Genomic DNA, 72,089 nt, shown 5'->3' with positions numbered 1-72,089 from the left:
AATTGTGAAATGAAACTGTTCACTTTGACTAGTGAGATGGCATTGGTACATGCACCCTTGATGGAATTGTATTGGAATCCCCTGGCACATTTCTAACTCCACCATTTGGAGCAAGTCTGATTGAGCATGTCCCAAATTGTGCATCTCCTCCCTCTTTTATTCCCACTCTTATATTTAACAGGGATCACTTTTCAGTTAAATTTAAACACCTAAGAATAATTGTGTGCCAATTACAGAGTTCAACCAATAGTATTAAGTAGAACAAAAAATACTAAAAAGGAATAAAGTATTAAGTTGTTCTTCAACAGTCAGGACAAGGGCTGATCAAGTCACTGTTTCTCATAGTGTCCATTTCACTTCAACAGGTTTCCTTTTACATGCTCAGTTAGTTGTCACCGATCAGGGAGAACGTATGATATTTGTCTCTTTGGGACAGGCTTATTTCACTCAGCATGATGATTTCCAGATTCCTCCATTTTGTTGCAAATGACTGGATTTCATTGTTTTTTACTGCTGCATAGTATTCTATAGAGTACATGTATTGACTATGATTCCCAATGACATCCCATTTCAGCATTAAGCAGCCAGAGTGGTCATTTCCCAGTTCTTCTAACAGAAGTTAGGGTCTATTATGCTGGGGTAGAGAATGTAGGCAGTCAGGTTGGCCCCAGTGAAAATTTAGGGTGCAAAATGCATGCTATCCCCAAAAGTTATCTTTAGCAAGATCAAAAGTGCTTGCACTACTTCCTTAGGAATCTCCAGTCTTATGAGAATAGCGAGGAAGTGGTGACTCCATCCTTCTGAGCTCCTAGTTTACTGTAAATTAGTGTGGCCAGTGCTGTCGTGTGGTGGACGGAGCTGCCGCCTGCTGTGTTGGCATCCTGTGTGGGTGCCGGTTTGAGTCCCAGTTGCTCCTCTTCCAATCCAGCTCTCTGCTATGATCTGGGAGAGTGGTGGAGGATAGCTTAAATTCTTGGGCACCTGTGCTCACATGGGAGACCCAGAAGAAGCACCTGGTTCCTGACTTCGGATCAGCTCAGCTCCAGCCATTGCGACCATTTGAGGAATGGACTAGCCTATGGAAGAACACACTCTCTCTCTCTCTCTCTCTCTCTCTCTCTCTCTTCCTCTGACTCTCTGTAACTCTGCCTTTCAAATAAAATAGATAAATCTTTAAAAATTTTAAATTAGGTATCCCACCCTTCTGGTGGCTCTTTTGTTTTATCATGAGCAAGCCAGACAAGGTAAATTGCATACCAGGCATCTTGATTACTTTTGTCCTTGCATTGTAACTGAATGTCAACCTGATTGTCAAGTATTTTCCTTCTACAAAATTGTGCTTAAAAATAATACCACCACCAGCCCCTTCGGTTTTTGCCTCTCTTGGAGCCTTTCTCCATGCCATTCTGGCTGGAAGTCTCTGATTTTAATAAATCTTGCTTTTAAATATCAAATAAGAAAGAAAATTACAAAACTTTAAAGAGAGAAATAAAAGGCACATAAAAATGGAAAAATCTTCCACGTTTGTGTATTGAACGAAATAATATCATTAAAATTTCCATACTACTGACATCGATTTACATATTCAATGTGGTCCAAATCAAAATACCAACAACACTCTTCAGATCTAACAAAACGATGCTAAAATTCATATGGAAACACGCGGGACCTCAAATAGCTAAAGCAATCTTATGCAACAAAAACAAAGCTGGAGGCATCACAATATCAGATTTCAAGACATACTACAGGGTAGTTATTATCCAAAACTTCTTGGTACTGGCATAAAAGTAGCTATGTAGCCCAATGGAATAGAATAGAAACTCCTGAAATCAATTCATGCATCTTCAATCAATTTATCATTGACAAAAGAGCTAAAATCAATCCTTAGAGAAAAGACAGTGCCTTCACCAAATGTTGTTGCACCCACGAGGGAGACCTGAAAGAAATTCCTGGTTCCTGGCTTCAGTCAGGCTCAGCTTTGGCTGTTGTGGCCACTTGGGGAGTTAACCAGCAGGTGGAAGATCTCTCTCTCTCTCTCTCTCTCTCTCTCTCTCTCTCTCTCTCTCTCTCTCTTTCTCCTCCACTCCCCCACACTTTCTTTTTTTGTAACCCTGCCTTTCACATAAATAAATATTTTTTATAAAAAGAATGCAAAAAATATAGGAATGAAATTGTCATTTTGGGATATAATAGTCATGTTTAGCCCTTGTTTATACTCCTGTGGACCTGTGGTCTTTCTACTTCTTGTTGAATATTAAGATTAGAAGTGAATTGAGCCTGTGAAAACAGAGTGGATTAAAATTATGTTTTTGCAAAAACTGATGAATAGAGGGAAGGTATGCATGAGGAGTTGAGGGAAACAGGAAGAATGGGGGAAATATCATTGTCTTCTTGGAACTATATCTGTGGAATGCATAAAATCTGTTCTCAGGGCCTGCGGTGTGGTATGGCAGGTGGGGCCGATGCCTGCAGTGCCAGCATCCCATTTGGGTGACAGTTGGCCTGGGAAAGCAGTAGAAAATGGCCCTAGTCCTTGAGCCCCTGCACCTGCGTGGGAGACCCAGAAGAAGTTCCTGGCTCCTGGCTTCAGATCGGCACAGCTCCGGCCATTGTGGCCATCTGGGGAGTAAACCAAGTAAACCAATGGATGGAAGATATTCTCTCTCTCTCTCTCTCTCTCTCCCCCCCAACTCTCCCTTTCAAGTAAATAAATCATTAAAAATATGTTCTCTTCATATTAATAAAAAATTAAATACAAAAAATACCCAAAAAGAAACTGGTGTTGGTACAATTGATTGACTCCTCACCCAAAAGTGCATTCCAGATAGAAAAGACTTAAACATAAAAAAGTCTTGGGGCTGGTGCTGTGGTGCAGTAGATTAATCCTCCGCCTGCAGCACCGGCATCCCATATGGGTGCTGCTTCTGGTCCTGGGTGCTCCTCTTCTGATCCAGCTCTCTGCTGTGGCCTGGGAAAGCAGTAGAAGATGGCCCAGGTGCTTGGGCCACTGCACTGTGTGGGAGACTAGGAAGAAGCTCTTGGCTCCTGGCTTCAGATCGGTGCAGCTCTGGCCATTGTGGCCATTTGGGGAATGAACCAGCAGATGGAAGACCTTTCTTTCTGTATCTCCCTCTCACTGTCTGTAACTCTACCTCTCAAATAAATAAAATAAATCTTTTTAAAAGTCATTTCATTTATGAAAATATAGCAGAATATTTATCAAATAATCTAAAATGGAGGAAGATCTTTCTAAGCCACACAAACAAAAAAGCCCTGAGGAATCATGCAGAAAATGTGACAAATTTGACTACAGAAATATTTTAAATTTCTGAAAGTAAAAACTACCATAAACAGCAAAAGAGAATATGAAGTATTACTCATAGTGTGGGACAAAGACCTAATTCCATATTTCTATAAACAATTCTTAGAAATTCATTACCAACTTAATTAAAAATGGTCAAGGGACAAGCATTTATCCTAGTTTTTATGATGTTCACATTCCACATCACAGTACCAGGGTTCGAGTCCTGCATCCCATAAATAAGTACAATTATTACATGATAATCACAATTTTTATATCAGATTAAATACAGTAAAAAATGTTTGGTTTTGAAAAAAAATCATTGCATATGTTCTGAATGAAGAACTTATTTAAACAGGTGTTCATTTGAAAATTACCTGGGTACTTTTGTTAACTATAAGCTAAAAAGGAATCAGTTAAATGGTGGAGTGGCTAAAAAGGCTAATGAAATTTTAATCAATGTAACAGAATCTAATTACTCAGTTCAAGTGAACTGACTGTTGCATTCTCCCATATATTGTTTCAGCTATACATGAAGTAGTATGTTTATTGAATTCTGTGTGCCATAAGTTAGGAGAAGTACCTCTTCTATGGAGAAAATCCAGGAGAGAGAGGAAGAACTGATGAAGTAACTGAGAAACACTGATTTCAAAAAGAAAGACATAAAGAAAACAAGAGATTGAGCTCCAAATATACCAAGGCAAAAGACAGCTATTTTCTATTCTTCCTAAAAGCAGTAAGTAGAACTATTACAATCACAGGGGCTAGGGGAAACAAGCTTTGGCTTAGCATAAAATGTTCTAACAATTTTGTTATAATGTGGGAGCAAAGTGGAAATAAAATAATATTTACTGTCTATTATGTGCCAGACTCACTGCATGCATAATACTAATCCTCACAGCAGTCCTGCAAGGAAGGTATTATTATCCATTTTCCAAAGGAGAAAAAGGAGTCTCATTAATGTTGAGTAACTTCACCTAAGACCCTACAGCTAGTAACAGTAGAGCAAGGATTTGAGTACAATTTGTAACAGTCTCCTAATGTGGTCTCCATAGCCTTCATTCCAATTTCTCTTGCTAATAATTGTGTGGCCAGAATTCTCTTTCTAAAACGTAAATCTGGTCATGTTCTTCTCTGCTTAAATTTATTAGCTTAGCTTACAAACCTTTTCATGACCTGGCCTTTGTCTACCTCCCTATAATTGTTCATCAGGAAATACATATTTAAAAATCACATGGCAGTTGGAACTATACTGTATACAAATTCAAAATTTGCATTCAAATTACTCAAATATGTATAAAACATGTTGTTTCAGTGGAAAAGTATGCATCCTGTACAGCTCTCTTCTGGGTTATGAGATTCTTACTCTGTTTAATGTCTCTGAGCTATTGTTCAATTTTTTGTGAGTTGTAGGTAAATGAGAGACATAGAAGTTATGCCCTGCTTCCTGGTGATGCAAATGACTTTCCCTAATCCCTGAAAAAGAAACAGTTTGTCTTATTAATTCATTTTAATATTCCTTTGCTTCTTACAAAACTATGCTGTTTTGACTTTTCTTTTAAACCAATTATAACATCTGCCTATAATGAATAAAATAAATTCCAGCACATGTATTTATTTTTATACCTATGAGAATCATGACTTCACAATTTTCTGAAAATCATCTCTTAACATTTGCCATGCTGTCATCTTTCTTTCCTCTAGACTTGTTTCCTCTACTTTGAACAGCTTTCCAATCCCATCTCCTGTATTTATAAAATTATTATTGAGTGAAAGTAAAAGTAGATTAGAAAGAAGAAACCAACTAACTCAGGTCTATTTGACACCAAAGCCCACAGTCTTCCCAATATGTAGCCATCTTTCACTCTATAAATAAAATGTTCTACCTCAGAGTAAGGGGCTTCTTGCCAATGGAAGTGAACAAGCAAAAGATGGCTTGTAACCCATAAGGGATGTCATGAGATTCTGGTATTGAAATTGTTAAAGAAAAAAAAAACATGCTATTGTTAAAATGGTAAGGAAAAATTTATTTAAGACTGTGGCATTAGGAGAGAGGGAGTGCTCAACTCTGAATACAACAAATGTAACTGGGGATTTATAGCCAAGTAGCAGGATGTGAATGGTGATTAGTGGATGGAAAATTACTAAAAGGAGACATTAAGGGCAGGGGCATTCTTATCAAACTAGCTGACAGGATTTTTCATAAAGGCAGGCCAAAGATTAGACATCAAGTATGGGGAATGAGGAGCTTGATCATCTATGAAGGGTAAGGGAAAGATTTAGCAAAATCCTTTGCTAAGACTGGGCCAGGTAGGCAAACACAAGACAAGGGTCAAAATTGAGACCTAGTCGAGAACAGAACTCAGAAGAACCCAATTAAAATTTCTTTTTCAAGAGGTAGGTTGTAATAAAACTGATCTTTATGATTCCTTCCAACTCTAAAATCATTGAAGCCTAATGTATTAGAGCCACGACCTGCATTATATGTCTGTAACTCTCTCTCTCTCTCTCTCTCTCTCTCTCTCTCTCTCTCTCTCTCTCTCTCCCTCTCTGTCTCTCTCTCTTGCGCTCTCTCTCTCTCTCTCTCTCTGTAAGTCTCCCATATGTCTGACACCAGCCAACTTGGCTGTTCTGTGTTTGTTATACTAAGTTCCAAGTAGAAACAAGGAAGTATAGTATAGTATAAAGATGGCTGTGGTTTCTAGGGTGTTCCTGGATGGCTTCCCACTGTGAATTTCCTAGGGAACAGCCCCATGTGTTTTTAATAGGAGCTGTTTCTTTCCATTTGTGTGAGCAAGTCACATCAGTGATTTGCAAAAGAGGGAATAGAAAGGAGCTCAATGAAATGATAAATAAAGCTTGCAATAGTCTCATCTCCACCCAGCCAGTCACTTCTTTGATTCCATTCAAGAGAATATCAAAGTTAGCACCTATGACAACAGCACAGGCAGCTTAAGCATGTGACAAGTGCACTCACCTATAATGGCATGCTCACCTAGCCCAGGGGCCCACAACTCAGGAGGTGGAGCCCAATCCATTGAAGAAAAAAGGGACAGGCTTCTCACTGAAAACCTCAAAATTACTTGAAACCTTTTCCATCTATTAGTCCACAACAAGTATGGAGTAATATTACCATTAGAGGCATTCTTTCAGACTAAAGCACCAAATGCAGAAGATTACATTTAAAATAAAACCACAGGAAGGAAGCTATATGCCTTCAGTTGGGTGCTTTTCATCTCTGGGCTCCAACAGTTATCAAGAAATAAAATGAGGTGTTTTAGGTCAAGTCTCATCCAGCTCTTATTTTCCTATACTTCTATGCATTTCAGCCCAGAAAGGCATTCATTATCAGCTAGTAAGGGGTCACTGCATAGGGCCAAGTCTGGTAGTGGTACTATAACCAGAGGACTTAGTAGCTATGAAATAGAGTCAGCAGAAAAATTCATGCACCTATACTTGGTGGAGCACAAAGTATACCAATAAAGAATGGTATTTATTTCATAATCTTTCAATATTCTGCCCTCCGTATTCTCACAAATTCACATCTACATATGGTTAGTTAGGTGTTTCTCTCTCTTGAGCCCTCCTCTTCAAATTCAGTAGATCATAATAGGTCCAGCTTTTATTTCAAGAATCAATCTGACATTGGAAATTATAAAGCAAAAGCTTCCCAATTTCATATTATCATAGCAGTACTTAATAGGAGATTTATCTTAAAGAGAAACAAGCTCGTGGCTTAGGAGGGAACTTTTTTGATTGTTTCCTTTGTTTAATAAAGGGAATCCTTGTGAGTTATTTAAATAATTTGGGCCAGGGCATGAAAGCATGAATCAGTTTACTTTAAAATTGGTTAATTTTAAGTCAATTTAATTTTACCTGGCATTGCTTGTTTATCTGTCTTTTATTATGAAAATGTGGCAGCAGTTGATAGTTAGAAAAGGGTTCCACTCAAATCATCCCTGAAATCTCATATGGTAGAGGGCTCAGGGATTGATTTATCTGGATGTGATTTGGTTGATGCTCACTTTCAATGCATCAGTGTATCACATCATTTTAAGATTAAGAGACACAGTCTTCATTAGATTGCTTGCCATTTTCACTAAAAAAAATGGATTGAAGTGCACTTGTTTTTCTCTTAGGTATTGAGAGTTTTTTTTTTTTTAAAAAAAGTAGTGGATCTGTTTTGGAATGAAAGCTGTCTCGTACTGCTTATGATAGCCAGGCATTTGAGGGATAGGAACCAGGAGTTTTGACTGCAATGTTGGCTGGTAAGGTCAGTGTGGCGTCATTTCTAATCCTTTATCCCTAATTCTAATACATCCACATCTACATGCACAGTCTACATTATCTATGCATACATTCATCAAAGATATTCTGAAGGAATTGGATCTAAAACTTGGTTAGCTCTAGACCTAATTTATTTAGTTTAAATATTGTGAGGTTGTGAATATTGAAAAATTCCCTTAGTATTTCACTAAGTTTTCAAATAGTCTGCTGTGTAGTATTATTCTTTGCAGGGTAAACTAATAAACAGAACACACACCACAAATAAAGGATCTCTCTCATCATTTTATACATAGCCACTGAAGAAAGGATGAGGAGGGAGGTGAAAGAAAAGGAAATAATATGTAGAGGGGAGGAGATAAGGGCAGAAAAGATATAAAGAGTTTGATGTTTGTCAGAGCCCAAAGAAGCAAAGATCTAACATGTTGACTTTTCTAAAAAAAAATGCAACCCTTTATATTTTAACAGTAGGTAAAATAGGACAGAATTTAATTTCTATTTAAGGTTCCACAGTGCAGCCACTCCTAAAATATCTTTCTCTCAATTAAGGAGCATCCTTAAATGAAACAATGTAATGGAAAGTAGTATTTGGAGGATTAAATGAGTTGTTATACACCAAGGACTTAGTAAGTACTCAATAGATGGTGGTCGTCATTATCATCATCAACATCATCATCATCATTACATTTTTTCTCAAGATAAAGACCTTGCATGGAAAATATTCCCCTCTTGTTTTTAATATATTTCTATAACATATCTCTAATATTATGTTTGTGTTCCCAACTACACACATAAATAGGATCATCTTCTAATGTCTAAGCTATGGATTTAATGTAAATAAGTTGAAGTCTGACCTTGCCCCTGCGGGTGCACAAATCCAAACATCTTTATGACCAATTGCATTTTTCTTTTATGAGTCTCAATATGCTGTGACATGTAAATATAACACTGCTTCGGTTAGTCTCCTTTCTCTTGAGAAATCTACAGAGGAAAAATTATCAACTGTATCACCAAATAATTCTGATAAAGCCTCTATCTGTGTGGGACACTCCTAGACACTGTCCACACAATACAACAATGCAACTTCTGCCTTGCGAATATGTACAGCACTGACATCCTCTGATATAACTGATACATGGATGATATCTACCTAGTATCCCCATTTATCTGTTGACCAGCCAGTCAGTTCAGCCAGCAGAGCTGATTTTAGTCAAGTGAAGTTATAGCTACAGACAATTGAGCACACACAAACTGAAAACAAAATCAACAACCAGCACCATTTCACTTTCACTACACAATTTTCAAGTTTACTCATGAGTCTTTTTGACTAGAAGAAAGGTGGTTGTATGTTTTCACAGGGAGAATTATTTCTTCTTGTATCGGGGTAGTACCAAAGAACCTTATTGTATGTTTACCCAAAAGGTCATCATTGAGAGAACTAGGCTGATCATGTGTTACACAAGGGGGTAAACACTGTGAATGAGGAATTTTGGTAATGTATTAGTCAAGATTCACTGGAGAAACAGAATCAATGAGATATCTGTTTGTCTATCATGACATGAGTTCACAAAATTATGGAGGCTGAGATGTGTAGATCCTGGAGAACTGATGGTACAGTTTCGAGTCATAATCTGTAGTCATGAAAACCAGGAGAAAAAAAATAGTATAAATTCCAATCTGAGTCCAAGTCTGAAAGCAGGAAAAGACCAATGTGTTAGCCTACCTACATTGGGGAGGGCAGTTTGTTTCACTCAGTCCACAAATTCAAATGCTAATCTCAGCCAGAAACCCCCTCACAGAAAACCCAAAGCATGTTATCAAACATCTAATCAAGTGGACACATAACATTAACCATTGTAAGTATTCAGAACCCCTGTCTGGAGCTAAGGGTTGAGCAGGATGAATGGTTAGATGAAAGAGGTAGCTGCTACCAGGTTCACACACTGGTTTCCATTCCCTTTCCCCTAAATCTTTATTCATTGTCAACAGTAGGATTCAATGATTATTACCCATCAACTCTTCCCATGTCTCCTATCAAGTGTTCTTAAAGGGATTATGTGGTATTAGTAGTGTGAGAAAACTGTTCCTTTGATTAAGGAAACTGACTAACCTCACTCAGTGGTTGGGCTGCATTCTAAACTATTGAAGATCCCACATTCATCTCTTTCCCAGCCATTTGATAACCCTGGGATTCAGTTGATATGCCAAAGGCAAACAGAAGTTTAGTCTACAAGGGATGCTCTCAGAAGGCCTGGGTCCACAAGAGGCCATTAGGCCTACCAAAGTTAGGCCACATTTATCTCCTCTTTCAACACCATTCTCCTGCTATGGAATTGTTAATCTAGGTATTTAGTTTGTGATTTCACCTCTATTAGTAACGTTGCTCAGCAAAAATATACCCCCAAATTGATAATACTCATTGGCGTTTGGTTCTTAAACTCTACTTGATTTGTATCCTGCTTTCACTACACTCTAACACATTTTAAACTTGGCATCACTCCCCTGTTCCAAGGATGGCCCATCATCAGATAGTCATCCTACTACAGAACAGAAATTTCATAGAAATATGTTGAAGACTCTGGTTCCACCTTTTCCCCTTCTTTCTTTTACCAATGCCAGGATTCATTTCTAAATGCCCTGGTTCCTCCAGGAGCTAGAAAAATGATGGGGTGTATAAGACACCACATTCAAAATAGGTACTCTCCTAACAGATGGTGCAGAATGGTGGGTTTAAGAGGGAAAGCTATTGTTAGGAAACATTTCAAACAACAAAAATAAATTGTAGAGGCTTGGGGAGAAAATTGTGTTTTAGTTCAAAGCAGCAAATTACCTGGATGGCGTATACTATCTACAATATAAAAATATCAAATTATCCACTGAAAATTTGGCTACTTAAGCTGCTTTTCCCAACAGCACATTATTTGTCCAACACATTTTCTGCTCTCATGTCTCCAAGAGGAAATTTTAAAATGTTCTTTTCACTACTAAAGAAAAAGATATTTTTAAAGAGACTATAGAAAAAAAGAAAGAATCTATAAGATGGAGCACAAAATTTCTCTGTAACTTTCAAGTTTCTCTTGGAAATAATTATAGGTATTTGTAGTAAACAATGTCCTCCTCCATTGATTAAGCATGAAAGTCTAGACAAATCATTTCCAATTATAGTATAAAATAATTACACTATCTTCATCTAAAGGCCCAAATGTTTAAAGACAGTGAACTTCTTTATTGTAGATGGAAAAGAATATTCCACAAATCTGTTTATATGCAGCAAAACTGATCACAAATGACAGATATTAGAGGTCCAGGTCTGCAAAGCCAGCTTTCATCGTTAGAGGGAACTAGTCCTTCCTGTTCTCAAGGGAAATAACTAATGTTGAGGACAATAGGACCCTCAAATATTATCAGTACAGCCAAAAAATCATCATCACTGTTCATTGGGAAGATTCCAAATTTTTTTTAAAAAATTTAAAACACATTCACCTTATTTTGGACAGCAAAGTGTCATAACACAGAGGAAGGAACATGAGCTTTGGCATCAAACCTGGGTTTAATTTCTGACTCAGCCATTTACTAGCTATGAGATATTGAGCAGATTATTTAACCTTGATAAGTTACAATTTCCTTAGGTATAAAAAAGATGTTATTTACCTCCAAAATGTTGTTTTAAAGAGCAATAAAAAAGCATACAATGAGCCTGTCATAATTCTGGGCAACCATGTTAGTTCCCAACAAAGTATAGCTTAAAAATGACAGGGTCTGGTACAACATGGATGAACCTTATAAACACAATGCTAAGAGAAAAACACCAGTCAAGACTGATCACATCATGTATGATTTCATTTATGTGAAATGTCCAGATCAGGCAAATCCATAGAAATAGAAAAGAAATAGAAAATCAGTTAGTGGTTGCCTAGGGCTAGAGATGGGGATGATGTGGAAATGGTGAATGACTCTTAATGGCTACAGGTTTCTTTTGAAGGTGGTGAAAATCTTAGTCTTTTAAATGGTATATTTTGAACATATATATTTAAAGTAATTCATATATATATATATAATATATATATATATATATATATATATATGACTTAAATCTGTATTTGCTTTCTGTTACTTCTGTTTCTTGTTCCTGTGTTTATCTTTAAAGGCCTTCCTATGGTTCATTTGAATATGTAATAGAATTCCATTTTGATTTATGTATTTGAATTTTATGATCTATAGTGTATTTGTACAGTTTTTTAGTGATTGCTCTAGTTATACACACACACACACACACAATATCACAGTCTAACTTATTATATGTGCCAATGTTTTGCCACTTCAAAGGTAGTAAGAAAATCCTAAACCCATTTAGATTCCTTTACCCTCTCCAAATTTTAAATATAAATATTTTTAACTATTTCCTCTCCATCCTTTGGACTGATACTATAATTTTGCTTCAACTATCAAACAGTTCAAGAAACTGCATAGAAGGCTACTCTACTATATTTATCCTATTTTTGCCCTTTCTATTGGTTTCCTCCTTTCTGAAATCTGAGCCTCCTTGTATAATTTTATTTCTGTTTAGAAAATTTCTTTTAGCCTTCCTTTAATATTGTCTGCTAGTAAAAAATTATCTTAGTTTCTATCAATTTGAGGCTCTCTTCACTTCCCTTTCATTGCTGAAGGATATTTTAGCTGCCACAAAATTTGGTGTTTAGATTCATTCAGTGCTACTTTCTTCTGAATGCCTTGACTTCAGATGATAAATGTACTGATATTGATCTGCTATGGGTGGTTTGTTGTTTCTGGAAATTTGATTGTCATAAGATTGTGGTATGTGTTTCTTTGGGATAATCCTGTTTGGTGTTTATGTAACTTCTCTAATCCTTACGTTTATGTCTTTTACCACATTTGGAAAGATTTTAGCCATGATTTACTCAGCTTCCATTCTTTCTTCTCTCCTTCTAAGAGAAAAAAACACAATGTTAGATCTTTGCTATTGTTCATTTTTTCAGAGCCTCTGTTCATTTAAATTTTTTCAGCCTATTTTTTTCTGTTGTTCAAATTGGGGAATTTCCATTGATCTGTCATCATGTTCACTTATTCTTTCCTGTCTCATCTTCAATCCACTATTGAGCCTGCACAGGGAGCTTTATCTTTTATCTGAGTAATTCTATTTTTCAGTTCTATAATATTGCTTTGCTTCTTCTTCGTATTTTCTATTTCTTTGCTTTTAATAGTGTTTGTTGGCTGGCACCACTAGGCTAATCCTCCGCCTGCGGCGCCGGCACTCCAGGTTCTAGTCCAGGTTGCTCCTCTTCCAGTCCAGCTTTCTGCTGTGGCCCTGGGAAGGCAGTGGAGAATGGCCCAAGTGCTTGGGCCCTGCACCCACATGGGAGACCAGGATGAAGCACCTGGCTCCTGGCTTCGGATCAGCGAAGCGCACCAGCCGCAGCGCGCCGGCTGTAGTGGCCATTTGGGGGGTGAACCAATGGAAAAGGGAGACCTTTCTCTTTGTCTCTCTCTCACTGTCTAAATCTGCCTGTCAAAAAAAATAGTGTTTGTTGTTGCTTATTGAGGCATTTTAATTATTGCTAATTTAAAAATACTTGTTAGACAATTCCAACATCTGAGTCATCTCATTTTTTATATCTGTTCACTGTTTTTTTCTAAATTTATGATTTTCCAGGTTCTCAGTACAGTGAGCGATTTTCAATTGTATCCCAGGATATTTGGTATTATCCTGTGGTATTCTCAGTCCTATTTAACCTTCATTATATCTGGCAGTTATTATGTTTAAGTGTAGTGAGCAGGGATTGATGGGAGTGGATGTTCAGCTTCTGTCTGGTCCTATTAATATTATCCTGGCAAAATTTAGGCTAAATTATTCCATCTTACTTCAGATGGTAGGGTGGTAGTTTATCTGAATTCATGGCCCTATTGACAGTTGCACAGATGGGGCACCATCTCATATCAAGTGAGTACATAGGCTCAGCACCCCACCAGACCCCGTTGACACCAAGAATAGGGGAGGAAATAGATGGTGCACTCTCATTACCTTGCACTGCCATGTTTTGCCTGCTCAGCTCTCATGTAGATCAAGCTGATACAAGGGAGGGAGGAAGCAGAATGCTCCCTTGTCTGGCATACACTGTGTCATTCAGTCTCATTGTGTTAAGTGGGGATGAAGCCTCAGCTCTTGCTTGGTCGTGCTCCTATGGGGGAGGATGAAAATGCCTACTAGCCCCACCTTGTTGATGTTAAGCAGAGGCGGAAGCCACCTGGCCCCTCTGATACTACCCTGACAGAGACTCTGGATGCTACCTGCTTCCGCAAGGTAGGGGAATGGAAAATCTGTCCCCTGCTGCTCAACTCTGCCAATATCACCCCAGAAAGGGAACCTGAATACCATCTACTTCTGAGGAACAGGTTATAGAGTGGAGGATAGGGGAATAGAAAATCAGCTCCCTACTCTGCCTATTAACAACACCTGAGTGGGCAACTCAGATTACAACCACCTGTTTGTTCAATGGGACGGGGAGGATGAAAGATTTGTTTCCCAAGCTGGGGAACTGGAGTATATGCACTGCTTCTGCAAATTTGGAGGGTGTGGCGGAAGACAGTTTCTTTTTGGCCACAACGAAACCATGGTGTATAGAGGGTGAGTTTTCCATTGGTGGTTAGCTGGAGCAAGGTATTGTCCAACAGACTATCTGATTTTAGGCTATCCACTCTCAGTAACAGACTTTTATTGGAGTATTTTGGTCCTAGACTGACAACTACTGTGCACCCTATCTGGGATATATAAGAAGTATGAAGAAAAACAAGTCAGATTATTGTTGGGCTGCTCTTCAAGTTCCCAGATCCCTAAGGCAGCCTGCTTCTTTCCTCCTTTCAGAGTCATCTTATGATTGTTTCTTAAGTACAGGATTTTTAATTTTTGGCATGAGAGATATTCAAATATTTCATGTAAAATGCATATTATGAAAAGACTATGCATGGATTTCAAAAATTTTTGCACCGGAATACATTTATATTTTAATTACATTTCCAAAAACTTTTTCGAAGTCCCCTCATATGAAGCAGAACATGGGAGGAATGAGACTTTTCCCTCTTATCTGAAAAGAAAGGGACATTCTAGCACTCCTTATAATAGCAATAAGTGAAAACATCCTAGCTGCCTTTCAAGAGGAGAACACAATAATTAATTTTGGCATAGTTTTAAGATGGAATTTAAGAAATAAACTAGTTCTGTATATATCACCATGGGCATATCTAAAAAGAAAATGAGTAAAAAAAGATATGGAATGATAAGTATAATGCCAATTTTATAAAGATAAAATTACATACACAAAAATCAATATTCATTATTTATGGTAATATATATATATATGTATGAAATATACTGCTTATCTTTAATGTGGAAGGGAAGGAAACCGGGGTGGTGTTTAGAAGAGATTTTAGCTTAACCTTAATGATATATTACCTAAGACCAGGCTAAAATAGTAGGACAAAATGGTAATAGTTAATTGTAGAGCTGGGGAGATATGGATATTATTTTTGCACTTTTATGTATTTTTAAATGTCATAATGGAAGACAAAGGACAGATTTGTTTTATAGTGAGAACCATGTGAGTGAAATCCAATTTTGTCTGAAGAAGTATTCATCATGCAGTCTGAGGTAAGCCACCTTCCTAACTCTAGAACAGCATGACATATTCCTTTAATAGACCATGGCTTTTAGCCTTTCCAATGTCTCAACCTCAGTGGGACTTACTTATCATCATTTGACTAAATTTAGACAAAACACTCCTCATTCACTCATAATAAATGTGATAAGAGCCACTTCTCTATGCTAGATGCTGAGCATATACTATTGGAAAAGACATAGGCAATATTTAGTGATAAAATAGATTAAAAGGAGCTACAATAGAAATATGTACAGAATATGAACCTCCATTATAGCAATGCTCAAATTTTCCCTTAAAGTTTGAGAGAATGTCAACAATTAGGCTGTAAAACGCTTGGACACAGAAAAAAGCTATTTGCTTTCTTCATTTTGTACTGAAACTAGAATAATTCAGGAACTTATCACTAGAGCAATTGTCGACTAGCAAGTAATAGCCATCCGCCTCCCTGCTGACTGCAATACTTCCCTGTGAGCTTGTCCTTCATATGGCCACTCAACTGCAAGGGTTATCAAATTGAAGGTCACTGTCTTGCTCCATAGTGAATCCCCAGGGCAAAAGTCTAGTGTCTGCACACCCTATAAATTGTATGAGTGGAGTAGCTAAGTGGCAAGTTATATTCCCACAGGCCACTATCTAATTGTCTCAATAAACCCCCTCTCAATAAACCACATGAGATTTCCCTCCAAAGCTCTGATGTGGATTCTTATTACCAAGGCGACCCATTTTTTTTCTTTGAGAAAAGATTCAGAGAAACAGACGGACACAGATCCCATTCACAGATTTACTCCTCAAATAGCCACAATGGCCAGCATTGTGCCAGGCCAAACCCAAGAGCTGGGAACACAAACCATGAGAGACCTAATCCGATGGCCAATCGTTGCCACCTCCCAGAGCCTGCATTAGCAGAAAGGGAGAGTCAGGAGCTGGAACTGGGTATAGAGCCCAGATACTCCAAATGTAAGACATGGTCTAACCAATGTCTTAACCAAAAGGTCAAACACCAACCCTTAAAATATTTCTTGATATTCCTGAATAAAATCATCTCAGCAGCCAACCTCACACTAAAGATGGCTAGCCCTGACCAAGAGATGAAAAGACTACCCTAAAATTGAGAATTATTTACTAAAGGCCATTTAATTCTAGGGCTGTTTTTTTCCCTTTCTGGAAGCTCTAGGAGACGTTCTTTTCCTTGCCTTTCAAGCTTTAAGAGGATGCCCCCTTTACTTGGATTGTCACCCTTTTCCGTCTTCAAAGAAAGTGATTGAATCATTCCAACATTTGTTTGTGTCATAATATTGCCTTCTTCTGAACGTGACCTTCTGGCCCTTTCTTATAAGAACCCTGTGACTAAGCCAGGTCCAGCCAGATAATTCAGGATAATGCCCTAATGTCAGCACAGTAGGATGACTACAATTTGTAATGATGTATAATATTTGTTGAAAACAAAATGAAACAAACAAAACAAAACAAAACTGGATTGGAGGAGCTGGTAGACTCCAAACACAAAGAAAGGAAAAGGAAATGAAAAAGCTGGTCACTGGGTATGCTATCTATATGTGTTAGAATGTTGCTTTATGACCATTTAAAATGTGTGAGTATTACATATTAATACAAAATTTAAAAATAGATTAAAAAACAAAAGAAATACATACTCATGCATACCTTTACAGAGATTCACAGAGAATATTCTTAGCCTTGTAGGATGCATATGTTAAAATATCTTACATGAGGGCAGTTGTTTGGCCAAGACATTAAGATGTTGCTTAAAGTGCCTGCATCCCATATCAGTGTCCCTGGGTTTGAGTCCTACCTCTGCTCTTGAGCAAAAGAAGAGCAGGTGGCAGGTGATGCCTTAAAATAGTTTTGTCCCTGCCACTCAAGTAGGAGACCCCAATTGAGTTCAGGTTCCCAGCTTCCTCTTTGGCCATGCCTGGGTGTAATTGGCATTTGAGGAGTAAACCAGTGGATGAGAGCTCTTGTTATGTCAGTGTGTCTTTGCCTCTAAAATAAATAAATTAAAAATGTTTTAAAAATAAAATAAAACGGATGTGCTAAATAAATTCCTAAAATGTAGTCATTTCAGAATATCTATGGACATGGACACCGCTCTATAGTATATTTTTATAGCCTGACTAATGTGACCAGACCCTATTTTTTTTTATTTATTTGAGAAGTAGAGTTACAGACAGTGAGAGGGAGAGACCAAGAGAAAGATCTTCCACCTGCTGGTTCATTTCCCAAATGGCTGTAATGGCTGGAGTTGGGTCATCTGAAGCCAGGAACCAAGAATTTCTTCCAGGTATCTCACATGGGTACAGGAGCCCAAACACTTGGGGCATCTTCCACTGCTTTCCCAGGCCATCGCCGAGAGCTGAATCAGAAGAGGAGCAGCCAAGACTAGATCCAGTGCTCATATGGGATGCTGGCACCACAGGCAGAAGCTTTGCCCACTACACCGCAGCACTGGCCCCTAGACCCGGTTTCTACAACTTGTCCTTTTTCCTATGAAAGGTACCATATTCATGGATCCCAGAGATTAGCATATGGAAATCTTTGAGTGGGGAGGATCATTATTCTCCCTATCACAGTACTGCTTTGCTATTTTATCAGCTAGTTTCCCTAACTCCTGATCCACAAATTGTCTCTGATTCTGGAATGTGGTTTGAGCATGGATATTGTGAATCTCTACCTTTTGACTTCTATGAAAGAGTAACATATAAGGATCTATCTAGGAGAGTGAGAAACAAGCACTGTTCCATGGAGATGAGAATGAAAAGGCATTTAATCTTCATAATGATGTTGTGAGATATAAGCTATTGCTGTCATTTTGTAAATGAGGAAACTAGGACTCATTAGAGGTTCTAGCACTTGTTTAGATCATACAGATAGAAAGTATCAAATCATATATGGGAGAATTCTATTACAACCCTGTGTTCTCTGAAGCAATTCATCAAAATTAGATAAAAAATAATCTGGTAGGTGAGGTACTTGGTTCATTGAAACCACTCTGCATCCCTCCTTGGCACTGAGCCAACTTCTCAGTGTCAATTGTTTCACATTTTCTCTCCACTCTTCATATCTCACCACCTCATCTCCAAAGCAATAGCTTTATCAGCTGCCAGAAGCACTGTATACAGCCTGGGATGCATGACTCCATATGAATACATCTTAATATCTTTTTTTTTAACTTTTATTTAATGAATATAAATTTCCAAAGTACAGCTTATGGGTTACGATGGCTTCCCCCCTCCCGTAACTTCCCTCCCGCCCGCAACCCTCCCCTCTCCCGCTCCCTCTCCCCTTCCATTCATGTAAGGATTCATTTTCAATTCTCTTTAATATCTTAATACATATTTAAGATATATGTATTATTTACTTGAAAGGCAGAGTTACAGAGAGGCAGAGGCAGGGAGAGAGAGGTCTTTTGACTGTTGGTTCACACCCCAAATGGCTGCAATGGCTAGAGCTGGTCTGATCTGAAACCAGAAGCCAAAAATGAAATGTCTTTCATTTTAATGTGATATCATCTGTGGCAAATAGTTCTATAAGTAAACTTTGATGTTATTTTTTTCTGTTTTGCTGCCAGATAATAGGAAAAGGGAAGGAAAGGTAGCTGAATTCTGAACACAAGCTAGCCTGAATCATAAACTATAACAGCAGAAGCCATAAATAAATCTAAGAAGCCATTTCTATCATCCTACTTGATAAATACTAGCTAAATCTCAAAGCCAGGTGAATATAAGCAGCCACCAGACTAGAATAAAAAAAAAAATTCTACTGCATACCTCATCTCTTTTTTGATCCATTAAACTCAAATTGATCATTTGGAAGGCTGGCGCCGCAGCTCACTTGGCTAATTCTCCGCCTGCGGCACCGGCACTCTGGGTTCTAGTCCGGATGGGGCGCCAGATTCTGTCTCGGTTGCTCCTCTTCCAGTCCAGCTCTATGCTGTGGCCCGGGAAGGCAGTGGAGGATGGCCCATGTGCTTGGGTCCTACACCCGCATGGGAGACCAGGAGGAAGCACCTGGCTCCTGGCTTCGGATCGGCGCAGCACACCAGGCGCAGCGGCCATTTGTGGGGTGAACCAACGGAAGGAAGACCTTCCTCTCTGTCTGTCTGTCTCACTGTCTAGCTCTGCCTGTCCAAAAAAATTGATCATTTGAAATTGTTTGACAGTGATAAATAAATTCATTCAGGCTTATATTTTTCTGGGGCAAGTGCCATTGATTCCACCTGTTTGAAATAGGGAATCAAAATCAGATTTCTTGGAGAACAAAAAGGAGTGCATTAACCAGGCATCTTTCCAACCACTCATTTTTTCTGGCAAAGATAGAGGAAAAGGAGAGGTGAGTACAGATGGGTAGGTGGAATTCAAAGAGGAATCATGGCTTGCAGACCTTGCCCTGAATTCAGCTTGTGAAAATCAATCATTGTTAAGTTGCCCACTAGTGCTGAATCTGAACATAAGTATGGAAACAGCACTGATATTTAGACCAAAAACCCAGGAGTTTCCAATCCCCAAGAATATGCAGTGTGGATGACAGTGCCAATAGAATGGAGAAGTATGTCCTACAACCTCCAGGAAATTCGATTGTCTTACATGAACCCAAATTTTGTTCTGATACATATTTATTTCTCTTTACCATGGATATGACTGATGAGCAAACAGAAACAACAAGGGTGACCAGGGTATGTAAGATAACAGGTCCTTAACTATAGAAGTTGAAGTTAGTTAACAAGACAACATTTGTTACAGGAAATTTTATATATAGAAAGATAGATAGATTTAAAGATTTTTTTTTACTACTGTATTTGATAGGCAAAGAGATAGAGATCTACCACCTGCTGACTCAACCCCCAAATGTCCAAAATAGCATGAAGTCAGGCCAGTCTGAAGCCAGGAGCCAGAAACACAACTCAGGACTCTCATGTGGAAGGCAGGAACCCAAGTACTTGAGCCATCATTTGCTGTCATCCTAGGTATGTATTAACAGAAAGCTAGTATCCGGAACAGAGCCAGAATTTGAACTTAGGCATTATGATATGAGATACGAACATCTCAATCAGTGACTTAACCACTAGGGCAAATACCTGTCCCAACTTTTGTTTTTAAGGTAAATCAGTATGCATGTCATCTTGCTAAATAATGCCAAAGCACTGAAGACCCAGGGATTGGCACTTGATGCATATCTACTGTGTGGCAGGGTAATATGCTGAATAGTTTATGAATGCATTTAATCCCAACTACAGATCTGTGAGGAGGGAATTATGAACCCTGTTTGGAGAGGGCAAAATCAACACCACAGCTCAGAAAATTTGGATGAATTTCCCAAGATCACAGAGCCAGCAAGTGTTCTCTCCAAGTTATAAGCAATCTCTCATCATGACTGTTGAGAAAATCTTCCAATAAAAAAAGTCAAAATTCTACCACTATAATAGATTTTAAAAGTTCAACAACATTCCTTTTGCTCCTAGTAAAGAATTGACTCCCTGTGAGGTATCTAAGAGTATAGTCTTATCTAGATGGCTAGTGGAAAGTCCTTTCTTTGCCTTAAGCATTATCATAGAATTCAACTTCAAAGTCCATTGATTCAGGCCACAACAGTGTGTTTAGGCTTCTTCTGAGCCCTTTACAGCCAGAACAAACACATTGCAAAATACAGATTCAACTCAGTTACAACCATAGGATATATCAACTAACCAACTTGCAGGCTGCAGATATTGGCTATTTTCTTGAGATTCATTCCTGCCATATGCTCAGCAATTACTGTTGTAGCATTTCTTTGAGTTTATACTCTGTTGGCAGGTAAATCAGTATGCATGTCACAGTGATTTGAGACTGAGATGACCAAAGGGGAGAGCGAGTAAAATTTGTTTCCGTCTCCATGTCCACTGGGATGCATTCATGTTCTTCTGAATTCAAAGGGGCTATTGAATCCTCCTGTACTGTTACTGCTTTTTTGGTCCCCCAAAAGTTCAGAATTGTATGAATGGTTGAGTTCCTTTCCTATTGCTTATGAACAGTAGTGATGATGGCTGTAATACCATCCACATTTCCCTTTACTGTGAATCAGGTACAAAATAGGATGACAAGGTTAGGCCTTAGCTTAACTTCCCTGAAAAAGTGGGGAAAATGAGACTTGGGGTGGGGAATTAAGCTTTGGGGAAAATATTTAGTCTCCTAAAATTTGCTACCTGAGTGGGAGGCAAGAAAAATCACAGCTAACACTTTAATAAACAACAATCAATTTACTCAAAAACATTTGATATTTATTTTTTATTTATCTTCATAATACCTATGTAAGATAAACAGATCAGAAGCTCAAATTATATTACAAATGGAGAAACTGAGGCTCAAAAGGAGACCTAAGTTACCCACTGTCACCTGATAGGGGGTGGTAGAACACAGATCCAAATCTGCTGACTTCTATGAAGATACTGGATAAGGCCCTTCGCTCAGTGGATCTATGCTACTACCTCCCTTAGATGACATTTGCAGGCTTTATTTCCTGGGTCTGGACCTAACATACCTGATTGTTTTCTCCTTGTCTAAGGTAACCATTCTGACATTCTATTGACCCCCCCCTGAAAATAGCAGCCACCCCTAAACTCATCTACCTCGGCTTCTTGTTCTAGTTTGCTATTTCTTGTTGACACTGATGTGCTTAATGATTTCGCCATTTATATGTAATAATCACATATTGCTTTCATGGAAGCAGTGTAACGAAGGGGCCAAGTATATGTTCTGTGCAGTCAGGTGATCAGGACTTAAATCATGTTTTTACCACTTATTCCTCATATAACCTCAGATGAGTCACATGATCTCTCTGTCTTCCTCATCTGTAAAATGGGGATAATAATAGTATTTGCTTACCTTATAGGTTTTTTTGTGGGGATTGCATGAAATAAGGCAAAGTCCTTATCACAGTAATATGCATGGTATAATAAAACTTTTGACTCCAGAACCAGAGAAAACTAGGGTTAAATTTCTACTTCTAACAGAAAGTCACCTCTTCTCTCAATACATCAGCTTCCTCATCTGTAAAATAGGCATGAGTACCTATCTGCATATGGTTGTTTAGGAGGATTTATGAGAATATATTCAAAGCACATAGTCAGTACTTAATAAACAGTAACCGTGATAAATGTGTGCTTTTAGTTTCCATGCCTGGCAAGGTACACACCACGTAAGAGACACTGAGTAAATACTTGTTGAGTAGAACAGAACAACCTAGCACCTCCAACAGTAGGGACATAATAAACAAAGCATCATCCCTCCAGAAATCAGATAGGAGTAGATAAGATAATGAGTGGGTTGAATGAGAATTAATGTTGCCGAATCCTTATGAAGGTATTTTTCTCCTTAGAGGAGACACCTTTTTTGGCATAAGTGTTAAGTTTTATTCACCCCATGAAGGGTTTAGGTGTCTGGTGCTTTTTTCTTTATTAAGAAGTCATTGAGGGAAGATTCTGGGTGTAGTTGCCTGGTTTTAGTAAATTTATTTGAAAAGCTCTTCCGTGATAAATCTCAGTAAATCAGATCTTGTTGAGATAAAATTAGAATTATATGGAGAGAAAAACACATCTTAGTAAGTGAAAGAAGCCAGACACAAAAAGATAACTACTCCATCTCACTTCTATGTGGGATCTAAAAACATCAAACTCATAGAAGCAGAGTACAACTGTGGTCACCAAGGGCTGGGGCATGGGAAATTGGGAGATGCTGGTCAAGGGCAAAAACTTTCAGTTATAAGATAAATAAGTTCTAGGGTCCTAATATACAACATGATGACTTTGATTAATAACACTGTATTGTCTACTTAAATTTTTATTAGAGCAAATTTTGAGTTTGTTATTTGAGAGGCAGAGAGACAGATAGGTCCCATCCACTGGTTTAGTCCTCAAATGCCCACAACACTTGGAGCTGGGCCAGGCCAAAGCCAGCATCTGAGAACTTAATCTGGGTCTCCCATGTGGGTAGCAGTGATCCAACTATTTGAGCCATCACCTGCTGCCTGCCAGGGTGTACATTAAAAGGGACCTGGAGTTAGGAGTGGAGCTTGAACCTGAACTTAGACACTCTGATGTGGGATACAGGTGGCTTAACCACTAGCCCAAATGCTCAAACCAGAGAGCAGATTTTAAATATCCTTAGTTTTATCTCTCTCTCTCTCTCTCTCTCTCTCTCTCTCTCCCTCTCTCTCTCTCTCCCTCTCTCTCTCTTTCTCCCTCTCTCTCTCTTTCTCTCTCTCTCTCTCTCTCTCTCTCTCTCTCTCTCTCACACACACACACACAGTAACTATGGGTGGTGATGGATATGTTAGTCTGTGGAAGTCATTTCAGAATGTATATGTATATAAAATATTCAAGTTATATACCTTGAATAAATATATTGTCAATTTAAAATGTTAAAAAGAAAAAAATGTTTCTCAAGGCCTTCTCTGTGTTATGACTAAAATGAAAATGATTTCTTTGAATTCATTGGAATGGCATGGAAGAAGTCAAAGCAAAGCCAATGACAGTTGTTGGTCCCTGCCCTCACCTGCTACCATGTTCTTCAACCATGGGGCTTCTAGGAAATGGGGTAAACACTGACCTCCTTAAGTATTACTCGAATTCCTACTTGTGACTCAGTGATATCCCCCAAGATTGTTGCATCTGCAGGTAGGGAGAGTGAGCATTGAAAAAAATTGTTGAAATATAGTTCTGCAACCCTCTAGTCCCTGGGCTGTCAGCAAGTACATACAAGTATGTCCAAATATTATCACACCATTATCTACTGTTTCTCCATGCAAACCAACAGTGAGTGAAACCAATTGCTTGGCAATTCAGGGAGCTTCTCTAAGTCTAAGACGCAGAATCAGCCTTAGGCAAGACTGCAAAATCTAGAAAGTTTGTCCCCTGAACCATAACACACCACCCATTTCTGGAATGGCCCAATTTACTTTAAACAACACTCCAAGATTCTTCTTCCCATTACACCCAACTCTTCAGGGCCTGTGTTAATCCTTGTTCAGACCCAGTACCCAAGAAGTCCCCAGTTCAACCCATTCTGGCTATAATTTTAAACCTCACTCACCTGAATCTTATATTTACAAGTATTAGCGAATGACTGACATGCCAGATAAACTTATTTCTGCATGGCTGTCAACAACAGATCACAGCTTCACTTACAACCATTACCCTTGGAACAGCATGCTTCAATAATGTCTTAGCCTAAAGAAGAGTATTCCAAGGTTGGTGTTGTGGCATAGGGAGTTAAGTCACCACCTGTACCACTGGCATCCCATATGACCACAGATTTGAGTTCTGGCTCTTCTATTTCCAATCCAGCTCCATGTTTATGTGCCTGGGAAAGAAGTCAAAGATTGCCAAAGTGCTTGGGCCCCTGCACCCACGTAGGAGACCTGGAATAAGCTCTTGCTCCTGGCTTCAGCCAAGCGCCAGTCATTGTGGCCATTTGGGAAGTGAACCACCGGATAGAAGATCTTTCTCTCTCTCTCCCTGTCTTTCCTTCTCTTTGTAACTCTGCCTTTCAAATAAATAAATACACCTTTAAAAAAAGAAAAGTATTAAATAACAACTTAAGACACCACAAAGTTTTGTAGCATTGGAGATTTCCCAGCATATCAGCCTAGCAGCAATGGCCCTGGAGGATTCAGCGCTCAGCTTGTGAACTCCAAATACATCAGGCTGTCTCTGCCCACAGGCCAAAGGCTGAGTTGATGGATTGGTATTGGTTGTTTCTTTGACAATCTCTTCATCACTTCATCAGCCTACTGAGACTGGCTGACACTCAAGCAGACCAAAGTACTTGGAACGAGAATTTTGACACACTGATAATATAGTACATTGACCCCCATCTCAGTTGCAACCTTATATGTCTTCATTTACACATAGCCCTGACAGCAAGAAAGAAGGTGAGGTACAAAGTGTGAGTGGACGTCAGATAAATTAGCCATTTACAGCTTGGTAGGGTACAGGACAACCAAATGCATAGTTCCTGCAAGGTTTGGCAATCCTGATCAATGTTTGGGCCAAAGATGAGAATCACCAAAGACAAGATCTAATGCTGCCCCTTTTGGGTGGGTAGGGGATTGGTGTTCAATGTTGATAAAGGGAAAGCTACACTACAGGTTACACCATTGATACTAAGTAATTGAGGATGCAAAGTATAAGTGGCACTTGGTGTTGTAATTAATTGAGGATGCAAAGTGTTAAGTGGCATTTGTTGGTGTATGGCAAGTATAAGTATATGAAATAATAATATCTGCCATTTATTGATCATTTACTAAGCACCTGGCATTTCACATATATTATTATTAAACTTCACAATGGCCCTGCAGGGTTCCTCTTATCTCCATTTTACATATATAAAAAAACAAGGTATTAGTTCATGTATGTATGAACACAAAACCCTATGCCCCAGTGATTTCCTGTACCAGGCTTCCCTGTTTTAAGTCGAGTGGTTCTGCTTGAGGAGCCTGCCTCTAATAGTGATATTTTGCCATAACCCATCCCATAGCAATGACAAAGGATACATCTGTTGGCGGTGGGAAAATGATGCCTGGAAGGCTTCATGGAAGTGGCTGCAGCTGAACCAGACCCTAAAGAATGGACAGAATTTTCACAGACAGAGCTGAAGTGAATGAATATTCCATGCACAAAGGCATAGATAACTCATCTTTGGAGTGAGAAAGAGCTGAGTTTAAATCCGAGCTCTGCCACCTACAGTGACATTCAAAGCCCTGCACCTTTGTTTGTTATTGCCAACTTCCTACTCATACCCTCGCACATTCACCCATTTAGTATGCTGGTGCCTGCTGGTAGTGCTTTGCAGGAACCAATTGTTCTCATGTATTCCCTAACTGTGAGTTCAGTTACTTCCTAACTGTAGCTTTGAAATATGCCATGATATTATTATTTACACCATGGACAATGACAAATGCTACAAATCCATTTTTTGCTATCATTTTTGTCTTTATTTTAACAAGAAGATTGTCAAACATTTGCTATCCAGTGACTGCACAAACTCTCCACAGGTGGGACAATGGCATCTGCATTTTTTTTCAAAATATCCATATTAATTCTGCAGCCTGGTTATTCACAAAGCTTCATGGGGAAGTATATCTCCGTTATATAATCATCAAAAACATTTTGAAGGGGATCATGCTAACACATGTATTCCAGGGTTTCCTTCTTAAAATTTGAATTCACAGGGTTAGGAGTAGAGCCCAGAAATCTGTATTTTAACAAGATTATCCTCAAATTCCATGATTTTGCTGGAGGTAATCCAGGGTTCATCTGGTCTCATCTCAAGCATACAGACATTGCAGGAAATGGAGGCAGAGAAAAGTGTGGGATTCATAGCTGTGCCAATCACAGACATCTGAGAAATTAACAGAATCACCCAAATTTCTCATCAGGCATTCTGTTTTTACCATTGGAAAAGCAATTGATAAAACAGCTGGAGAGAAGCCTCTCATTGTAATTAACATAGAAGAAACTTATAATAACAAAATGAACAAAGCAAAAGAGAGTTTAATGTTTCGGGAGGATCGTTTCTTTCTCTGCCCATCCTTGCCAAATCCTACACTATACACCTGCATAGTATGCCAGAGAAAGCCACTGGACAATGAATTACTACCTGTGAAGTGCTTAGAACAGTATCTGGTATATACGGAACACTATCTGTGCTTGTTTGAATAAATAACTGACCAGTGAGAAGAGAAAATGTCCCCGAAGGCTTTGGACTAGACATTGTATTCATGGTCGAGTTCCAGTCTGCCCACCTGCTTAATGAACATGAAGTTGATAAGGAATGCACCATTTACCGACCCCTCTCCCCTGCCTACCATATGCTCACCTGTCTGGTAACGGCAGCCACTATGAGAGCTTGCCTACCATATGAAAGAATGGGAAGCACAAATATCCCTCCTAGGGGTGGCTGAACTATTTTTCTTTCTTTTTTTTTAAATTAAACTTTTATTTAATGAATATAAATTTCCAAAGTACAGCTTATGGGTTACAATGGCTTCCCCCTTCCCAAAACTTCCCTCCCACCCGCAACCCTCCCCTTTCCCGCTCCCTCTCCCCTTCCAATCACATCATGATTCATTTTCAATTCTCTTTATATACAGAAGATCAGTTTAGTATATATTACGTAACGATTTCAACAGTTTGCCGCCATATAGCAACACATAGTGAAAAAAAAATATTGTTGGAGTACTAGTTATAGCATTAAATAAGAGTGTACAGCACATTAAAGACAGAGATCCAACATAATATTTTTAAAAAATAATAATTAATTTTCTATGCCATTTCCAATTTAACACCAGGGGTTTTTTTTTTTCATTTCCAATTATCTTTATATACAGAAGATCGATTCAGTATATAATTAGTAAAGATCACATCAGTTTGTACCCACGCAGAGACACAAAGTGTAAAAATACTGTTTCAGTACTAGTTATCGCATCACTGCACATTAGACAACACATTAAGGACAGATCCCACATGGGATGTAAGTACACAGTGACTCCTGTTGCTGACTTAAGAATTTGACACTCCTGTTCATGGCGTCAGTAATCTCCCTAGGCTCTAGTCATGGGTTGCCAGGGCTATGGAAGACTTTAGAGTTCGCTGACTTGGATCTTATTCCGATAGGGTCCTAGTCAAAGTGGAAGTTCTCTCCTCCCTTCAGAGAAAGGTACTTCCTTCTTTGATAGCCCCATTCTTTCCACTGGGATCTCACTCACAGAGATCTTTCATTTAGGTCTTCTTTTTTTTTTTTTCTTTTCCATGGTGTCTTGGCTTTCCATGCCTATAATACTCTCATGGGCTCTTCCGCCAGATCCGAATGCCTTAAGGGCTGATTCTGAGGCCAGAGTGTTGTTTAGGACGCCTGCCATTCTATGAGTCTGCTGTGTATCCCATTTCCCATGTTGGATCTTTCTCTCTCTTTTTGATTCTATCAGTTAGTATTAGCAGACACTTGTCTTGTTTGTGTGATCCCTTTGATTCTTAGACCTATCAGAGCCATCGGTTGTGAACTGAAATTGATCACTTGGACTAGTGAGATGGCATTGGTACATGCCACCTTGATGGGATTGTATTGGAATCCCCTGGTACATTTCTAACTCCACCATTTGCGGCAAGTCAGATTGTGCATGTCCCAAATTGTACATCTCCTCCCTCTCTTTTTCCACTCTTAAATTTAACAGGGATCACTTTTCAGTTAAAATTTAAACACCTAAGAATAATTGTGTGTTAATTACAGAGTTCAACCACTAGTACTAGAACAACAACAACAACAACAACAAATACTAAAAAGGATAAAGTATTACATTGTACATCTAGAGTCAGGACAAGAGCTGATCAGGTCATAGTTTCTTATAGTGTCCTTTTCACTTCCACAGGTTTCCCCTTTGGTGCTCAGTTGTCGCCGATCAGGGAAAACAAATGAAATTTGTCTCTTTGGGACTGGCTTAATTCACTCAGCATGATGTTTTCCAGATTCCTCCATCTTGTTACAAATGACTGGGTTTCATTGTTCCTTACTGCTGTATAGTATTCTATGGAGTACATGTCCCATAATTTCTTTATCCAGTCTACTGTTGATGGGCATTTGGGTTGGTTCCAGGTCTTAGCTATTGTGAATTGAGCTGCAATAAACATTAATGTGCAGATGGCTTTTTTATTAGCCAAATTAATTTCCTTTGGGTAAATTCCAAGGAGGGGGATGGCTGGGTTGTATGGTAGGGTTATGTTCAGGTTACTGAGGAATCTCCAGACTGACTTCCATAGTGGCTTAACCAGTTTGCATTCCCACCAACAGTGGGTTAGTGTCCATTTTTCCCCACATCCTCTCCAGCATCTGTTGTTGGTAGATTTCTGAATGTGAGCCATTCTCACCGGGGTGAGGTGAAACCTCATTGTGGTTTTGATTTGCATTTCTCTGATTGCTAGTGATCTTGAACATTTTTTCATGTGTCTGTTGGCCATTTGGATTCCCTCTTTCGAAAAATGTCTATTGAGGTCCTTGGCCCATCTCTTAAGTGGATTGTTTGTTTTGATGTTGTGGATTTTCTTGATTTCTTTGTAGATTCTGGTTATCAGCCCTTTATCTGTAGTATAGTTTGCAAATATTTTTTTCCCATTCTGTCCGTTGCCTCTTCACTTTCCTGACTGTTTCTTTTGCAGTACAGAAACTTCTCAATTTGCAATCCCAAATATGAATTTTGGTTTTGACTGCCTGTGCTCCTGGGGTCTTTTCCAAGAAGTCTTTGCCTGTACCTATATCTTGCAGGGTTTCTCCAACGCTCTCTAATAATTTGATGGTTTCGGTTCGTAGATTTAAGTCTTTAATCCATGTTGAGTGAATTTTTGTGTAAGGTGAAAGGTATGGGTCTTGCTTCAAGCTTCTGCACGTGGAAATCCAATTTTCCCAGCACCATTTATTGAATAGGCTGTCCTTATTCCAGGGGTTAGTTTTGAATCTTTGATCAAATATAAGTTGGCTGTAGATGTTTGGATTGATTTCTGGTGTTTCTATTCTGTTCCATTGGTCTATCCTTCTGTTTCTGTACCAGTACCATGCTGTTTTGATAACTACTGCCCTATAGTATGTCCTGAAATCTGGTATTGTGATGCCTCCGGCTTTGTTTTTGTTGTACAAGATTGCGTTGGCTATTCGAGGTCTTCTGTGTCTCCATATGAATTTCAGCATCATTTTTTCCAGATCTGAGAAGAAGTTCTTTGGTATCTTGATTGGTATTGCATTGAATGTATAAATTGCTTTTGGGAGAATAGACATTTTGATGATATTGATTCTTCCAATCCATGAGCATGGAAGATTTCTCCATTTTTTGGTATCCTCTTCTATTTCTTTCTTTAAGGTTTTGTAGTTTTCATCGTAGAGATCTTTAACATCCTTGGTGAAGTTTATTCCAAGGCATTTGATTGTTTTTGTAGCTATTGTGAATGGGATTGATCTTAGAAGTTCTTCCTCAGCCGTGGCATTGCCAGTGTATACAAAGGCTGTTGAATTTTGTGCATTGATTTTATATCCTGCTACTTTGCCAAACTCTTTGATGAGTTCCAGTAGTCTCTTAGTAGAGTTCTTTGGGTCCCCTAAATAAAGAATCATATCATCTGCAAAGAGGGATAGTTTGAGTTCTGCCTTCCCAATTTGTATCCCTTTAATTTCTTTTTCTTGCCTAATAGCTCTGGCTACAACTTCCAGAACTATATTGAAGAGCAGTGGTGAGAGTGGGCAAGAATCTGGAGGGTCTATGTTTAATTATATCATTCATAGTATGGCTATTGTGAGCCTGCAAGCTTACTTACTGTTGCCCCAAATACAAAGATACACTATTATCTTTTGCAGACTATGTCCCTCCTGGCCTGATTCTTAGTCAAACTGATAGTCTGTCCCTGGCTGCCCACGATCTCCTTGTGTACCTATTTTGAGAGTGACAATAGGCACCGATTCTGGGTGTCACAAATTCAAATCCTGTGCATACCTAGGTAGGGCTCAAGGCCAGTGCAAAGCTGATTAACAGACATTAATCACCCAAATTCTACAAGGAAAAAAATAAAAGAAATCAAATAGTTTTCCCAGGGAGGATGAAAGAGAGTTGATGGTAGTATGATATGAAGTAAAAGATAGTATTTTAAATGCTGGGTTACACCTCAGGAACATCAATGAGTCAGAAAAGTTCCTGAGAGAAAAGGCTAATGGGCAGTATTATGGCATATTGGGAAAGACAGAGAGAGGATGAAAGACTTGGGTCATGGAAACTTTTTCAACATGGGACAAGGTCTGCTGGAATAATTTCAGTGCAATCCCTCCTATAGGGAGGGAAATGAACTAAACATCTCAAGATCTCTTCTGAGGAATATAATAACTGGAAACATCCATATAAATGACCTTAAGGTACCACAAATGTCCCTAGGGATTTAAGAGTGCAGACCTGGAGCTGGGGCCTCCTTATTGACACAGATTACATGGAAGATTTGTCTCACGTGGGAGGCAAGGGCTGCAAGCACCTTAGCCCATCTCCAGTTTAGCCTTTTGTCTTTAAACTATCTGTCTCATTTAAGATAGTCAGGTCCACATTAGATTAGATTACAGTAAGGAAATAGGATTCTTTTAAGTAGATAATACAAAACATGTCTAAGGAAACTCAATGATAATTGCATTATCTCTGGCACGCTGTCAGGGTATTGCCTGTATTGTATTAGGTAGTGGAAAGATGCCAATAGCTACTTAAAATGCAAACCCAGTTGTGTCAGTCCATCAGTCATTGGTTGCAAATGAATTAAAAACCTGGAAGGTTTCATATTCATAATTCCAGTCACCTTCTTCTACCCACTGTGAGGAGAGCTGAATGCAATTAACAAGTGACAGCTTGAACAGGCAGGAAAAATCCCCATGATGCTAATCTCATCTCCTAATCCTTCTCCCTCTTTCCTGCACCCCGTTCAGGCTATTTGAAAAATGTCAACTGAAGGAACAGTATTCAGCATCCTTACTGAATGCTTCAGCCACTGCTAAGAACTGTCAATACTTCTGTTTTCATGATACAGTAACATTTGTTCATCATAATAATATCATCACAATATGTTCAATCTGGACTAAATGAAGATGAAAACATTGGTAATGATTTCCCTTCCCCCACACCCAGTCTTTCAATGGCAACTGGCTAGAAAGCCTAGGACACTTATGAGCAGTATGCTGGGGCCTGAGGACCTTCTAAATGGCATAAGTCCTGTTCAGCATTTCTTTGACTGGATTCTAATGAATGACAGGCACATCTTATAACTGTATATGATAGAAAAAAGGGTGTTACGAAGGCTCTGGCTTTTGGATTTGGGCCTATTCCTGAATCCAGAACTCCTGATCTATAGTCTTGTTTGATCTTCCAGATTTTATAATGTATTTCCTGTCTCTTGTTATATGAGGACCCACTGCAATAGGTAGAATGGAATGATAGATAGGGGATTTCTGCTAAAAATCTTAGTTCTAGTCCCCAAGTTTCTTTTTCTGGTTCTGATTAGCTTTGATGGAACTGGTGAGCCTTCATGTTTTCAAGAAAAAAATTAAGTCCCACAGTGATAACTTAGGACTCACCCTCCATACTGAGAATTGGACTCTTTCCTTCAATATTTACCATGTAAAGAGTGAAAGAATGAGGGGTACAGAATGAGCATGAGATAAGCTTGAGATCTTTTATTATTTTACATTCATTATTTCTGTTGTTTAGGACAGATGAAACCAAGAAAAACAAGGTTCTATTTTCAAGGACCAGAAGCTCACAGATAACAGAACCATCCATGCAATGAAAGCTACTGACCAACCCCAAATAAACCATATTCAGTCCAAGGGCTACCATAAAAGCAAACTCTTTTATTGTGATAGTCCAATGTCCTTTTCTTTGGTAATAACTGGTGTATTTCCTTCAGAAAATAATCCCTCCACTACTCTCAGTTCATGTGGCATGGATGAGGCTGATTCTATCCCCTGAATTCACAGAAAAGCAGATGTCCCAGGCCAGGCCAATGAGAATGAACCTAAAAATGTGAACTGAAATTATTGGAAAGCAGAGTTTCTCTGTTACAGCTGCTAAGGTAGAAAGATGCAAGTCTACAGTTGCTTTTGCATATCTTTCCTAACATTTGGGAAGAACTTGTTTAAGAACACCAGAAGAGAGAAAGGCAGAACCCTCCCTGAACCATTAAGTTACATGAGTCAATTTTTCCACTCAAACCACTTTGAGTCATTTTTTCTTATACACAAATGAAAAAGTTTCAAATTACAAGCAACCAAACCATGATATCTTTAATTTGGAGGGCACCTTCAAGTTCTTTATAATCCAATTAATGGAATGCCTACTGACTTTATTGTTAATAGTGCTGCATTGCCTAATTTGGGTAGAATTATACTTTGCCGGGGTCTTTTAAAAAATAATATTATGCTTTGAGCTACAAGAACAAATACTTTTCAGCAAATACAATGTAGACTAGCAAAACAACTTGACCTTATTCTTAAAGAAGTCACTATTTTATAAATTATTCAAAAATCCAATTATGTTCTAGAAAGGGGACAAAACCCTTTTAAAGAGATATATTAGGGGCTGGCGCTCTGGTGCAACAGGTTAACGCCCTGGCCTGAAGCGCTGGCATCCCATATGGGCGCCAGTTCAAGCCCAGCTGCTCCACTTCCGATCCAGCTCTCTGCTATGGCCTGGGAAAACAGTAGAAGATGGCCCAAGTCCTTGGGCCCCTGCATCTGCGTAGGACACTCAGAAGAAGCTCCTGGCTCCTGGCTTCAGATCGGCGCAGCTCCAGCCATTGTGGCCATCTGGGGAGTGAACTAGTGAATGGAAGACCTCTCTCTCTCTCTCTGCTTCTCCTCTCTCTGTTTAATTCTGACTTTCAAATAAATAAATCTTTTTTTATTAAAAAGGATATATTAGTGTCAAGAGCCAGACTATAAAACTGCTCTAAGAAATTTTTAATGAATAAACATAACTGATTATATAGAGGTGGGGATAGGAATACCAGAACCATTGGGTTCTGAAATGTAAAGGAAACAACCAGAAAAGCAGGAGGTAGGGTAGAAGCTGAAGAACAGATATGAAGAAGGTATGGAGTAAGAAGAGTTTTCCTGTATTAAGCATTGCTTAGATTAAGGCTTCAATCTAACCAGAGCCACACCAGTGTAAGCAGCAGAAACCAGATCAGTGGTCTCGTAATCTTTTGATCATGTACGATAAAACATTTTAAAGGATATATCCAAATATATATAAAGGTACCTGTCTCCAATTATGGACATGTTCCACTGAAATTCACTAAAATCTCAAGGCAAAATATAAACTCAGGGGACGGGCATTTTGGTGTAGTGGATAGAAGAGCTGCCTGAGATGCCAGCATCTCATATGAGCATTTGTTCATGTCTTGGCTGCTCCAGTTCTGATCCAACTCCCTGATAATGGCCTAGGAAAAGCAGTGGAAGATGGCCCAAGTGTTTGGGCCCCTGTACCCATGTGGGGAGACCTGGATGAAGCTCCTGGCTTCTAGCTTTGGTCTGGCCCGGCCCTAGCCATTGCAGCCATCTGGGGAGTGAATCAAAGGATGGAATGCATGCAATGGGTGGAAGGTTTACACAATAGGTGATAGACAAGCAGCACTAATATCTACACAATGGTAGCTATTTATATAGCATGTAGAATATCTCATTACAAATCAATAATTTCATGAACTATTAAGAAATCAAGGCTATAATCACAATCAGAAACCATAAACTAGAAAGTTCTGATCATAGTACAGTTAGAGGTGTATTAAGAGTAGAATAGGGAATGGCAGCAAGGCAGAAAATCATAGTGATGACTTAACCTACTGGTCTTTATTTGAGGAATACTGTAATTGACTATAACAGCAATGGGAATGCCAATTTCCAGTTGGCAGAAATGGAACACTGGGGAAGAAATAATGGACAAAAGTCCACCCAAAGAGTGAGTGAGCCTATGGAGAGAGGCCCTCTAGTAACCTAAGTATGCACTAGTTCTAGCAACACCAGCTAGTAATATATGATTTGCCTAGTTGACAGCCTAGAATGCTCTGATGGAGACCAATATCACCCCTCCTCCTTTCTCCTTCCCTCTCCGTGACTCTGCCTTTCAAATTAAAACTAAATAAATCTTTTAAAAGTGTCCTATAAATCAGTGAACAAAATCTTAATGAAATTTCAGACATCATAATGGAGGATGAGGGGGACATTTTGTTCACAAGACCTACCCAACAATTTTAAACACAATACCTAAGCTCTTTTAAGGTCAGTGCTATGTTAGGCAGAGAAGTCATATATTTATTATGAATATACTATCAGTAGAAATATTGACATATTCTTTTCTCCTTAGCCAACATTTGATTGTTTATTGTGTATAGTGTAATGTGTAAAACCCACAAGAATCTAACGTGTCAAGAATTTATAATTACCCCATTAACAAATGAGTAAATTAATTGGCAATCAGGTAGTATTGTTAAACTAGACTCTACTGCCTATTAAGAATTAGAAAGAAATGCACAAAAATTGCTGGTTGTGTTGACATCAAGCCTCTTAAAATGGAAAAGGCAGAATCCTTTCTGGGTTCATAAAGTGTTATGCTTCCATTGATTACCACCATTTATCTTCATGAGCCCCATTGTATTAGGGTGTCTTCAGGGATCTTATCTTCTAAGAGTCAAGACAGTTCCTATGCCACTATTTCAGATCCCTTTAAAAGGTTGGGAAGTCTCTGTATTATTCATGCCATACTGCCCAGTATCCCCATGATCAGAAGCAATGATAATTTTCTATCTTTTCTCCCTTCTTGTTCTTTAATCTGCTTTACCGTATGGCAACATCAATCAGTATTAACCTCTGGCCAAGGAGCATCATTTTTCTACTGCTTCATGAGAACTACTGACTTCAAGGGACATAACATTTGGGAGGATTCCTGTTGTCAAGAATGGATCATTAACTCTTCACACAGCTAGTAAAATATTGGTGGATCAAATTTTTCATTAAGTATGCAGAAACCAAAGACTTTGGAATAAGCATCAAGATGACCTCAATTTATAGATAGATACCAATGAGATTTTTCCACTGCCATTGGGGGAAATGAGCCAGTTCTTCATCCTACAGATGCTGAAGAGAATTACTTACCTCCTCTGTACTAAAATTAATATGTTTGAGGAAACAGTTATTTCTGAGGATCCTCTTAGTCAAGCAGACCTCTCATCTTTACAAGTCCATTAAAAAACAGCAGGGAAATCCACTATTACAGGAAAAGTTCTTCATGGGAATACAAAGAAAATAGGAAAAGAAAAAAACATAGGTCTCAAACTTAACCCAGAATTTTAGCATAATTTTCATATAAATTCATGAAACAAGAACTCATAGACAAAATAATTAATAGGTTAGGGGAGGAAAATATTTCTACAGAGAGGGGACATTTAGACTGGTGGTTAAGATACCCGTGTCCCACATACTCCACATTGCAGTCAAATTGAGTTTGAGATTCCTGGCTCTGTCTCCTGGTTCCATATTCACGTTAGTTCAGATTCTGGGAGGCAGCAGTGACAGTTCAAGAATTAGATTCCTGTTAGCCATTTGGGAAACCTGGATTGTGTTCCTGGCTTTGGTCTCTAGCCCAGCACTGGTCATTGCAGGTATTTGGGGAGTGCACCAGTGGATGGTAGCTTTCTCTCTTTCTCTCCTTTCCTTTTTTGTTAAAGATTTATTTGAAAGAGTTACAGAGAGGAGAAAGAGAGAGAGAGAGAGAGAGAGAGAGAGAGAGAGAGAGAATGAACAAATGAACTTCCAGCCACTGGTTCACCCCCTAGATGTTTGCAATGGCCAGGGGTGGGCCAGGCCAAAGCCAGGAGGCAGGAGACTCATCTGAGCTTCCTATGTAGGTGGCAGGACCCAAAGCACTGAGGCATCTTCTGCTGCCTTTCCCCGGCTACCAACAGGGAGCGGATCATAAGAGGAGCAGCTGGGACTCAAATCAGCATGCACGTGGGTGCCATTGCTGCAGGTGGTGGCTTCACTCACTATGCCACAACACTGGTCCCTTCTCCCTCCCTTTGAGATAGATGATAGGTAGGTAGTTAGGTAAAGCAGTATAAATGTTTCCCAGAAAATTAAAAATAGAATTATATGATTCGGCAACCTCACTTCTGACTCTATATCTGAAGAAATTGAAATCAAAATCACCAAAAGATATTTGCATGCCTATATTCATTGCAGCATTATAAACAATGGCCAAGACATGGAAGCAACCAAAGTTTCCATCAACAAATCAACAAATCAATGGCTAAAGAAAGCATGGAATATACATGCCATATGGTATTATTCAGACCTTAAAAAAGGAAGTCCTGTCATTTGCAACAACCTGGATGGACCTAGAAAACATTGTGCTAAGTAACTTAATCCAGACACAGAAGAACAAATACTGCATGATACCACTTACATGAAGAATCCAAAAAAGTCAAACTCATAAAAGCAGAGAGTAGAATGGAGGTTGCCAGAGGCTGGGGGAAGAAGGGATTGGGAAGTATTAGTCAAAGGCTACAAAGTATCAGTTATACAAAATGAATGAGTCCTATAAATCCAATGGATGAACATAGTGACTATATTTAACATTATATAATGTATTTAATATTATGCTAAGAGGGTAGATCTTATGTTAAGTGTTCTTATAAAATAATAATGATAGTGAGTAGAGAAAGAACAAGAGGAAATTGATTGTGAATATGGATATGCTTATAGCAGAGATTATAGTGATGGTTTCATGGGTACACGCTTATTCTCAAACTCATTAAGTAAATATGTACTATTTTTTGTAAATGGATTATACCTCAAAAAATTTTTTTAAAGAAAGCAAACTGATGGTTACCAAGGGTTCAGAGTTAGATGATGGAGATGGTTGTACAGTAATTTGAATATACTTAATATCACTGAACTTGATATTTAAGAAATGGCTAAAATGGTAAATTTTATCTTATACATATTTTATCACAATTTAGAAATGATGACATCTGAATGAAGTCTAGAGTTTAGTTATAGCCCTTGTCCCTACAGTTGAGGAACAGTGTTTCTTCTTCTTTTTCTTCTCTTCTTCTTCTTCTTCTTCTTCTTCTTCTTCTTCTTCTTCTTCTTCTTCTTCCTCTTCCTCTTCCTCCTCTTCCTCTTCCTCCTCTTCCTCCTCTTCCTCCTCTTCCTCCTCTTCCTCTTCTTCTTCCTATTTGTTGAACTTTTTACATAGTCTAGGGTTAATCTTATCAATATAAAGTAAACTGAAAATAGATCACTGTAAAAATTAAAAGAGGGGATAAGAGAAGAAGGGGGAGGAAGGGTGAGTGCGTGGGCAGAAGGAGAATAGGGTGGGGTGTTTCACTATATTACTAAATCTATATATATGAAACACATGAAATTTGTATACCCTAAATAAAAATGATACCAACTTTAGAAAAAGAAACTCTTACAATTTGTACTTATTTTATTTGTTTCTTCACCCTTCTACACATACACCACTAGACCATAATCTGCAAAGGAGCAGTAACCATATCTAGTATTATTGCATATTATATCTCTAGCACCTAACATAGTGTCTGTATATATCTTTGCATTCAATAAACACTGGTGGGTGACAGAGAGCAAATAAGAGGGGAGACAATACAATCCAGGCAGATCTAACTCCAGGGGATGTGCTCTTAACCACTAAATTACACTGATTAATTGCTATGGGCTTCTAGTACCAACTTTCGGCCAAGTGCATGGTTCAGTTATCTGCAATGTTCACAACAAACCCAGCTCCATGTGCTGTGTTAAAGCCTAGAAAGTAGCAACAGGTAGAGTTTCTAGGATAGTCTATTAAATTCTACCTTAGTCTGTTTGTCACTCCCATAGTCCAGTACTAGACATCACTGTTCCAACTGCAATATACATTCCAACAAAGCAAGGTACAGGAGAGGCACATCTGCCAATGTGCTTTTCCTGCATGCTAGTAGCCTTGACACAAGAACACAAGAACTGTCTGTTTTATTCTCTGTCCCTCTATTTAATTTATTTTTTTTTGTATTTAGTAAACTTTTTTTTATTTAATGAATATAAATTCCCAAAGTACAGCTTATGAAGTACAGAGGCTTCCCCACCCACAACTCTCCCGCCCACCCACAACCCTCCCCTTTCCCATTCGCTCTCCCCTTCCATTCACATCAAGATTCATTTTCAATTCTCTTTATATACAGAAAATCAGTTTAGTATATATAAAGATTTCAACAGTTTGCCCTCACATAGCAACACAAAGTGAAAAAATACTGTTGGAGTACTAGTTATAGCATTAAATAACAGTGTACATCACATTAATGACAGAGATCCTGCATGATATTTTTTTTAAAAAAAAGATTGATTACTTTTCTATGTAATTTCCAATTTAACACCAAGGTTTTTTTTTTTTCATTTTCAATTATCTTTATATACAGAAGATCACTTCAGTATATAATTAGTAAAGATTTCATCAGTTTGCACCCACACATAACCACAAAGTGTAAAATACTGTTTCAGTACTAGCTATATCATTACTTCACCTTGGACAACCTATTAAGGACAGATCCCACATGGGATGTAAGTACACAGTGACTCCTGATGTTGATTTAACAATTTAACACCCTTGTTTATGGCGTCAGTAATCTCCCTAGGCTCTAGTCATGAGTTGCCGAAGCTATGGAAGCCTTTAGGGTTCGCCGACTTCGATCCTATTCCGACAGGGCCATAGTCAAAGTGGAAGTTCTCTCCTCCCTTCAGAGAAAGGTACCTCCTACTTTGATGGCCCCGTTCTTTCCATTGGGATCACACTCGCTGAGATCCTTCATGTAGGTCTTCTTCTTCTTCATCTGTTTTTTTTTTTTTCCAGAGTGTCTTGGCTTTCCATGCCTAAAATACTCTCATAGGCTCTTCAGCCAGATCCAAATGCCTTAAGGGCTTATTTTGAGGTCAGAGTGCTATTTAGGACATCTGTCATCCTATGAGTCTGCTGTGTCTCCCCCTTCCCATGTTGGATCCTTCTCTCCCATTTATTGGTTTTATGTTAGTATTAGCAGACATTAATCTTGTCTGTGTGATCCCTTTGACTCTTAGATCTATCAGTGTGATTAATTGTGAACTGAAATAGATCACCTGGACTGGTGAAATGACATTGGTACATGCCACCTTGATGGGATTGTATTGGAATCCCCTGGCACTTTTCTAACTCCATCATTTGGGGCAAGTCTGATTGAGCATGTCCCCAATTGTACATCTCCTCCCTCTCTTTTTCCCATTCTAATATTTAACCGGGATCACTTTTCAGTTAAAATTTAAACACCTAAGAATAATTGTGTGTTAATTACAGAGTTCACAAAGAAATACTAAAATGGATAAAGTATTACATTGCACAAAACAGTCAGCACCATAGCTGATCAAGTCACTATTTATTTTAGTGTCCATTACACTTCCACAGGTTTCCCTTTGGTGCTCAGTTAGTTGTCACCGATCAGGGAAAACAAATGATATTCGTCTCTTTGGGACTGGCTTAATTCATTCAGCATGATGCTTTCCAGATTGCTCCATCTTATTGCAAATGACTGGGTTTCATTGTTTTTGACTGCTGTATAGTATTCCATAGAGTACATGTCCCATAGTTTGTTTATCCATTCTACTGTTGATGGGCATTTGGGTTGGTTCCAGGTCTTCGCTATTGTGAATTGAGCTGCAATAAACATTAATGTGCAGACGGCTTTATTGTTGGCCAATTTAATTTCCTTTGGGTAAATCCCAAGGAGTGGGATGGCTGGGTTGAATGGTAGGGTTATGTTCAGGTTTCTGAGGAATCTCCAGACTGACTTCCATAGTGGCTTTACCAGTTTGCATTCCCACTAACAGTGGGTTAGTGTCCCTTTTTCCCCACAACCTCTCCAGCATCTATTGTTGGTTGATTTCTGAATATGGGCCATTCTCACCAGGGTGAGGTGAAACCTCATTGTGGTTTTGATTTGCATTTCCCTGACTGCTAGTGATCTTGAACATTTTTTCATGTGTCTGTTGGCCATTTGGATTTCCTCTTTGGAAAGATGTCTGTTGAGGTCTTTGGCCCATCTCTTAAGTGGATTGTTTGTTTTGATGTTGTGGATTTTCTTGATTTCTTTGTAGATTCTGGTTATCAACCCTTTATCTGTTGCATAGTTTGCAAATATTTTTTCCCATTCTGTCCGTTGCCTCTTCACTTTCCTGACTGTTTCTTTTGCAGTACAGAAACTTCTCAATTTGATGCAATCCCAAATGTTAATTTTGGTTTTGACTGCCTGTGCTCCTGGGGTCTTTTCCAAGAAGTCTTTGCCTGTACCTATATCTTGCAGGGTTTCTCCAATGCTCTCTAATAATTTGATGGTTTCGGTTCGTAGATTTAAGTCTTTAATCCATGTTGAGTGAATTTTTGTGTAAGGTGAAAGGTAGGGATCTGGCTTCATGATTCTGCACGTGGAAATCCAGTTTTCCCAGCACCAGTTATGTAATAGACTGTCCTTAATCCAGGGATTGGTTTTAGATCCTTGATCAAATATAAGTTGGCTGTAGATGTTTGGATTGATTTCTGGTGTTTCTATTCTGTTCCATTGGTCTATCCATCTGTTTCTGTACGAGGACCATGCTGTTTTGATAACTACTACCCTGTAGTATGTCCTGAAATCTGGTATTGTGATGCCTCCGGATTTATTTTTGTTTTACAAGATTGCTTTAGCTATTTGAGGTCTCCTGTGTCTCCATATGAATTTCAACATCCTTTTTTTCTAGATCTGAGAAGAATGCCTTTGGTATTTTGATTGGTACTGCATTGAATCTGTAAATTGCTTTTGGGAGAATGTACATTTTGGTGATGTTGATTCTTCCAATCCATGAGCATGGAAGATTTCTCTATTTTTTGGTATCCTCTTCTATTTCTTTCTGTAAGGTTTTGTAGTTTTCATAGTAGAGATCTTTAACGTCCTTGGTGAAGTTTATTCCAAGGTATTTGATTGTTTTTGTAGCTATTGAGAATGGGATTGAACTTAGAAGTTCTTCCTCAGCCACGGCATTGTCTGTGAATACAAAGGCTGTTGATTTTTTTGCATTGATTTTATATCCTGCTACTTTGCCAAACTCTTCGATGAATTCCAGTAGTCTCTTAGTAGAGTTCTTTGGATCCCCTAAGTAAAGAATCATATCATCTGCAAAGAGGGATAGTTTGAGTTCTGCCTTCCCAATTTGTATCCCTTTAATTACTTTTTCTTGCCTAATACCTCTGGCCAAAACTTCCAGAACTATATTGAATAGCAGTGGTGAGAGTGGGCATCCCTGTCTGGTACCAGATCTCAGCGGAAATGTTTTCAAATTTTCCCCATTCAATAGGATACTGGCCGTAGGTTTTTCATAAAGTGCTTTGATTGTATTGAGGAATGTTCTTTTTATACTCAGTTTGCTTAGGGTTTTCATCATGAAAGGGTGTTGTAGTTTATCAAATGCTTTCTCTGCATCAATTGAGAGAATCACATGGTTTTTCTTCTGCAGTCTGTTAATGTGGTGTTTCACGTTGATTGTTTTGCGAACATTGAACCATCCCTGCATACCAGGGATAAATCACACTTGGTCTGGGTGGATAATCTTTCTAATGTGATGTTGCATTCTATTGGCCAGAATTTTATTGAGGATTTTTGCATCTATGTTCATCAGGGATATTGGTCTGTAATTCTCTTTCAATGCTGCATCTTTTTCTGGCTTAGGAATTAAGGTGATGCCAGCTTCATGGAAAGAATTTGGCTGGATTCCCTCTTTTTCATTTGCTCTGAATAGTTTGAGGAGAATTGGGGTGAATTCTTCTTTAAATGTCTGGTAGAATTCAGCAGTGAATCCATCTGGTCCTGGGCTTTTCTTTGTTGGGAGGGCCTTTATTACTGTTTCAATTTCTGTGTCAGTTATGGGTCTGCTTAGGTTTTCTATGTCTTCCTGGTTCAATTTAGGTAGGTTGTATGTGTCCAGGAATCTATCCATTTCTGATAGATTTCCCTGTTTGCTGGCATACAAGCCCTTGTAGTAATTTCTGATGATTCTTTTTATTTCTGTGGTGTCTGTTGTTATGTTTCCTTTTTCATCTCTGATTGTATTGATTTGAGTCTTTTCTCTTTTTTTTTAGTTAGTTGGGCCAATGGGGTGTCAATTTTGTTTATTTTCTCAAAAAACCAGCTCCTCGTTTGGCTGATTTTTTGTAATTTTTTTTTGGATTCAATCCTGTTGATGTCTTCTTTGATTTTAATTATTTCTCTTCTCCTACTGGGTTTGGGTTTGGTTTGCTGCAGATTTTCTAGATCCTTGAGATGACTTGAAAGCTCATCTATTTGGTGCCTTTCCAATTTCTTGATGTAGGCAACTATTGCTATAAACTTTCCTCTTAACACTGCTTTTGCTGTATCCCTTAGGTTTTGGTATGTTGTGCTTTTATCCTCATTTACTTCCAGAAAATTTTTGATTTCTCTTTTAATTTCTTCTATGACCCATTGTTCATTCAGGAGCATGTTGTTCAGTATCCATGTGTTTGCACGTGCTCTAGGGATTCCCGAGTTGCTAATTTCCAACTTCATTCCTTTATGGTCTGAGAAGCTGCATGGTATGATTCTAATTATTTTGAATTTGCTGATTCTTGCTTGATGGCCTAGAATGTGGTCAATCCTAGGGAAGCTTCCATGTACTGCTGAGAAGAATGTAAATTCTTTCTGTGTAGGATAAGAAGTTCTGTAGATATCTGTTAGGTCTATTTGATCTATAGTGTCGTTTAAATCTACTGTCTCCTTGTTGGTCTTCTGACCTGTTGATCTGTCTATCTTTGAGAGTGGAGTATTGAAGTCCCCCAGTACTATTGTATTGGGGTCTAAGTCTCCCTTTAATTCTCTTAACTGGTCTTTTAAATAAACCAGTGCCCTGTAATTAGGTGCATATACATTGATAATCATTATATCTTCCTGTTGAATGGATCCCTTAATCATTAAATAGTGCCCCTCTTTGTCTCTCCTAACAGTTTTTGTGGTAAAGTTTATGTTGTCCAATATTAAGATGGCTACGCCCGCTCTTTTTTCATTTCTGTTGGCATGGCATATCTTTTTCCAGCCTTTCACTTTCAGTCTGTGTGCATCTTTGTTAGAAAGATGTGTTTCTTGTAAGCAGCAAAAAGATGGGTTTTGTTCCTTAACCCAATCAGCCAATCAGTGTCTTAACTGGATTGTTCAGGCCTTTAACGTTTAATGTGACTATCGATAAGTAGTAACTTTACCCTATCATTTTTGGGTTTCCTGTGATCTTTTGCTGTGAGGTTTCCTTCCTTTACCTTCTTTCATATTGGTTACCGTGTTTCTGTGTTTCTGTGTGTAACACATCTTTAAGCATGTTTTGCAGGGCAGGATGAGTGGCGATGAATTCTTTCAGTTTCTGTTTGCTGTGAAAGGTCTTTATTTCACCTTCATTTACAAATGAGAGCTTTGCAGGATATAATATTCTGGGCTGGCAGTTTTTCTCTCTTAGTACCTGGGCTATGTCTCGCCATTCTCTCCTAGCTTGTAGGGTTTCTGATGAGAAGTCTGCTGTGAGTCTAATTGGGGATCCTCTGAGAGTGGTCTGATGTTTCTCTCTTGCACATTTTAAGATCTTTTCTTTATGTTTCACTGTGGTGAGTTTAATTACAATGTGTCGTGGTGAGGATCTCTTTTGGTCATGTTTATTAGGGGTTCTATGAGCTTCCTGTACTAGGATGTCTCTGTCCGTCTCCAAACCTGGGAAATTTTCTGCTAGTATCTCACTAAAAAGGCCTTCTAATCCTTTCTCCCTCTCCATGCCTTCAGGAACTCCTAGGACCTGAATGTTAGGTTTTTTAATAGTATCCTGTAGATTCCCGACAATATTTTTTAGATTTCTAATTTCCTCTTCTTTTCTTTGGTTTGCCTGTTTCCTTTCCTGTTCTCTGTCTTCTAAGTCCAATATTCTCTCTTCTGCTTCGCCCATTCTGTTTTTAAGGCTCTCTAATGTGTTTGTCATTTGATCTATTGAATTCTTCATTCCATTATGGTTTCTCGTCACTATCACTGTTTCTTGTTCTACTAGTTGTTTCATTTCATTTTGATTTCTCCTTAATATTTCATTTTCACGAGAGAGATTTTCTATCTTGTCCATTAAGGACTTCTGTAGTTCAAGAATTTGTTTTTGAGAACTTCTTAATGATCTTACCAATTTTTTGAGATCCGTTTCTTGCATTTCTTCTATCTCATCATCTTCATAATCTTGAATTGGGGTGTCTTTTTCATTTGGGGGCATCATAGTGTCTTCCTTGTTCTTGTTATCTTGGTTTCTACGTTTGTTTGGCATCTTTGGAGGTGTGGCCAAAGAGCTCTGTTTGGTTCTTCAGTGTTAAGGCCCAGGGTAACTCATCCAGATTGTTCTCTGGCTTCCTCTCTTGCTCTCTCTCTGTCTCTCTTTTTTTTTTTTTAGCCTCAGTTGGGAAGAAATTCCACACAGCTCACCGGGTTGCCTAGGCTAAGGAGTTTTTTGTGGTCCCCCCCACACCCCCTCGTGTGAGTTCAGACCTCACTCTAAGCTTCCCTGCCAATGTCTCGGGTTACCTTTCCTTCCAGGACCGGGGCTCAAATTCTGCGGCTGGGCTTCTGTGGCTGGACTCGCTGTTTTCCCCACTCTCGCGGCTCCCGTGTCCGCAGTGCGGCTCGGTATTTCTCGGTGCGGCTCGGCTTGACTAGGTGCAGCTCGGCGCGGCTCAGCGCGGCAGTGGGCCACCTTGCTCTTCCCGTAGGTCCTCCGTGTCACATCCACTAGATCCGGAAGAGTTTCCCCTCCGTTTTTTTTCTGAGTCTCTTCCTGAGGGTACGGTAACTCCACTTTTGTTAAACTTTCTTTTCGCGAACTGTTGGTGCGCACCCTCACTCTTCCGCCATCTTGGCTCCGCCCCGTCCCTCTATTTAATTTAAATTAGTCCTCTTTCTAAGCTCTTCAGTGACTCTGCCATGAAAAAAATATGTTCAAATTAAAAGAAAATTTTCTTGATTAAATCCCCTCTCCACACTTCCAAGCCTTCAGTTGTCTATTTATGACTATGAGCTTCATTTGACTAAGTTCTATTTCTAGGCCACTAAAATCTCATGCAAAGATGTATTCAGCATTCCATGTGGTGTCATTTTCTGAAGGGGGTGAAGTTTCATCTCCAATGCCTTACTATCCTTTTTTTTTTTTTTTACAGAGTTTTAGAACACACAAACCAACTGTTTTGATGGAATAGCTCCCTTCTGTTCTTGCCATGCTATGCATGGATTCTGATGGTAAAGAGTGAATTCATAGCCTGTGATATACTGGAGAACAGTTCTCAATGGAAAAAAGTCACTATCCTCTGAGAAAAACTTGATATTTTCTAGGTCTCTGAAATCCAAGCTAAAATATCAACTTTTTTTTAAAGTTCTCACAGGGGCTGAAAAATCTGAGGTCTACTACCAATAACCCCTTTTCTTCCTTGGATGGGATGCCCCTAAGGCCATCTGAAAATTTTTGTTTGAGACTTTAAGGAATGTAAATCAATTAACTAGGTTCAGTGGCTGTGTTGCTCTTTGTGGCATCTTCAAAGTATTTGGAGGGTTTGGCTTGAATCTCAGATGTTCAGATTCAAGGATTTCTGATCTTCAGAAATGGAATCAACCTGAGTTTTGGATCATATAATGAAACAGAGTAATGTACAAGAAACTCAGAGTTTAGCTCCATGCATCAGTATCTTCAATGTTCTTATTATTGAATCAAGTCACACAGAATAAGCATTTAATATATGTCAGGCATTGTCCCATGTGTTTTTCATTCACACAGTTATTTAACCTTTATAACAACCCTAGGAATTGGGTAATATTGCAATTCCCACTATATATGAGGAAGCTGAATTAACAATTCACCTCATGACCACAAACTCAGCAGTTCAGATTAGTTGACAGCAGTTTTGATAATAACAAAGGTCTGTCTGACTCCAAACATTACAGTCTTAACCACAATCTTATATTGCCTCCTGATGCATTTAATACGGCTACATGAAAAAATGAGATTATATGTGATGTTGCAAATGTCTGAACTTATGAAGAAAATAATGATTTTCACGTTTAACTGAGATAAGCAAAAAAAGAAAGATGAAAACAAAGAGAGAGAGAGAGAATATGAAATGAGCATGCAATGACCATGGTTGTGTTGTTTTCATAGTAAAGCAAACTCTAAGAATGAAACTACTCTAAGCTAACTTTGAGAGAAAGCTGAAAATTATCCTAATATCTAAGAAAACAGCTTTGGAAAAAGAACACAGCTTTGAACTGAAAAAAAATTCTAGATGAGGCAAACCTATACAGGAAGAAGTAGCTATGGGGAGCAGGAAACAAGAGACTTCTAACTTGAATGGAAAGGACGAAAATAGTCTGAAATTAGACTGTAGTGATAATTTTGCAATTCTGAATACACCAAAAACCACTGAGTTTTACAATGTAAAAGGGTGAATTTTATGATATGTTAATTATATTTCAATAAAACTATTATTTAAAAAAACAAGAGGTGAGAATGATATCAGAAGGCTTAAGAATGTGTTGGCAGAAACTTACCTCAGAAATAGAGATATAAAATGCTCATTGTCACTTGTGATCTTACACTCTGAAGACACTAGGAGTCCTATTCCCAAGCTTTCCAGGATGTTTAAAACACAACAGCACTGAGGCCAGCATTGTGGCGTAGCTTGTAAAGCCATCACCTAAGATGCCAGCACCCCCAGTGGGTGCTGATTTGAGTTCTGGGTGTTCCACTTTCAATCCTGCTCCATACTAATAGCCTAAGAAAAGCAGTGGAAGATGGTCCAAGCACTTGGGCCCCTGCAAGTCACATGGGAGACTCAGATGAAGCTCCTGGCTCCTGGCTTTGACCTGGCTTAGCCCTGGATGTTGTAGCCATTTGGGGAGTGACAACAGATGGAAGATATTTCTCTCTCTCTCTCTCTCTCTCTCTCTCTCTCTCTCTCTCTCTCTATCTCTGTCTCTCTCTCACACACACACTCTTTCTCTCTCTTACTCTCTATATATAGCTCATTCAAATAAATATTTAATACACACAAACACACACACACACACACCAGCATTGCCTTACCACACTGCAGTGACTCCCTTCAGAATTTGCATATGGCAGTAGGAGTGGGTGGAAAACAGAGTACCCAGCTACACTGAGCTTTCTTTCTTTGGGTACATTTTAGTAAACATGCAAATCCAATTTTTAACCCAATCCTGGTTGTGGAGAGTTATAACAATCTGATGTGTTAGACTTGCATTGTCATCACTGGAAACCCAAGAAAAGCACCCTCTAAACTGATGATGAAAGATCTTAGGACCTATGCAGAACATCATACAATCTTTCAGGCTGTGGTATCATATTGGGGCTTGATTACATACCACATGTGGAAGACTCAAAGGAGGCTAAAATATAGCTCTTTCTCTCCAAGACTTCCAGACAGTTGAATTATGCTCCTTAAACCAATCTCTGGCCTGGAAACAAGTTAGAGTATTTATGGTTATGTCTTCACATACACACCCAGCACTTATGATCATTTGACCTGTTTCTCAGCAGCCTAAAGTGTTCCTTTATCTAGTAAGAGAGACATCGAACATGACTTTCTCCCTTGATTAATTGATACCAAGGGCAGGTGATAGCTCTATTGACTTCTTCAATCACTCTCCAGAAGTGGCCCTTTCTATTGAATATTGCCCTAGCTTCTGGAAACAATCTCAGTAAACAACACAGGGGTCTTATTTTTTAATCAGCTATTGAGAGAATACTGATAAACTGTGACCTACCTGTGAACCTGGACTTAGAACTATCTACTGTTAATAAAGATGTGATCTTGTAGACAGAACAATATATGAGTTTGACTAATGATGGTGAGGACTTTCAAATAAACCATGAGTCCTAAACTGTCTACTCCTAGTCAGTCTTGTTTATCAACACTGAAGAAGTCATAATCTGTATAAACATCAATGTTTTATTAGGAAACAGAGGAACATGAACATCTTCTCTACACAAACAATTATTTGATGACCTTCTCCACTGAACTCCTTTTCAACTAATGGCAGTTTGGAATTTTAGCATCATCCATTAATTTCAAGAGTAATTTCCCCTGGTTTTGCAGCACCTTCTTTAATGTAACCTGTGATCTCGATGCCATACATCTCTGTTCTTAGCAAAGTGAATAATGTCCTGGTTTAATGTCTGTTTAAATGGGACATGCTCTCATGTCCTGTAAATCAATGGGGCCAATTTATATAGGATCTCTTGTGTCCATTTAGAACCCCAAAATTCCATGGTTAATACTACAGGCTTCCAGAGAAGTTTTAATGGGCAATACTGAAAGGGCAGACTCAATACCTCACTTTATGCCCTGCTTTATCAGAGTAATTTCATTTTTATGTTTGCTCTATTAAGGCTCTACAAAACGTTTTGTTAGAAAATAAGCAATTCCATTGGTTAAAAATTTAACAATTTCATATACCATTGCAACATACACAGACATGGTTAACCATAATCATGGACAGACTCTCCAAGTAGTGAAATTAGAGTGGCATGAAAATCTCTGCTAAAAATACATAGTTAAACTTGTCATACATTAATTAATCTTTCATATCCATTTTTAAAGAGTATCTGTAAGTTTTATTTTTTGTGTAATATTTAATACAAGATATCTGAAGTCAGACAACCAGTGAGTTGATCCTTTTTAGGAACAAAATATTTAAAATGGCAGGAATTCAAGAACAAGAATATATATTTGCATTTAAGCTTTTCAGTCACTATGCAATGTTTTTTTGTTTTTGTTTTTGTTTTTGTTTTTGACAGGCAGAGTGGACAGTGAGAGAGAGAGACAGAGAGAAAGGTCCTCCTTTGCCGCTGGTTCACCCTCCAATGGCCGCCGCGGCTGGCGCGCTGCAACCAGCGCACCACGCTGATCTGAAACCAAGAGCCAGGTGCCTCTCCTGGTCTCCCATGTGGGTGCAGGGCCCAAGCACTTGGGTCATCCTCCGCTGCACTCCCGGGCCACAGCAGAGAGCTGGCCTGGAAGAGGGGCAACTGGGACAGAATCCAGCGCCCCTACCGGGACTAGAACCTGGGGTGCCAGCACCACAGACGGAGGATTAGCCTATTGAGCCACAGCACCGGCCGCAGTGTTTCTTGATTCACCAAGGACGGTAACAGTCAGACATTGGAGAAAAGATGATATGAGAAACATCTTCTATTTCTTCTAAAGAGGTGAGTAATAATATTCTTCTAAAGAGGTAAGTAATATTTTCATAGCAAATTTTTCAGCTCAAAGTGCAGTCAAATACTTCCAGTAATTACATAGAGTGACCAGCATGGTGGGTTTAGCAACTGTTTTAGTTAGGGTAGGGGTCAGGGAAGATCCCCATGGAGGTGATAGGTGGGATGAGATAGCAACAAGAGAAAACCAACACTATGCAAGATATGTAAAGTGACTCACGTTGAGGTCAGAGGCAATTTATGCAATGACTAAATAAGATTAAGCTTGGATTCGTTAACATTTACAAAAGAGTAATCCAGGGGCTGAATGCAGAGGAGGGCAAGAGAAGAGTTGAGAAAATCATTAAGGAGACTATAACACTAGTTCAGGTGAGCAATAATAGTAATTTGAACTGCAGTGGTAACAGGAGATTTTGAAAAGTGGAAATATGTAAGAAACACTTTTGGAAGTAAAGTTGAGAGCATTTGATGACAGAGTGAATGTGAGTTGTGAGAAAAAAGGGAAATCACGGGTGATTCTTCAGTTTTATCATTATGCACATGGGTGAGTTTTAGTGCCTTTAAGTGAGACAACAAATATTGTATAATGAACAGATATCTTTGACCAGGGCCAAGGAGGGCAGGAGAAATCAGTTACGTTTTAAACATATCATGTTTGTGATTCCTATTGGACATCTAACAAATGTCAATAAGCCAAATGGAATATAGGTCTCTGTAGTAATAGGGAGCTATAAATTTGAGAAATATTAGCGTAGAAATTATATAAAAGCCATAAAATGAAATTATATCACCTATGTAATGAGAGTAGATGGAAGTCAGACCAGTTAAACCCTGGGTAACCCCAACTTTTAGAGGCCAAGGAATGGGAAGCCAACAAAGGATCAAAGAAGCACTCTGTCAGATAGGAGGGAAACCAGGAGAGTATGATGTTATAAAAGTCCAGAATGCCACATGTAGAAGAAATGGGGTATAGTCACCTATGTGGACAATTTCTAAGAGGCAATGTAAAATAAAGACAGGGTTTAAGTTGTGATGTGGGATACCCACATTCCATATCAGAGTACCTGGGTTCAATTCCTGTTGCCTCTGCCTCTAACCCAACTCCTTGCTATTGCAAACTATGGAAAGCAGCAGGTGATGATTCAAGCACTAGCTTGGGTCCCTGACACTCACTTGGGAGTCACCAATGAAATTCTGGGCTTTTGGCCTAGTCCAGACCTAGTTATTGGAGGCATTTGGCAAGTGAACTAGTGGATGGAAGATATCTTTCTCTTTCACTCTCTCGCAAATCAATCAATCAATCAATAAAAAAAATAAAATGAATTTGTTAAAAGAGAAAAGTGATTCTTGACTTTCAGGCTTTGGCTAGTAGCTGGAATATTTGAGAAAGGGCAAGAAATTAGTATTTCCACTCTTTCTGAATTCCTGTCATCTTACTGGCCACCTACATTTTGAGATACACAAACAGACATAAGTAGTAGAGGACACATAAAGGAAGTGGGAGAGAAGTTGAAAAGAAATCGTTAGAAATGAGCATCTCCTCATTCCTAGTCGTTGCCTGATATTCTCTTGGGATGAGCTATGACCAGGTAAAGCCTAGTAGATCAAATCTTCTAATTCTGGGGAGCAAAAGTCAATAACATCACTATAGCTCTATAGCTCATAGAAAGTCATACTTTGTCCACAGATAAATTTGATTTGATTTGAGCACAAATCAATTGCACACAAATCAATAGATTCAAAAGGTGCACAGGAAGTTTCCAAAATTAACCCTGTGCAAACAATATTCGAATCATTTCAGCAGAAAGATGGGTAGGCAATTTAAAACCACAGCATATATTTAAGGAAGATATCCTAGAAGATCTGGTAACTTTTGATGATTGCAACATATAAACCTCTGACCCTATCCTGATGCACTATCTTGCTGGTCTATGTTGAGCTACTTTTTTCTCCATTGACTTGGCTGTTCTCCAGCACATATTGTCTAACACATGGTAGATATAAGGCTTCTAATCCAAACTGTAGAAATACTTAGATTTGGAATTATCATTAGGCATGCAGCACTGGCTCATTGGAAAATAAAATGTCCATCTATCATTGGGTCTAAATCCCTTATATTGAAATTAATGGAAATTAATTCACTTATTGCAGTGTAGAGATGTGTGTGTGTGTGCGCATATGTGTACATAAACATGTTCAACTGTGAAGATACACTCTAATACATAGACACATGGTGCATTTGAGAAATGAAATATTTAGGACGATCAACCCAGCAGCATTTACTTCTATTAAGGGCCAAGAATTTGAGCCAAACTTTATTTTTCATAGATATCATTTTAAAATTATTTTATATGTGCTCATTTTTAAGGTAAACTATATTTGTATAGTTTCAATATGTTTTTCCTGTAGATCTGTTTAAAACGTGGTTCTGTGACCTCATATGTCATAAATGACTCTTATACAAGGTTAACCTTAATGTTCTTGTGTAAGAACCTCAGTTGCATAAAGATGTCTTGGGGGGCATTATAATTTGTATGTCCCTTTGCCAAAGAGCCCCAGAACCCTGTTTTGAAGTTCTTATGTACAACCTATAAAACTACATTTTCTTCCCTTCATATCAACTTTCATAGAGCGTGGCTAAAAGTGTACCTGCCCGAGGAAATCCTGCTACCTCCTAATTATCTGCAAGCTTGGAAACCAGATTCAGAAGGCCATTGGAACTATAAGAGGAATAAAAGTTAATAGGCTATCAGTAAAGTTTCAGGAGACAAGAATTAAACACATTTTATATAAAACAATGAACACATTGAAAATAAAATTAAGAAAATGACATTTATAAGTCCTCCAATGAAAATGAAAGATTAAGGCTCACATGCAACATGTACAAGATTTGCCTACTGAAAACTACAAAATGCTGATGAAAGAAATAAAAAGCAACCAAATAAATAAAGGAACATACCGTGTTCTTAGATTGGAAGACTGTATGGTAAAGGTGTCAGTTTTTCCACATTAATTTATGTTAGATTTAAGTAATTCCTGCCAAAATCCTAGCAACATTGTTTTAGACATAGACTAATTTGTTCTAAAATTTACATTAAAACATACAGGCCCTATAATATCTAAAACATCCTGACAAAGAAGAACAAAGTGGGAAAAATCACTCTACTTGATATAAAGGCTTACCATATACCTAAAATAATCAAGGCAGTGTTGTATTAGAGGGGAGGACAAGCATATAGATAAATGGAATAGAACTGAGAAATCAGAAATAGACTCATACAAATATGCCTGGCTTAATTGACAAAAATACAAAAATAATTCAATGAAGTCTTTCCAGCAGTGCTAGAATAATTGGACACTCTTAGTTTAAAAAAAAAACTTAACCTAAAGTTCATACTTTTATTGAAAATATCACGAAATGAGTCATTCATTTAAATTTAAAACAAAATGGCAATATTTAAGAAAGAGTAAGAGAAAAATTTTGTGCTCAAAGGATAGAAAAAGGTTTATCTTTGACAATCTACAAAAGTATACTCTAGATAAGGATAACTTGAGGAACTCTACTCCAACTACATAAATGGTCTTCTGTAAAAGATACTGTTAGGAGGATGAAAAAGATAGATAGGGAGAAAGTATTGTAACCGATATGCTCATCAAAGAACTAGTATCTAGAATACATGAAGAACTCTCACAAGTCCACAGTAAAAAAGAACAAATAATCCAAGTAGAGCATGAGCAAATGACATGAAGCGACATTTCACCAATAAGGATATACAGATGACAAGTAAGCACATGAAAAGATGTTCAATATCATTAACTATCATTGAAATGCAAATTAAAACCACAATGGCATATCACCACACACTTATCAGAGTACTGTAAATAAAAAAGTGACAACAGCAAATGCTGGGGAGAATGTAGAAAAACTAGATTACTCATATGAATATATTGCCACTGGGATTTTAGATGATATACCCATTCTGGAAAACAGCTTGGCAGTTTCTTATAAAATTAAACATGCAACTACTACAAGATCCAGCAAGAGTATTCTTGGGCATTTATTTTTGATAACTAAAAATTCACAGGCACACAAAAATCTGCACAAATACACCTTTCTTCATAGTAGCCAAAATTTAGGGACAACCTAGATGTTCTTAAGCAGGTAGATGGTTAAACAAATAGTGGTACATTCATAAAATGGAATATTACTCAGTGGCAAAAAAGAATGAGCTGTTGGTAAAAGCAACAACTTGGATGATTCTCAAGGGAATTATGCTCAGCAAAGGAAAAAAGCTACCACCAAAAGCTTACATAATACATGGATTAATTTACATAACTCTTAGAAATGACAAAACTGGGGCCAGCGCTGTGGTGTAGCAGGTAGGGCTGCCGCCTCCAGTGCCGGCATCTCATATGGGTGTCGATTTGAGTCCTGGCTGCTCCACTTCCGATTCAGCTCTCTGCGATGGCCTGGGAAAGCAATACAACATGGCCCAAGTCTTTGGACCCCTGCACCCACATGGGAGACCCAGAGGAGTCTTCTGGCTCCTGGCTTCAGATTGGTGTGCTCCAGCTGTTGTGGCCACCTGGAGAGTGAACCAGCAGATGGAAGACTCTCTCTCTCTCTCTCTCTCTCTCTCTCTCTGCCTCTCCTTCTCTCTATATATAACTCTTTTACATAAAATAAATAAATCTAAAAAAATGACAAAATTACTCAAATTGAAAACGTATTTGTGATTGCCAGGGGTTATTAAAATGGTAGTGCTGGATGGAGGAGAGTTTGGTAATAAAAGGGCAATACAGAGGATTCTTGTGGTTATGAAACTGTACTATATTTTGACTGTGGTGATGGTAGTTACACAAATCTGCTCATGTGATAAAATTGCATAAAAGCAAATACACACACACAAACACACATCTGAGTTCAACTAAAACTGGAGAAATCTGAATATGATAGTGGGTTTTAATATAAATGTTGTAGTGTAATATATTTTATAGTTATACAAGTTGTCATCATTGGGAGAACATTAAATTGACTCAGGATATCTCTATACTATCTGTTATAAATGCATGTAGTTCTGATTTTCCCCAAATGAAATATTTTAAAAATTGTTGTACATTTAAAAATTAAGTAGATAATATAAAGTCCATGTCCTAAAATGAATGCTTTTCTTACACAGAGAGAAGCTCTCCTTTATGCTCTCATTTCAACCCAAATTCATTTTTCAGAGGCTCTTTTCTCCCTTATAACCTGTTCTCAACTGGGTTCCCAACTGGTTAATTTTCAGTCAGCTCTCTTTCTTTCTCTTTATGACTTGCATTTCTTTGTCCCTTGACATGTTTCAAGTGCACTATAACCACTGAGAAAAGGCACTTATTCTCTTAAAGATGCCTTTGGAAGATAATTGAGTATAAGAAGGTTACCATTGTGGAATCTGGGCCTGGAAGCAAATGGTTTAAATCTAGAGGTAAATGGTGGAATAAGGAGGGGATGAGATACAAATAATGTTAATGGAAAAGATTCTTCCTCATTATTCCTTCCCCTCCTCTGTCTTTGCATACTCTCTATTCCTCTCTTGCTTCTCTATCCTGTGCCTGACAAATACCGAAACCCACCTAAACACCAGGCAGGTTGTTAGGGATGGAGACAATAGACTATCAAATAAATCATATATTGAAACCGTCACAGTCAATCAGAATGACTGCAGGTCCATGGCTGATGTTTGCACCCAGAATTCTGTTTTGCTTCTGCTGTGTTTGGACAGGATCAGCCCAAATGTGGTGATCAAATCTGCCCCCATTTTGGTAAGATTCCAGAATTTGAGCTTGTCTTTCTTTTCAATTTTAAATTCGCTAACAATATTTTGGTGTCCACCTGCTGGCTCCTGGAATTTTTGACTCTTTTTTCTCTTATGTTGGCACTGTCAGTCCTTGTTTATTAGGTCACCACACAGCCCTTTAGCTGAGGGACCAATCCCTGAAGTTAAATTGCTTAAGTTCAAGTTACATAGTTTTACTCTCTAGCTGGGGGACTTTGAGCAAAAACAAATTCCTCTGGGTCTTGGTTTCCTCATACGGTAAGTGTGTCTAATAGTGGTTCCTATATCTAAGTTGTAGAAAGGACTTAATGAGTCCAATGAAACCAATTAGAAAGATGCCTAACATATAAGAAATGAATGCAGGAGAACTCATTACTAATATGCTGGCCACATAGTAAATGCTGATACAGTTTAACTATTATGACTACATTACTAGTATTATAAAAAATCCAGGAATGAGCTGTCCTTCTGCAATGTCAATGTGAGAAACTCTGATTTCCATCCTACTCATCACTCCACCTAAAAATTGCAAAATACATATTTTTTTCCAAGTGTCCATATATTATGCAAAGGCAGATCACATTCAGGGCCCTAAAACAAATATCAACAATTTTACAAGAACTGAAATCAAACATAGCATGTTCTTTGATTCCAATGGAATCAAATTAGATCCAAGAAGGGAGATATAATAGTAAAATCTCTAGATACTCAAGTAACTAAAGAATACACTTACACAAGGGAACCTCAAAAGTTCATTGAAAATGGAATTAAAAGTTTATTTTGGCATGAAAAAATTTGAAATCCATGCACAGTTTTTTTAAGATCCATTCTCCATGAATTTTTTAAGACTTCCCATAAATAATCCATGAGTCAAAGAAAACGTCTCATGGAATATTTTTAAAATACATGGAAATAAATGAAAAGGAAAATGCCAGTCCCAAAGAGAAAAATATCATTTGTTTTCCCTGATCGGTGACAACTGAGCGCCAAAGGGGAAACCTGTTAAGTGAAATGGACACTATAAGCAACAATGAACTGATCAGCTCCTGTCCTGACTTTAGATGTACAATGTAATACTTTATCCTTTTTAGTATTTGTTGTTGTTGTTGTTGTTCTAGTACTATTGGTTGAACTCAGTAATTAACACACAATTATTCTTAGGTGTTTAAATTTTAACTGAAAAGTGATCCCTGTTAAATCTAAGAGTGGAAAAAGAGAGGGAGGAGATGAACAATTTGGAACATGCTCAATCGGACTGGCCGCAAATGGTCGAGTTAGAAATGTGCCAGGGGAATCCAACACAATCCCATCCAGATGGCATGTACCAATGCCATCGCACTAGTCCAAGTGATCAATTTCAGCTCACAATTGATAGCTCTGATAGGTCTAAGAGTCAAAGAGATCACACAAGCAAGACAAGTATCTGCTAATACTAACTGATAGAATCAAAAAGGGAGAGAAAGATCCAACATGGGAAATGGGATACACAGCAGACTCATAGAATGGCAGATGTCCTAAACAACACTCTGGCCTCAGAATCAGCCCTCAAGGCATTTGGATCTGGCGGAAGAGCCCATGAGAGTATAGCAGGTATGGAAAGCCAAGATATCATGGAAAAAAAAAAGACCTAAATGAATGATCTCTGTGAGTGAGATCCCAGTGGAAAGAACGGGGCCATCAAAGAAGGAGGTACCCTTCTCCGAAGGGAGGAGAGAACTTCCACTTTGACTATGACCCTGTCGGAATAAGATCAAAGTCAGCGAACTCTAAAGGCTTCCATAGCCCTGGCAACTCATGACTAGAGCCTAGGGAGATTACTGACGCCATGAACAGGAGTGTCAAATTGTTAAATCAGCAACAGGAGTCACTGTGTACTTACACCCCATGTGGGATCTGTCCCTAATGTGTCGTCTAAAGTGAAGTGATGCTATAACTAGTACTGAAACAGTATTTTTACACTTTGTGTTTCTGTGTGGGCACAAACTGATGAGGTCTTTACTAATTATATATTGAAGTGATCTTCTGTATATAAAGAGAATTGGAAATGAAAAAAAAACAACCTGGTGTTAAAAAGGAAAGGGCATAAAAAATTAATTAATTTGAAAAAAAATTATGTAGGTTCTCTGTCTTTAATGTGCTGTACATTGCTATTTAATGCTATAATTAGTAATCCAATGGTAGTTTTTTTCAATTTATGTGCTATATGGGCAAAATGTTGAAATCTTTACCTAATATATACTAAACTGATCTTCTGTATACAAAGAGAATTGAAAATGAATCTTTACATGAATGGAAGGGGAAAGGGAGCGGGAAAGGGGAGGGTTGCGGGCGGGAGGGAAGTTATGGGAGGGGGGAAGCCATTGTAACCCATAAGCTGTACTTTGGAAATTTATATTCATTAAATAAAAGTTTAATAAAAAAAAAGAAAAGGAAAATGCATCAAATTTTGTGGGATACAGCTTTGCTGAGACAGAAAGGTATAACAATAAATATAGGCATTAGGCAAGAGGAAAGTTTAAAAATAATAGTCTAAATACATGAAGAATAAAAAAAATAAACAGATCCACAGTAAGCAGAAAGAAATATTAAAAAGGAGAAAACAAGGGAATTGAAAACAAAAATAAATAAATTAAATAAGTAAGATTCACTGCCCTCTATAAAGACTGATAAAGCAAAAGGAAAAAGGAAAATCACAAATTTTCACAGGGGAATAAAATAAATACTATTACTATAGACTCTGTCAAGAGTACAAGGATAATAAGGGAATACTATGAAAAATCTGCATGTGCAATTTTGAGAACTTAGGTGAAATGGAGAAATCCTCAAAAAAACAAAAATGACCCCCAATCTACCCAAAATAATAATATGGACAGCTCTGTAACTGCTATGGAAATTGAAATTACAATTTCAAAATTGGCAAAAGAAAACTCTCCAAGCCAGGCTGGATTCACCAGACAATTCTACAAAACATGTATATAATCAATATCAACTCTACAATCTCTTGCTGAGACTAGAGAAGTGGGTGATGCTTCTCAATTCAGTTTATGAAGTTAGTATTATCCTAATATCAAAATTAGAGGACACACACGAAAGACAATTACAGATCAATATTGCTCATAAATATAGACACAATAACTCATCGAAGATTAGCATTTAAAATTCAGCAATACATAAAATGAATTATAAATGATGACAAGGTGGAGTTTATTACAGGGATGCAGGATTGGTTCAGTATTTAAAATTCATTAATTGGGGGCTAGCGCCATGGCTCACTTGGTTAATCCTCTGCCTGCGGCGCCAGCATCCCATATGGGAGTCGGGTTCTAGTCCCGGTTGCTCCTCTTCCAATATAGCTCTCTGCTGTGGCCCAGGAAGGCAGTGGAGGATGGCCCAAGTGCTTGGGCCCTTGCACCCACATGGGAGACCAGGAGGAAGCACCTGGCTCCTGGCTTCGGATCAGTGCAGCGCTGGCCGTAGCGGCCATTTGGGGGATGAACCAATGGAAGGAAGACCTTTCTCTCTTTCTCTCTCTCTCACTGTCTAACTCTCTCTCTCTCTCTCTCTCTCTCTCTCTCTCTATATATATATATATATATAATTCATTAATGTAATTTATCGTATTAGCAGTTTAAAAAATAAACATTATGAAACTACATGAATTGATACAGAAAAAGCATTTGGCAAAACCCAATACACATTCAAGGAAAAAAGATTCTCAAAAATAGATATTGAAGCAAATGTCCATGACTTAGTAGAAAGAATCCACAAAATGTCTCTAGTTAACAATATCATTTTGGGGGGCTGGTAATGTGGCATAGTAAGCTAAGCCTCCATTTGTAGTGCTGACATCCGATATGGGCACCTGCTCATGTCCCAGCTGCTCCTCTTCCACTCCAGCTCTCTGCTATGGCTTGGGGAAGCAGCAGAGAATGGCCCATGTGCTTGGGCCCCTGAGCCCACTTGGGAGACCTAGAGAAAGCTCTTGGCTCCTGGCTCCTAGCTTCAAATCTGGCCATTGCAGCCATTTCAGAAGTGAACCAGAAAATGTAAGACCTCTCTCTCTCACTCTCTCTCTCTCCTCCTCCCTCCCTCTCTCTGTAGCTCTGCCTCTCAAATAAATAAATAATCCTTTAAAAAAGTGTATAATTTTTGTTGAGAGATTGAAAGACTGAATGTTTTCTTCTTAGGTTTGGAAACAAACCTTACCACTTTTGTTCAAAAGAACGCTCAAAGTTACATAGTACAATAAGGCAATAAAGGCTATGCAGGTCACAAAGGAAAAAAAAATCCTTATTTACAAGAGACAAGATTGTGCATATAGAATATATTCAAAGGCTCTACAAATGTCTCCACTGTTGAAGAACAGCTTTTTTTCCCCTCCTCACACTATTTGGTGAACCCTTTACTTACTGTAGGGTTAAACTGATGAGTATAAAGGAAACTGAAAATAGATCTTTATAAAAATTAAGAGTGGGAATAGGAGAGAGAAGAGGAAGAAGGGTGGGAGTGAAGGTGGGAGGCAGGGTAGCATGGGAAGAATCACTATGTTCCTAAATCTGTATATATGAATTATATGAAATTTTTATACCTTAAATAAAATTTAAAAAAACACATTGTCTAGAACTGAATGTGAGATCAGCAAGATTTCAATATACAAAACATTCATAAGAAAATTGTATATATATAACAGCAATAAATATGTGGAGACTGGAATTAAAAATACAATACTAGTTATAATTATTAAAACACAAAGTATTTAGTTTTAATCTAACCAAACATGTACATGATTTACATGCTGAAAACTATACAATTTATGAAGAAAGTAAAAGAATATCTACATAGTGTGTTCACAGATTGGAAGATTCAGCATAAAAGATGTCAATTTTCTGCTACTTAATATATGGGTTTAACTCCTAACCAATGACTATCAAAATGCCAGCAAAATTTTTTAGATATGGTAAAAAGCATTCCAATATTTTATAAAAAGGCACAGGAACTCAAATAGCTAAAACAATTCTGTAAAACAGGAGAAAAATGGTAAAATCAGTCTACCTGATTTTGGGAACTACTACGCAGCTGCAAGACAGTGTGGTATTGGCAGAAAGACACAAAATAGATCATTGGGACAGAATATAAAATCCAAAAACAGATCCACATAAATATGTCCAACTGATTTTTGACAAGAATGTGAAAGCAGTCAAATAGAGGAAAGATAGCTTTTCCAACAAATGATGGTAGAGCACTTTGACATTCAAGGAATAAGAAAATAAAACTTGACCTAAACCTCTAAATTATTGAAAAATCCCTCAAAATGGGTCACTAACTTAAATGTAAAACCTAACACCATAAAACTTATATAGTATGATATGTGATAAAAAAAAACACATCAGGAATTGCAGATAGGAAAATCAGTTTTAGAATTGCCACCAAAGGCATGATCCATAGAAGTAAATATCTGTAAAAAGATATTTTAATTTATGAAAATTAAAGACTTCTTTGAAAAAAAAATGTTAAAAGGATGTAAAAGAGACTGGCATTTTGGTGTAGAGTGTAAAGCCGCTGCCTGCAACACTGGCATTCCACAGGGATGCAAGGTCCTGGCTGTTCCACTTCCAATCCAACTTCCTTTTAATGGCCTAGGAAAAGTAGCAGAAAATGCCCTAAGTGCATGGGCTTCTGCCAACCACATGGGAGACCTGGATGAAGTTCCTGGTTCCTGGCATCAGCTTGGCTCAGCCCAGGCCGTTTCAGCCACATAGGGACTGAACCAGCAGATGGAAGATTGATCTTCCTCTCTCTCTAACTCTTTCAAATAAATAGATAAATAAATCTTTAAAAAATAATAGTAAAAGGATATGAACAATCAAGCTACAATGGGGAAAATATCTCTAACACTCATCTGACAAAAAAAAAACAATATTTAGAATATATAAAGTAATCCCAAAACTCAACAGTAAGCAAAATAAAACAAATTAGAACATGGGCAAAAGACATTCAATTGAAGAGACATTCCACTGGGGTGGCTATACAGATGGCAATATACATTCCATTGGGGTGGCTATACAGATGGCAATTAATTACATGAAATGATGTTTACCACAATTAGCCATTAGTGAGATGCAAATTAAAACCACAATCAGTTGTCACCAGATACCAATAAGATTGACAAAAATGAAAAATTGCAACTGCACCAAATGTTGACAAGGATGTAGAAAAACTGCACCCATGCAATGCTTGTTGTACTGTAAAATAGTAACCACTATGGAAAACAGTTTGGCTGTTTCTTTAGAAACTAAATGTGCAAACACTATTATGACTCAGCAGTTGATTCTTGGACATTTGGCACATTATTGAAAACTTCTTCACAAATCCCAATAGCAATTTTATTCATGATACCTAAAACTGTCTTCAAAAAGTAAATGGTTAACCAAACCATATTATATTTATACCACCACGAATACTAGTAAGCAATAAGAAAGGAATAGTTAATGCATGATTCAACCTGTATGAATTAAGAAAATTATATTGAATGAAAAAACACCAATGCCAAAGGTTACATACCACATAACACTCTTGATATAACAGTTTTGAAATGACAAAATAAGATAGACTAGTGTTTCCAGAGATTAAGATATGGGAGGAAAGTACATGTGGCTACTGAAGGACAACATGAGTGCTCCTTTGGCAATGGAAGAACTGGTTTTCTTAATGCTATCAATCCTGATATCCTGACTGTGATATTAAACTATATACAGTCTACAAGATGTTACAATAGCAGAAAATGGGTAAAGCATATGTTAGATCTCTCCCTATAGGGCCAGCACTGTGAGTAGTGGGTAAGGTCGCTGCCTGCAGTGCCAGCATCCCGTATGGCACTGGCTCAAGTCCAAACTGCTCCACTTCCAGTCCAGCTCTCTGCTATGGACTGGGAAACCAGTAGAAGATGGCCCAAGTCCTTGGGCCCCTGCACCCACGTGGGAGACATGAAAGAAGTTCCTGGCTTCTGGCTTCAGATCGGTGCAGTTCCAGCCATCGTGGCCAATTGGAGAGTGAACCAGCAGATGGAAGACTTTCTCTCTCTCTGCCTTTCTTCTCTCTCTGTATAACTATGACTTTCAAATAAATAAATAAATCTTTTTTAAAAAGAATCTCTTCCTATTGTGTTTTACAAATTTATAACAATCTGTACCATCTCAAAAAAATGTGTTAAACTGATTTGAGCCATTCCTTCATTGCTTCCTTTTCTCAAGGTGGTGGCTCCATTGCATTGTTCATTATATTTATTTCCCTATCACTTTTGCCTAACTAAAGAACTAAACCCTTGTATAATGTATGTCAACAGACAAACTCCCTTCTAGGAGAAAGTGGGAAGGTAGAAAATGTACATTAAGAAATACACATCAATTAATGCAGTTATTGGAGGACTTCAAAAAGTTTATGGAAATAGAATTAAAATATAAGCTTACTTTGGTGCAAGAACTTGAAATTCATGCAGTTTTTCATAATACGCATGTTTTCATGAACTTTTTGAAGACCTATGTGTTAATAGATTTCAAAAAAAATTTTTTTGGGGGGGCTGGCACTGGTAGCACAGTGGGCTAAGCCTCTGCCTACAGTGCCAGCATCCCATATGGGCGTCAGTTGGTGTCCAGGCACTCTTGTTTCATCCAGCTCTCTGCTATGGCCTGGGAAAGCAGTAGAAAATGGCCAAAGTAATTGGGCCCTGCACTATTGTGGGAGACTTAGAAGAAGTTCCTAGCTCCTAACTTTGGATGGGCTCAGCTCCACCCATTGCAGCCATCTTGGGGAATGAACTGGTGGATGAAGACCTTTCTGTCTCTGTCTCTCTCTTGTCTGAAATTTTGGATCAATATCAACTTTTTTTTTTAGACAGGCAGAGTGGACAGTGAGAGAGAGAGAAAGAGAGACAGAAAGGTCTTCCCTTTGCCGCTGGTTCACCCTCCAATGGCCGCCGCTGCCGCCGCGCTGCAGCCGGCCTACCACGCTGATCCGAAGGCAGAGGCAGGTGCTTTTCCTGGTCTCCCATGGGGTGCAGGGCCCAAGGACTTGGGCCATTCTCCACTGCCTTCCCGGGCCACAGCAGAGATCTGGCCTGGAAGAGGGGCAACTGGGATAGAATCTGGTGCCCCAACTGGGACTAGAACCGGTTCTAGTCCTGGTGCCGCAAGGCGGAGGATTAGCCTGTTAAGCCACGGTGCCGGCCCCAATATCAACTTTTAATTCAATTTCCCACAAGCTTTTTGAAGCCCCTCATGCTGTGGGGAAATTTCTAGCCTTCATAAAGGAGAATGAAATCCCCAAGTAAACCATACATATCATACAATAACCTCAACAATACTGATCTCCAGTGTTTCAAAGCCACAGCATTTGGAGTTAGAGATTCTATTTTTTTAGTACTCAAGACTACAAAGATGATAACCTCAGGTTCATCCCACCAAAGCCTATAGCTTCTTCACAATTAGGAATCAAAGAAATCTATGAACCTGGTTGGTGTTGGGGCATGGTGGAGAAATGAACTGACTAGATCAATATCTTGAGATACCCTTTGGATACAAACCAGTCAGCCAATTTAATTTGAAAAAAATTGAAAAGAAAGGAAACAATGGAATGACAACAAATCATTTACTACTCTTCTTTAAGAAATACCTAGATCTCTGTGGAAATATCTACTTGTCTCAGCCAATTTTCTGTTTCTATAACAGGATACCACACAATGGATAATTTATAAAGAAATGAAATTTATTCTTTGCCATTCTGGGGGCTGAGAAGTTCAATATCAAGGTGCCAGCCTCTAGAGAGCACCTTCATGCCACATCATAACATGGTAGAGTGGCAGATGAGGATGGATGGGACATAAGGAGGAAATCAGCCAGATGCATCCTTTTACATTTTTCATTTATTTATTTTCATTTTTATTTGAAAGGAAGGGAGAGAGAGAGAGAGAGTGATTTTTCCATCTGCTGGTTCACTCACCAAACTTCCAAAGCAGCCAGGGCTGATGCAGGCCAAACCCAGGAGTCCTGAGTTCAATCCAAGTCTCCCAAATGGGTGGCAGGGACCTAACTACTTGAGCCATTACTACTGTTATCCAGGATCTGTATTAGTAGGAAGCTGGAATTGGAAGCAGAGATAAGACTTGAACCTAGGCACCCCAATATGAGCTGCAGTTGTCCCAAGTAGTGGCTTAACAGCTGGACCAAATGCTAGCCCCCAAAAATCATCCTTTATCTTTTTATTTATTTTTATTAAAATAAGGAGAAAAGATTTTATGCATTCCATAGGTACAGTTTCAAGAAGACAACCACAGTTCCTTCACTTCCCCATCCCTCCCCCCTCTTTCTTTCATCCTTTCTAATTAGGAACCTACTCCTCTGATAACTAACCCACCCATTCTCCAGATAACAGCATTAATCCGATCAAGAGTGCTCATAGCATAATTACTTCTTGAAATCCTCACCTCTAAATATTTTTACAATGTAAATCAAATTACATTTGGGAAGCATCAGTGGTTACAATGTGACACAAAAAGCAGGTAGAAGAGCATGGAGCCAATATACTATTTATATCTGTGGAATCTTGCGACTCACTGGTTCTTCACCATGTATCATATCTTCTTTCCATTCCTCACTCCCACCCAATCCAGGATCTGGGCATTATGTCATTTTGCCAGGCTTTCTCCAAGTGTTAACACCAGCCCATTTCTGGAGTCTAAGGAAGGGATTCCTGTATTTGGTTGGAAGGCGAGTTAAGGTTCTCTAGCTCAGGAATCTGACCATAAGGTCAGTATATAGATACTGTATCCATAGCACCATTACCTCTGACAATTATCATGTCAGAGATTTTTGAGGCAGAAAGTTGGCCTCCAAAAGAGGATGAAAGATCCTCCCATCAGACACAACTATTTCATTTCCAATGCCTCTGGTAGTGCTTCTGAACCACTCTCAGACTCCATAGTCCCAGGAAGCAAGAAGCAAATGGATATCATATCTCATTATGCTCATGATGAGAGAAATAAATTGAGTAGGAAAATGTTCATAATATTTGTGAATTTCCCACATTAAAGGGAAATTTTGAGGGTCTCCTGTGACATACAATCAATGTGAATGTATCTCCAGTGAGACTTTACCAACTCTTAGAGAAAGAAATGGAATCAAGCTTTATTAGGAAGTTTCTTTCCTGAGGAGCTCTTTCCGAGGATTAGACAATGTCCTCTGGGGAAGTCAGTCTCTGATAGATCTTTTACTAAGTGAAAAGATACAAGTGCCCTTTCCACTCGACTAAAATGAAATTAAAGTGTAAAATATGGTTTCAAACCTAGCCAATGCCCTAAACCAGAAAAGGATATGTTTCACATCAACCATGGTCAAACTGAAGGGAAAAAAGAAGTCTAATCAGAAATATTCATAGATAACACACTGCATGCCAAACACATTTATAAAAATTTCATAGATATACAGAAAAATAAAATTAAGACAATTCATTGTGAATGCATAGTTAAGAAAATCAGGGAAGGACAACTGGAGCCCAGGAGACCTGTGTTATAGTTCTGACTCTAACATGACCATAGGAAAGTAATTTATGCTCTATAGGCTTCATCTTTCCCATTTATAATCTGAAGAAGGTTGGACTAGATCCTTGAAGGTCTTTCAGGGGTCAGCTTTGTGGTGCAGTGGGTTAAGGTGCCAGTTGTGATGCCAGAATTGCCCATGAGTGCTGGTTCAAGTCTCTGCTCTCCAATTAAAATCCAGCTCTCTGGTAATGAGCCTGGGAAAGCAGTGGAAGATGGCTCAAGTACTTGGGCCCCTGCTATCCATGTGGGAAACCAGGATGGAGTTCTGGGCTCCTGGCTTCAGGCTGGCCCAGCCTACACCATTTGGGGAGTGAACCAAAGATGGAAGATCTCTGTCTCTCTCTTTCCCTCTGTAAATTTCCCCTTCAAATAAATAATATAATTAAAAAATAATAAATAAATACAGGTCTTTCAAACTCAGACATTTACTCAAAAATAATAAGTATATAAAGATGGAAAGGGGATAGATGAACAAACCATGCAATAAAATTCAGCCTTTTTAAAAGATGAATTCTTTTCTATTTCAAGGACACTAGGTATCCTCTCAAAGCTTTGGGGTCAGTGGAATTGGAGAGCCATAAAAGTCCAATGCCAAGCTAGAGAACATTTCCTCTCCAAGGATCAGTAAATGCAGTCAGGAAAGTTGGTGACTCATTTTAAGAATGCCTCAAGGGAATTGTAGAGGGCAACCCCAAAGTCAGATTCAAAGTTTCTGGACTCTCCTTTATCATCATGTGCTGTACAAATACAGAAGGATTGGAAGAAGATTCCTATCAGAGCCATTACTTTGGCAAAGAGCCCAGTATCTGCCTGGGAATGAAGGCAATGTTTGGTGTTCATGAATAAGGCTGGTAAATTGGTATCCTTTGTGACATTGCTTAGGGGACAATGTCAACTTCAAGACAAAAGGCCAGAAACAGAATGAAGGTGAGGAAAAACAACAGAATAAGAAATGAGGATGGTCTATTATAGAGATTATGAGCTCAGGATTTAGAGTCATTCAGTCCTAGGCTTAACTCCAGCCTCATCACCTTGAGCAAAGTGTTTAAGGCTTTCTTGATCTTCATTGAATTCATGTGCAAAATGAGGATAATTATAACAGTGATCGCATAAGGCTTCTTGTAAAGATTAAATATCATATATAAAAGGTGGGTTACGTGACTGGCACCTAATAGATGTTCCATAAATGGCAATTGCTTAACATCATCATGATCAACATCAATTTCTTTCCATGTTGGCTGTAAGGACATCCATAAATCATTATACTAACAAGTTTAACAAGTTATCAAAGGTCACTGACATTAAATGCCCCCGAATTATCAATTGCTTCTTCATTCCTATGGTTTCAAATCCAAACTCCTTTGCTTGGTACTGACTGTACTCCTCAGTTGGCTTCATCCAGCCTTTCCCACATCATTAGTCTTTCTTTCAGCCATCCACCTATACTACCAAGCCTTCTCAATTACCTTACAAATACTAATGATGGCTGAGGGTGTATTGGCAGCTTTATATCCCTCAGTGGGTATCGATTTCCTTAGAATTTTTTGCCCCATGCTTTGTATCCAGTAAACCTGAAAGGACTTACATCTCTTTGGCATGCCTACTCTTTAACCCATGGTGATTCAATCTAGATGACTGAACTTCACCTCAGTCCTCAGTTTTCTGGCAAGAATGAAGGCTTGTTTTGTCTGTGTGCCTAGGTTTAATCAGTTACTTTTCAGAAAGTTGGGTTCTGTACCATCGTACCCACAGCTGTCGCTGCAAGTCTTATTACAAGACTACTGATTGAGGACCAGCATGCTACTGCACAACAAACTTTGAGTATTGTTTGTCACCTAGCTTCTCTTCCTCCCATGTCTTTCAAACCCCAGTATAGATACTCCTTGACTAATGAGGTCACATCTCCATAAACTCATCAGAAATTTAAAATATCACAAGTCAAAAATACATCTAACATACAGACCACCCTAGCTCAGCAACACTGCACACTGTGGAGTATGGGTTGTCTCTTCTGCCAGTCACAGGTTGATTGGAAGCTGTGCTCACTGTCACTGCCCAACATCATGAAGGAAGAGTGTATGGCATATCAGTTGCCCAGAAAAAGATCCAAATTCAAAACTCCCAGTATAGTTTTTATTGAATGCATATGGATTTACTACCACTATAAAGCCAAAAACTCAAAAGTCAAATCATAGTAAGTCAGAAACTATTTATGGTCCCTGGGGTTCTGTATTAGACTGATGAAATATCAGTCAGTGTCACAGCAGGAAACAGAAGAAAACCTCAGAGAGAGTGATTAAGGAAACTTTAATGAAAGGGCTAATTAAATTATGTGGGAGGGGTTAATGGAAACCAACAAAGGATGGTGAAAATTGCACCTTAAAATTAGCAATAGCAGGGGAACTTTTCCACTCTTAGGCATAGGGACAAATGGAGTGAGCAGTTACCAGATACCAGACTATAGCTGTGGTTGTAGGATGTGATTTTACTTCACCAAATCTGTGACCTTTAGTGGAAGACTTTAGCCAACATCAACCTGAAGAAAAAAATAATATGAATAGTGTCTCCTTCCATGTGTTGCTACTGTCTCCAATTGCCTATACTCAACTGATACATCAAAATGCAAAATAATCTAAATGACACATCATAAAGGCCATCATCTGAAGCACAGAGCAGAATGCATATGGATAAGGACTGGATATAGGAGAAACAAAAGGAAAATATTCAATACAGGTAAATAATTCTATTGGAGAAGAATCCAACAGATGAACCAGTTCTGTCCTGGTCATACTTCCTTGGTCCTAGTAAGGTTCCTGTTATGACAATGCCTGATTCTCCATCCCTCCATCAAGCCAGAGATCTGATCTTAGCATTTCTCTGTATTCCCCTATAACACTAATATTGCTGATAAATTGTTTTGTACATGTTATAATTTTTCCACTTTGCCTTCTTTTTACTGCTTTTCTATTCATTCAACAAATATTTAATGAGTTCCCACCATATAGCAGTTACTGTACTAGGTGATAGAGATAAAATGGTAAATAAAAACATATATATTCTCTTCTCTCATAGCATTTGAAAGCTAGTAGAACAGAAAAAACTAATCAAATAACCACACTAACAAGTCTAAGAACTAATGTCTAGTAGTTCTTATAATATATCAGGCACAGTGTAGTCATTTTGTCTGGTGTTAAATTAGTTACAATCTGAAACTGTGCATCTCAGAATTATTTCTCCTATGTGGCATAAAATTAGTTTCCCACAAGAGATGTCTCCATGAGATATAAAAGGAGAAAGTGAAGGAGCAATCATTTTTAATATTATGAAGGATTGTGGAGCAAGGTGCACCTTTAATCATGATTGCTAACCTGCAGCCCATCTCATTGGCAAAGAACAGGAGTTGGGTCAGCAACTTCTCCAGCTACTGCAAGATGTCCTCCTTAACCTTCCATAAATCCCAGACCAGGTACACATGTAGCTCTGTGATGAAGGGTGGCATCTTCTGTAGCAACTACAGAGGCTGGAGGTAGTAAAAGATAAGCACAGGCTCCAGATGTCCTCAAGGGTTTCAGTTTGTCTTCTTTCTTTCCAATTTGTCTTTATTCTCCTTCCACTTCCTCTGCCAACCAAAGCTCAACACAAAATGATAAAATGAGCCTTATGGATTCTAATTCGCTCCCCAAATCACATAATATCTAATTCTTGTGATAAAATTTCTTATTTCTTATGACCAATGATGGTTCTCCTTCTCTGGCTGAAATTTAATTGAGACTGAGGTAGGTATTATTACCCCTTTTCCACAGAGCAACTAAGCAACTTACTCCAAGCCACAGAATTAATAAACATAAGGAGTCAAGTTTTGAACCTAAGCAACTTAGCATATGACTCTGTGTATGCATGTGAGTGTGCATCTGTTTGTATGAGAGAGACAGAGAGAGATTAACTACCATATTATCTGCCTCTCAAACTTAAGTTTGGAATTATGCATATAGATATAAGTACAAGAAGTTAACACCATTCTATGACAGCACATAATACAAGAAAAGAGCTGAATAAGATTATCTATTTCTCTGACTACTTATATAAATACACACATACACACCCACACAAATAGATGATGTAGGAAGAAAAGTCTAACCTGCCCTAAATTTGACCAAAGGTGAAGAAAAAACAGGAGCCCCTCCCTTCCCGTGGCACCACTGCTAGAACACAGTGGGCATCTAATCCACAATGGAGAAATGAGCCTACTGAGAGAATAACCATGCAGAAGTTGCCTGCAGTGTTAAACACTGATGAAGGTATAGAGCACAGTTCACAAGATTGGGAAATAGGAAACATGACTTCTAATAATCCTAGCTGCACTACTGATTTGGAGGTACAACTCTGTACAAGTGACTCCTCCACACTGAGCCTCATTTCCCCATTATGTGATAACATGTTTAGATTCTAGGACCTCTAAAATTCCTTCTGCTTCTAGGATTCTATAGCCAGTGGCCTACGAAATTAGAGTCTGTCTAGGTTTTCATCTCAGTCAAGAAAACCACTTAGATAATATACCTGGGACTCCTGAGTGATTACTTATATTCTTAGTAGAAAACGCAGTAGCTAAATTTTAGGGAGTTTTGCTGGAACTCCAAAAGAGAAAGCAGTGATGCTGGGGCAAGTTTACCCAGTCATAAACTAGTCTTGCAATAACTAAAGGTTATAATCCATTTCTCTCACTGAGATCTCAAGTGAATTCTTGTGTTGCAATGAAAAACATGACCACATTCATTCTGGGGAGATGATCACTTCATCCAAAAAGTCTCCAGGGGAACTTTTATCAAATAGCAGAATGTGAAAGCAAAGCATGAGTCAAAGAAACCACATGACCTTCTGCCCAGAGAATGATGAATACGTTCTGTCTTGGCCAGGAAGGGAAACGTGAACTAGAATTTATTTTCTCTCTTCTTTTAGGAGAAAGTGGGAGTGAGGGCATTTAAAATTACATTCTGAAGAGTCTAGATTCAAATCATTATATTTTCCTGATTTATGAAAGTTGACTGAAATAAAATACTCGTCTTGGTCAATATATGTTGTTTTTCAATTTCAACGGAATATATTTTTCTAATTAAATTTTAAAATGACAGTTTTAAAGCAAGCAAGTAGTTTACGTATCATGGCTAAGGTTATAATTTAGGTAGGCATCTTTTAAATGAAGAACAGCTACACATTCAGTATGATATCCTGAAGGTTCTGGATCATATAACTGACAAACTGGAAAAAAAAATGTTTCCCCTTATCCTTAAAGATAATGAAGCAATTTAAAGAGACTGCTCTGGCCGGCGCCGTGGCTCACTAGGCTAATCTTCCGCCTGCGGCGGGCACCCCTGGTTCTAGTCCCGGTCAGGGCTCCGGATTCCGTCCCGGTTGCTCCTCTTCCAGTCCAGCTCTCTGCTGTGGCCCGGGAGTGCAGTGGAGGATGGCCCAAGTCCGTGGGTCCTGCACCCGCATGGGAGAAAA

At 38.5% G+C, this 72,089-nt stretch overlaps 1 non-coding gene across 1 annotated transcript; it reads left to right on the top strand.

Moving 5' to 3' along the window:
* The first annotated feature begins 46,944 nt into the window (after positions 1–46,944).
* On the top strand, positions 46,945–47,018 carry LOC133753921 (small nucleolar RNA SNORD72). Its single transcript, XR_009865151.1, has one exon. It is a non-coding gene; the product is annotated as a small nucleolar RNA SNORD72 (small nucleolar RNA).
* Positions 47,019–72,089: the final 25,071 nt, after the last annotated feature.

The sequence above is a fragment of the Lepus europaeus genome, chromosome X (assembly GCF_033115175.1).
Source record: "Lepus europaeus isolate LE1 chromosome X, mLepTim1.pri, whole genome shotgun sequence".
NCBI classification, from domain to species: domain Eukaryota; kingdom Metazoa; phylum Chordata; class Mammalia; order Lagomorpha; family Leporidae; genus Lepus; species Lepus europaeus.
Note: the sequence above shows the minus strand (reverse complement) of the source record. Positions and strands in the feature narration are given on the sequence as shown.